The 67,528-nt window shown below is 42.5% G+C and overlaps 1 protein-coding gene across 1 annotated transcript; it reads right to left on the bottom strand.

The window, feature by feature from the left end:
• Window positions 1-36,947: 36,947 nt before the first annotated feature.
• Window positions 36,948-63,151, bottom strand: LOC124260552 (keratin-associated protein 10-7-like). Its single transcript, XM_046694876.1, has 6 exons — window positions 63,005-63,151; window positions 59,785-59,901; window positions 59,093-59,158; window positions 41,437-41,595; window positions 37,996-38,115; window positions 36,948-37,237 (listed from the first exon to the last, which is right to left on the bottom strand). Exons 1-6 carry the CDS (start codon window positions 63,018-63,020, stop codon window positions 37,164-37,166), a joined length of 552 nt encoding a protein of 183 aa, XP_046550832.1. The 5' UTR covers window positions 63,021-63,151; the 3' UTR covers window positions 36,948-37,163.
• Between the last annotated feature and the right edge of the window lie 4,377 nt (window positions 63,152-67,528).

The following is a 67,528-nucleotide window of genomic DNA, read 5'->3' as shown; positions in this document are numbered from 1 at the left end:
AAATGAACCACTGGTTTGTTTGAAACTGACGGCGTGGATGTTGCTTGTTGAATGAGACACCGGTTTGTTTTAGAAGCTGACGGCGTAGTGCTGCTCGATAAATGAACCAATGGTTTGTTTGAAACTGACGGCGTGGTGCTGCTCGATAAATGAACCACTGGTTTGTTTGAAACTGACGGCGTGGATAGTGCTTGCTGAATGAACCACCGGTTTGTTTTGAAACTGACGGTGTAGTGATAAATGAACCACTGGTTGTTTGAAACTGACGGCGTGGTGCTGCTCGTTGAAACGAACCACTGGTTTGTTTGAAACTGACGGCGTGGTGCTGCTCGATAAATGAACCACTGGTTTGTTTTAAACTGACGGCGTGGTGCTGCTCGATAAATGAACCACTGGTTTGTTTTAAACTGACGGCGTGGTGCTGCTCGATAAATGAACCACTGGGCGTGGTGCTGCTCGATAAATGAACCACTGGTTTGTTTTAAACTGACGGCGTGGTGCTGCTCGATAAATGAACCACTGGTTTGTTTGAAACTGACGGCGTGGTGCTGCTCGATAAATGAACCACTGGTTTGTTTTAAACTGACGGCGTGGTGCTGCTCGATAAATGAACCGCTGGTTTGTTTTAAACTGACGGTGTGGTGCTGCTCGATAAATGTACCGCTGGTTTGTTTGAAACTGACGGCGTGGTGCTGCTCGATAAATGAACCGCTGGTTTGTTTGAAACTGACGGCGTGGTGCTGCTCGATAAATGAACCACTGGTTTGTTTGAAACTGACGGCGTGGTGCTGCTCGATAAATGAACCACTGGTTTGTTTTTAAACTGACGGCGTGGTGCTGCTCGATAAATGAACCGCTGGTTTGTTTTAAACTGACGGTGTGGTGCTGCTCGATAAATGTACCGCTGGTTTGTTTGAAACTGACGGTGTGGTGCTGCTCGATAAATGAACCAATGGTTTGTTTTAAACTGACGGTGTGGTGCTGCTCGATAAATGAACCACTGGTTGTTTGAAACTGACGGCGTGGTGCTGCTCGATAAATGAACTGCTGGTTTGTTTTAAACTGACGGTGTGGTGCTGCTCGATAAAATGAACCACTGGTTGTTTGAAACTGACGGCGTGGTGCTGCTCGATAAATGAACTGCTGGTTTGTTTGAAACTGACGGCGTGGTGCTGCTCGATAAATGAACCAATGGTTTGTTTTAAACTGACGGTGTGGTGCTGCTCGATAAATGAACCACTGGTTGTTTGAAACTGACGGCGTGGTGCTGCTCGATAAATGAACCACTGGTTTGTTTTAAACTGACGGTGTGGTGCTGCTCGATAAATGAACTGCTGGTTTGTTTTAAACTGACGGTGTGGTGCTGCTCGATAAATGAACTGCTGGTTTGTTTTAAACTGACGGTGTGGTGCTGCTCGATAAATGAACCACTGGTTGTTTGAAACTGACGGCGTGGTGCTGCTCGATAAATGTACCGCTGGTTTGTTTTAAACTGACGGTGTGGTGCTGCTCGATAAATGTACCGCTGGTTTGTTTTAAACTGACGGCGTGGTGCTGCTCGATAAATGAACTGCTGGATTTGTTTTAAACTGACGGTGTAGTGATAAATGAACCACTGGTTGTTTGAAACTGACGGTGTGGTGCTGCTCGATAAATGAACCGCTGGTTTGTTTTAAACTGACGGTGTGGTGCTGCTCGATAAATGAACCACTGGTTTGTTTTAAACTGACGGCGTGGTGCTGCTCGATAAATGAACCACTGGTTGTTTTAAACTGACGGCGTGGTGCTGCTCGATAAATGAACCACTGGTTTGTTTTAAACTGACGGCGTGGTGCTGCTCGATAAATGAACCACTGGTTTGTTTTAAACTGACGGTGTGGTGCTGCTCGATAAATGAACCACTGGTTTGTTTTAAACTGACGGCGTGGTGTTGCTTGTTGAATGAGACACTGGTTTGTTTGAAACTGACGGCGTGGTGCTGCTCGATAAATGAACCACTGGTTTGTTTTAAACTGACGGTGTGGTGCTGCTCGATAAATGAACCACTGGATATTGCCCTGGATATTACTGACTGTGATGTTGCAAAAACACGAATAATGATAACAGGTTATAGTTAGCATCATATATCACGCGGGGACGATGCCGTTACTCGGGAGAATTATTGTTAACAACATTGAACACATTTAAAAAGTCATGAATATATTTCTTCAAATTTCGTTTCTTTTTACACTATTTACGTGCACCACAATTCCGATGGAACCAGTTACCGGGAAAATAGTATCATGTTACATGTAGTGATGTAACAGAATGTTACAGCGTGTTGTTGATATTCAAAACTAATCAATATTTCTCACGAGCCAACTATAAGAGTTGTAATTAAAGCGCCTCCATAACAGCTCGGCGCCTCCACCAGGCACTGCTGAAACAAGACAGCAACGGTAACCTCTCTCTCAATGAGGTAGTCAAGCAGATGTGTGCCTGGGAGAGGGTGAGGTAGCTTTAAGGTTTGTGCATCAGCACGGCGAGCAGAATGACTTCACATATCGTACCCATGTGGGGAATAAACCACACAGTGTGAATACTTCTTTTGGGTTTCAATAACATTGGAGATTCTCAACAGTTACCGAGGTTCATCGACCTCAAACTACAATGCGATCGTTTCTGAAATCTCAACCTTAACCTTTGTCAAGCAAGTCAATGGGGACTGAGTGCTTAAACTCTCGTTTTTGCTGGATTAAACTAAAAGAAAGAAACATCGTCGTGAAATATACTGCTCAAAACAAGTTAAAGACAATTAACAAGTTGCAATACCCGCCAGATAGATTTACTGGAGTCACAGCAAAATACCGGGATTTCCTTGACGTCTTTTGAGTAGTATATTTTAAGGTATTGTTCGTTGATATTCGTTCTATCGGTTGAACATTAAGATCAAACAGTAGCTGCTTGGTGCGGCTTATACTCTCGCCTGTACCGTGTTTTATTGATTCTGTGAGAACATTTGTCGTACAGAAGATACTGCCACGATTTATCTCACGATCGGCCCATAACCGCATATGAGTTGGTCGTGAAATATATTCATAGGTTTATAATGTACATGTATAGCTAGCAATTCAAGTTGGTTGAACATAGCTGACACTGATGTTCTCGTACAGAGGACCCTAAGTGGAGTATTTACGAAGGAAGAATGTTTAACAGGATCTTTGCTACGTCGATGTTTCTGATATGTCTGTATATATGTTTGATGTGCGAGATCTGTCTACGTAGTGTACATTAGATATCGACCTTCACATGAACATGCAAAACTTGGCGGGTTTATCAATCTATTATTTACATGGCACGTTTACGTTAAATGTATCAGTTATCTTTAGGTATATGTATGTACACAACGTCCAGTCCATATACATCATTTAGGGGAAATATTTGACCTATCCAAGCAATGATACTAAATGCCACATACATCATACACATACGAGAACAGGGCCATCTTGCCCCAGTAAGCTGTGTTTATCAAAGGTCCTCGTCCATGCCTCCAACCCTCGCAGCATTGGTATGCAAAAGTCGTCTGGTCAGCGAAGTCAGACTGGAAACCGTTAGTGCAGCAGACGAATGATTTCGACATGTGGGACGCCTGGAAGCTGACGATCGCACACACTCCCTGTGTTGTTTTACCGACCAGTGGTCGACGGCTCAATGTTTAAACGTGTAGCGGCATGGCGTTGTGAACATTCAATATGTCGCTGTCCTGGTTCGTCTCCAAGTCGCTGAATGGAGACATTTATCTGACAGGTGACCAGCGATGTGTCATAACTGCGCTCATAGGGCGTGTGACGTGCTTCTGAACTGTCCATGAGGTTGTGAGCTTTTGTCTTTTTCATTTAGATCCCAAGATCCCAACATGTGAACACTGACCCTACCGCCTAAGCGGATCAGCGGGTGGTGGGGTAGCCTAATGGTTAAAGCGTTCGCTTGTCACGCTGAAGACCCGGGTTCGATTCCCACATTGGTACAATGTGTGAAGCCCATTTCTGGTGTCCCCCGCCGTGAAACCATACTCACTCACACACTCACTATATCTGATCATCCTAAGGCACGTAATGTCAACGCCCGTTTGATCTGCTTCGGCTTATAGCTCGTGGACGAGACCCCGAAGTGGTAGGTTTCAGACATTTCCTACTTTGGGGAAACCCACGTTGACGGGTATGGTTCTGACAAACCCGGGTTCGATCCCACTAGCATCATCTTTCTGGCATTCTAAAGGGACGTAGCTGAATAGCGAATGCTACTTATGTTGACAGTTATGTATGTTGGAAAACTGTGAAAAGTAAAACAACGAACATAAGTTTTTGTACCTTAATCGAATTTAAAACTGCTGTTGTTTTATTTCGCAAAGTAAATGTGAAAGGATAAATGGTTGAAATGAGATTCTAAATAACTGCAGGTTTGGACTGATTATTTTACAGACAGTAGTAATTTAAAACAAAAGTTCAAGGACTTTTCAGTAATATATACAGATGAAATATCTTTCACCTTGTTATTTGCAACAGCAAAACCGAGTCTTCTCTAACGACCAAAAACCAAAACGGTCAAACTTTGACATGTCGTAAAAGTAAAATCTTGGTCCGTGGGTGTTCTGTATTTAGTCGTCATCCTCATCCCTCAACTGCGACGAGTCAGTATTCGACACTACTACCTAATGGACGTTTGTATGAAAAAATACTTAATAAAATATATTTGTGGAAAATATGCAGCAGTAAGAAAGCCATTATATCCCAGAGGTATTAAGGTCTACATTAGACTACTTAGAAAAGCGAGCGACGGCGTTTCGATACGCTGATGTATAATCGCCAGGCTGTATGTGACCATACACTCCTCATCTAGAAGCTCCTCTGAGGACAGGCTTGGAAAATGGAAATATACTTAATAAGTTACCTAAGAATTTCAGAGTTCGGTGAAGTTGGAGACTTCAACATCTTCCATGTGTATAAAATATAGACTAGACGTAGGTTTATTTGCATTTCTAGCAAGGTTGAATGAGGTCTTTCCATTAGCACTTCGGCTGTCCAGTTTTATTACCAGTGTAGCAATCGTTTATTGCCCTTGTTCCACGAAAACAATGTCTCGGTTTCACAAAAACACGGACCAACGCCTACACGATGTCACAAGGTCTAGTCTATCGGCAAGTGTTTTCGGTTATCCCACCAAGTCTGTCGACAAGTGTTTCCAGTTATCACATCTAGTCTATCGGCAAGTGTTTTCGGTTATCCCGCCTAGTCTATCGGCAAGTGTTTTCGGTTATCCCGCCTAGTCTATCGGCAAGTGTTTTCGGTTATCCCGCCTAGTCTATCGGCAAGTGTTTTCGGTTATCCCGCCTAGTCTATCGGCAAGTGTTTGCAGTTATCCCGTCTAGTCTGTCGAGAAGTGTTTGCAGTTATCCCGCCCAGTCTATCGGCAAGTGTTTGCAGTTATCCCGCCTAGTCTATCGGCAAGTGTTTGCAGTTATCCCGCCTAGTCTATCGACAAGTGTTTGCAGTTATCCCGTCTAGTCTATCGACAAGTGTTTGCAGTTATCCGCGCCTAGTCTGTCGAGAAGTGTTTGCAGTTATCCGCCTAGTCTATCGGCAAGTGTTTGCAGTTATCCCGCCTAGTCTATCGGCAAGTGTTTGCAGTTATCCCGCTCAGTCTATCGGCAAGTGTTTTCGGTTATCCCGCCTAGTCTATCGGCAAGTGTTTTCGGTTATCCCGCCTAGTCTATCGGCAAATGTTTTCGTTTAACCCGCCTAGTCTATCGGCAAGTGTTTTCGGTTATCCAGTTTAGTCTGTCGAGAAGTGTTTTGCAGTTATCCCGCCTAGTCTATCGGCAAGGGTTTGCAGTTATCCCGCCTAGTCTATCGGCAAGTGTTTGCAGTTATCCCGCATAGTCTATCGGCAAGTGTTTGCAGTTATCCCGCTTAGTCTATCGGCAAGTGTTTGCAGTTATCCCGTCTAGTCTATCGGCAAGTGTTTGCAGTTATCCCGCCTAGTCTATCGGCAAGTGTTTGCAGTTATCCCGTCTAGTCTATCGGCAAGTGTTTTCGGTTATCCCACCTAGTCTATCGGCAAGTGTTTTCGGTTATCCCGCCTAGTCTGTCGGCAAGTGTTTGCGGTTATCCCGTCTAGTCTGTCGACAAGTGTTTGCGGTTATCCCGTCTAGTCTATCGACAAGTGTTTGCAGTTATCCCGTCTAGTCTATCGGCAAGTGTTTGCAGTTATCCCGCCTAGACTGTCGAGAAGTGTTTACAGTTATCCCGCCTAGTCTATCGACAAGTGTTTGCAGTTGTCCCGCCTGAGTCTATCGGCAAGTGTTTGCAGTTATCCCGCCTAGTCTATCGAACAAGTGTTTCCAGTTATCCCGTCTAGTCTATCGGCAAGTGTTTGCAGTTATCCCGTCTAGTCTATTGGCAAGTGTTTGCAGTTATCCCGCCTAGTCTATCGGCAAGTGTTTGCAGTTATCCCGTCTAGTCTATCGGCAAGTGTTTGCAGTTATCCCGTCTAGTCTATCGGCAAGGGTTTGCAGTTATCCCGCCTAGTCTGTCGACAAGTGTTTTAGGTTATCCCGCCTAGTCTATCGGCAAGTGTTTGCAGTTATCCCATCTAGTCTATCGGCAAGTGTTTGCAGTTATCCCGCCTAGTCTGTCGACAAGTGTTTGCAGTTATCCCGTCTAGTCTATCGACAAGTGTTTGCAGTTATCCCGTCTAGTCTGTCGACAAGTGTTTGCAGTTATCCCGCCTAGTCTATCGGCAAGCATTTGCAGTTATCCCGCCTAGTCTATCGGCAAGTGTTTGCAGTTATCCCGCCTAGTCTATCGACAAGTGTTTGCAGTTATCCCGCCTAGTCTGTCGACAAGTGTTTGCAGTTATCCCGCCTAGTCTATCGGCAAGTGTTTGCAGTTATCCCGCCTAGTCTATCGGCAAGTGTTTGCGGTTATCCCGTCTAGTCTATCGGCAAAGGGTTTGCAGTTATCCCGCCTAGTCTGTCGACAAGTGTTTTAGGTTATCCGCCTAGTCTATCGGCAAGTGTTTGCAGTTATCCCACCTAGTCTATCGGCAAGTGTTTGCAGTTATCCCGCCTAGTCTATTGGCAAGTGTTTGCAGTTATCCCGCCTAGTCTATCGGCAAGCATTTGCAGTTATCCCGCCTAGTCTATCGGCAAGTGTTTGCAGTTATCCCGCCTAGTCTATCGACAAGTGTTTTCAGTTATCCCGCCTAGTCTATCGAACAAGTGTTTGCAGTTATCCGTCTAGTCTATCGGCAAGTGTTTGCAGTGATCCCGCCTAGTCTATCGGCAAGTGTTTGCAGTTATCCCGCCTAGTCTATCGGCAAGTGTTTGCAGTTATCCCGCCTAGTCTATCGGCAAGTGTTTGCAGTTATTCCGCCTAGACTATCGGCAAGTGTTTGCAGTTATCCCACCTAGTCTTTTGACAAGTGTTTGTAGTTATCCCGCCTAGTCTATCGACAAGTGTTTGCAGTTATCCCTCCTAGTCTATCGGCAAGTGTTTGCAGTTATCCCGCCTAGTCTATCGGCAAGTGTTTGCAGTTATCCCGCCTAGTCTATCGGCAAGTGTTTGCAGTTATCCCGCCTAGTCTATCGGCAAGTGTTTGCAGTTATCCCGCCTAGTCTATCGGCAAGTGTTTGCAGTTATCCCGCCTAGTCTATCGACAAGTGTTTTCGGTTATCCCGCCTAGTCTATCGGCAAGTGTTTGCAGTTATCCCGCCTAGTCTATCGGCAAGTATTTGCAGTTATCCGCCTAGTCTATCGCCAAATGTTTGCAGTTATCCCGCTTAGTCTATCGGCAAGTGTTTTCGGTTATCCCGCCTAGTCTGTCGACAAGTGTTTTCGGTTATCCGCCAACTCTATCGGCAAGTGTTTTCGGTTATCCCGCCTAGTCTATCGGCAAGTGTTTTCGGTTATCCCGCCTAGTCTATCGGCAAGTGTTTTCGGTTATCCCGCCAAGTCTGTCGACAAGTGTTTTCGGTTATCCCGCCTAGTCTATCGGCAAGTGTTTGCAGTTATCCCGCCTAGTCTATCGGCAAGTGTTTGCAGTTATCCCGCCTAGTCTATCGGCAAGTGTTTGCAGTTATCCCGTCTAGTCTATCGGCAAGTGTTTGCAGTTATCCCGCCTAGTCTATCGGCAAGTGTTTGCAGTTATCCCGCCTAGTCTATCGGCAAGTGTTTGCAGTTATCCCGCCTAGTCTATCGGCAAGTGTTTTCGGTTATCCCGCCTAGTCTGTCGACAAGTGTTTTCGGTTATCCGCATAGTCTATCGGCAAGTGTTTTCGGTTATCCCGCCTAGTCTATCGGCAAGTGTTTTCGTTTAACCCGCCTAGTCTATCGGCAAGTGTTTGCAGTTATCCCGCCTAGTCTATCGAACAAGTGTTTCCAGTTATCCCGTCTAGTCTATCGGCAAGTGTTTGCAGTTATCCCGCCTAGTCTATCGGCAAGTGTTTGCAGTTATCCCGCCTAGTCTATCGGCAAGTGTTTGCAGTTATCCCGCCTAGTCTATCGGCAAGTGTTTGCAGTTATCCCGTCTAGTCTATCGGCAAGTGTTTGCAGTTATCCCGCCTAGTCTGTCGACAAGTGTTTTCGGTTATCCCGCCTAGTCTATCGGCAAGTGTTTGCAGTTATCCCATCTAGTCTATCGGCAAGTGTTTGCAGTTATCCCGTCTAGTCTGTCGACAAGTGTTTGCAGTTATCCCGTCTAGTCTATCGACAAGTGTTTGCAGTTATCCCGTCTAGTCTGTCGACAAGTGTTTGCAGTTATCCCGCCTAGTCTATCGGCAAGTGTTTGCAGTTATCCCGCCTAGTCTATCGGCAAGTGTTTGCAGTTATCCCGCCTAGTCTATCGGCAAGTGTTTGCAGTTATCCCGCCTAGTCTATCGACAAGTGTTTGCAGTTATCCCGCCTAGTCTATCGAACAAGTGTTTGCAGTTATCCCGCCTAGTCTATCGGCAAGTGTTTGCAGTTATCCCGCCTAGTCTATCGGCAAGTGTTTGCAGTTATCCCGCCTAGTCTATCGGCAAGTGTTTGCAGTTATCCCGCCTAGTCTATCGGCAAGTGTTTGCAGTTATTCCGCCTAGACTATCGGCAAGTGTTTGCAGTTATCCCACCTAGTCTATTGACAAGTGTTTGCAGTTATCCCGCCTAGTCTATCGACAAGTGTTTGCAGTTATCCGCCTAGTCTATCGGCAAGTGTTTGCAGTTATCCCGCCTAGTCTATCGGCAAGTGTTTGCAGTTATCCCGCCTAGTCTATCGGCAAGTGTTTGCAGTTATCCCGCCTAGTCTATCGGCAAGTGTTTGCAGTTATCCCGCCTAGTCTATCGGCAAGTGTTTGCAGTTATCCCGCCTAGTCTATCGGCAAGTGTTTGCAGTTATCCCGCCTAGTCTATCGACAAGTGTTTTCAGTTATCCCGCCTAGTCTATCGGCAAGTGTTTGCAGTTATCCCGCCTAGTCTATCGGCAAGTGTTTGCAGTTATCCCGCCTAGTCTATCGCCAAATGTTTGCAGTTATCCGCTTTAGTCTATCGGCAAGTGTTTTCGGTTATCCCGCCTAGTCTGTCGACAAGTGTTTTCGGTTATCCGCCAACTCTATCGGCAAGTGTTTTCAGTTATCCCGCCTAGTCTATCGGCAAATGTTTTCTTTTAACCCGCCTGGTCTATCGGCAAGTGTTTTCGGTTATCCCGCCCAGTCTGTCGACAAGTGTTTTCGGTTATCCCGCCTAGTCTATCGGCAAGTGTTTGCAGTTATCCCGCCTAGTCTATCGAACAAGTGTTTCCAGTTATCCCGTCTAGTCTATCGGCAAGTGTTTGCAGTTATCCCGCCTAGTCTATTGGCAAGTGTTTGCAGTTATCCCGCCTAGTCTATCGGCAAGTGTTTGCAGTTATCCCGCCTAGTCTATCGGCAAGTGTTTGCAGTTATCCCGCCTAGTCTATCGGCAAGGGTTTGCAGTTATCCCGCCTAGTCTGTCGACAAGTGTTTTAGGTTATCCCGCCTAGTCTATCGGCAAGTGTTTGCAGTTATCCCATCTAGTCTATCGGCAAGTGTTTGCAGTTATCCCGCCTAGTCTGTCGACAAGTGTTTGCAGTTATCCCGCCCAGTCTATCGGCAAGTGTTTGCAGTTATCCCGTCTAGTCTGTCGACAAGTGTTTGCAGTTATCCCGCCTAGTCTATAGGCAAGTGTTTGCAGTTATCCCGCCTAGTCTATCGGCAAGCATTTGCAGTTATCCCGCCTAGTCTATCGGCAAGTGTTTGCAGTTATCCCGCCTAGTCTATCGACAAGTGTTTGCAGTTATCCCGCCTAGTCTATCGACAAGTGTTTGCAGTTATCCCGTCTAGTCTATCGGCAAGTGTTTGCAGTTATCCCGCCTAGTCTATCGGCAAGTGTTTGCAGTTATCCCGCCTAGTCTATCGGCAAGTGTTTGCAGTTATCCCGCCTAGTCTATCGGCAAGTGTTTGCAGTTATTCCCGCCCTAGACTATCGGCAAGTGTTTGCAGTTATCCTACCTAGTCTATTGACAAGTGTTTGCAGTTATCCCGCCTAGTCTATCGACAAGTGTTTGCAGTTATCCCGCCTAGTCTATCGGCAAGTGTTTGCAGTTATCCCGCCTAGTCTATCGGCAAGTGTTTGCAGTTATCCCGTCTAGTCTATCGGCAAGTGTTTGCAGTTATCCCGCCTAGTCTATCGGCAAGTGTTTGCAGTTATCCCGCCTAGTCTATCGGCAAGTGTTTGCAGTTATCCCGCCTAGTCTATCGGCAAGTGTTTGCAGTTATCCCGCCTAGTCTATCGACAAGTGTTTTCGGTTATCCCGCCTAGTCTATCGGCAAGTGTTTGCAGTTATCCCGCCTAGTCTATCGGCAAGTATTTGCAGTTATCCCGCCTAGTCTATCGCCAAATGTTTGCAGTTATCCCGCTTAGTCTATCGGCAAAGTGTTTTCAGTTATCCCGCCTAGTCTGTCGACAAAGTGTTTTCGGTTATCCGCCAACTCTATCGGCAAGTGTTTTCAGTTATCCCGCCTAGTCTATCGGCAAATGTTTTCGGTTATCCCGCCTAGTCTATCGGCAAGTGTTTTCGGTTATCCCGCCCAGTCTGTCGACAAGTGTTTTCGGTTATCTCGCCTAGTCTATCGGCAAGTGTTTGCAGTTATCCCGCCTAGTCTATCGGCAAGTGTTTGCAGTTATGCCGCCCTAGTCTGTCGAGAAGTGTTTGCAGTTATCCCGTCTAGTCTATCGGCAAGTGTTTGCAGTTATCCCGCCTAGTCTATCGGCAAGTGTTTGCAGTTATCCCGCCTAGTCTATCGGCAAGTGTTTGCAGTTATCCCGCCTAGTCTATCGGCAAGTGTTTTCGGTTATCCCGCCTAGTCTGTCGACAAGTGTTTTCGGTTATCCGCCAAGTCTATCGGCAAGTGTTTTCGGTTATCCCGCCTAGTCTATCGGCAAGTGTTTTCGGTTATCCCGCCTAGTCTATCGACAAGTGTTTTCGGTTATCCCGCCCAGTCTGTCGACAAGTGTTTGCAGTTATCCCGCCTAGTCTATCGGCAAGTGTTTGCAGTTATCCCGCCTAGTCTATCGGCAAGTGTTTGCAGTTATCCCGCCTAGTCTGTCGGCAAGTGTTTGCAGTTATCCCGCCTAGTCTATCGACAAGTGTTTGCAGTTATCCCGCCTAGTCTATCGGCAAGTGTTTGCAGTTATCCCGCCTAGTCTATCGGCAAGTGTTTGCAGTTATCCCGTCTAGGCTGTTTGTAAGTAGCTTCAGTTATCCAGCCAACTCTGCCTCTGTTATCCAACGTTGTTTATCTTTAAGTGTCCGTGGTTACCGAGCTTAGTCTGTCTATAAATATGCGGTTGGTGTAATTGGCTTCAGTCAAGACGTCTAATATGTCTACCTGTTTGCTGTTATCCAGCTTACTCTGTAAATATCCAACCTAGTCTCTCTGTAAGTGTTAGTTGTTATCAAGCCTAATCTGTGTAAGAGTTATCGGTTATCTACGACTAATCTCTGAGGTCTAGTTTGGTCTGTCAGTAATTGCAGAACTTCTTTGAGAGGCAGATTTGAAGTTGTAAAGATGAAGGAAAACCAAGTTCTATGGATAGTCAACTTCTTTATTGCAGTTCGTGCAATAATTGCAACAAAGAAGTTGACTATCCTTAGAACTTGGTTTTCCTTTAGTAATTGCAGAGGTAATACTGAGAAGTCTTTCAGTAAGTGTTAGCCGTTATCATGTCTAGCCTCTCTCTAAGTGGCAGTGGCAATAGTGTTTTCCACTGCGGGAACGTAACTGCACAGGCTGACGACATATGTCCATCTTCACAATTGCTTGCAAGTGCGTGTTTTTTCCATGTCCTGGTACAAAGATCTGGCCGACAGTCGTGGTATTGCACCCATTTCAGACAACATAATGTCTGATACACACAGCTTGATCCAAAAGGTCTAATTCCAACGATGGTAAGTGCACATTGTAAATAAGAGAAGAAATACAAATACAAAGGTATCCCCTGCTGTTATCGATCGTGGTACACGCAGCATTGATATAAATCAACTACAATGAAACTGTCATCACATTCACGAAACCGCTACTTTTGTCACAGGATTCTGCTCGAGGAAAATTGATCTCCAAGGACGGAAAGGTTTCTTTTGTTTCTCTACTATCACAAATCACGTTCGTCAATTTCGACCTCGCTCAGCCCGGTCTTTGTGTGACTCAGGAGGTGTCCTGACACACGTAATTCAATTTTTATGTGAGCCCTCTCGGGAGCGTTAATTGCGCCCCGTCGCTCTGAAAAAAACAACCAGTATTTTATCTCCGTTTTTTCACCAGTCCGACCAAGTGAGCTTTGTAATTAGCTCCGTATAACGGTGATCAAAACAGATGAGAGTTGGTCTAACCACAAGTTAGTTTGTTAACACAGTTTGCTGACCACGGGGTGCCTCTACTGCAGCGTCATCGCGACAACGACCTCTACATCGCAACATGCACATCATGTCTGGCATAGGGCACAACAGCTTCTATTTTCATTAACAAAACAATGCAGGTTAGATGACCCAAGTTGGGAGACAAATTACACTCTGTGTGTCAGACAGCCAGCGAACACGAGGCCGAAGAAGGGGAACGACAGGTTCGTGAGATTAGGTCGGCTGATCCTTGTGGCAAATATATGTACCCTATGTAAATTAACGTGATATAACATAGTTAGGAGAACACTTCTAAACTACACAAGATTACTTTTCTGATGTCCCATGAATATTTTCTTCCAATTAGATTAAATGGGCATAATTTAGCAGTTTGTTTGTTAGAGCCAGACTACGACCTCTCAGCGAATGATCAATTTATTTTAACATGTAAGTTCAGGAACAGTAGACAGTAGCATTATAACTGTCAGAAATAGTTGTGTCGAGTAGAATATGTTTAACATCAGAAATGTCTGGTACATTTTGAACAGTTATAGAGCGACGTTATTTATGAAACAGTCTATCAAATCAAAGAAAGTCTTCACTGTATCAGCTGAAAAACAGTTACAGCGCATCATTCATCCCTCGGCTGAAACGTTCCATTTCCTGATTAATATATAAAATAAACCGCTGGTTTAAAGGTCCTTGTGTTAAAATGCACCAAAACTCAGTCAGATTTGTTGCAGCACGTTGAGCCCCCCCGCACGGCGTCATAATGCTTCCGTATTGGTTGAAAACTGCCTCTGCGGTGTCTATTGTCCTCGTGGGACGAGAGCAGAATGAAGAACGGTGTTTTATGGGTATCATTCCACGCCAGGACATTGGTTTATCTCACCAGATGCCATCTCATCTCGACCTCGCTAAAAGAGTCTGTCTAATACTTTGAAAACGAGATGAATGCATGCCTCTGTCGCATTCTTTGCGGAATCCTCTTTTCAAGTCTTCTTTTCAAGTTCGTTCCTTGCTGAGAATGTCAGCACTCTGGAACCGAATCGGAATAAGACGGCTCCATCTTGCTCGACATTTGTGCAGGTCTCCACAGTGGCCAGAATGAACAATACTCGAACTACAGACCATCGAACTGCAGAATATCAAGACAGTGCTAATGATATCAACAAGGAGTCACAAGAAAAGCTTGCATATGAAGCGAGTTTCATTTCAATTTCGATAACATAACACCCCTCAAGTCTCGCCTCTCTCTTGTCTCTCTCTCTCCTCTCTGTCTCGTCCCTCTTCTCTCTATCTCGATCTCTCTCTCCCTCACTCGTTCTCGTCGCTCTCTCTCTCTCTTTCTATCTCTCTACACACTCACACACCACACACACACACACACACACACACACACACACACACATATTTGGTTTCACTTACTGTCATCGCATATTCGGGATCACTAGCGACCCAGTCTTCTGCAGAGTTGCGCCCTCAGACGCCTTAGTGCGTTCTAACTCCCGGATATTCTGTAGTAATATTCCTTGTTTTATCAGCTCCATATCCGTCCTGGTGGGTGTAAACATCTGGGACCCGTATTGTTCCCACATTAAGCTGGCATGCCGTGGTATAACAGAACTACTGATGGAAGCAGCTGCAGACCGATGGCACCACTCACACTTGTTTATTCTTGTCGGTTGACGTGGTATCGCCCTGTGTCATGGCTTGCAGTGTAGCACTTCACTGTGAACGTCTTGTGTGTGCTTGAATGTTTGAATAATATAAACATTCAGATTATTCGCTGGCTTGCTCTACATTTCAGACTGTGCGTGTGCATATGTTTTCAGATGGCTAGGGAATAACAGCATGTCTGGCACCCCTGTTTCCCGGGGATGGGCTACACTGTAAATGTACAGTATCTTAAGCATACAACCATCGAGCTGGTTGAAGATACTGGCAGATACGTATTCAAACAACAACTGAACGCTGACGGTTACATGAACTTAGATAGTTGTTTTTCTTTAAATCAACAGAGATGTGGGCCTGGCCTGGGTGTTGTGAAACAAACTGCCTCTATCAAGGATAGTTGTAATTAACTCTTGACAGATCATTCAACTCCCGTTGCGCATGTAATGATCCGACACGCGTCCCGTATGGCGGGGCAAACCCCCCTGCTGCATCCTGACGTCTGGTAGCTGTAAGTTGATTAGCATCTCATTGACGTGCCACTACAGAGACAAGTTGACCGACGGCCGGACGGTAAGAGGCCCACAAAAACAATGGAGAGAGCTCACCGAGTCTTGTTGACTGACTGGGGTGAGAATCATGTTGACTAAATGGACACGAATCATGGTGAGTGGGAGAGATCCAGGTTGACAAACTAGAAGAGATCCAGGTTGACAAACTAGAAGAGATCCATGTTGAATGGGAGAGATCCAGGTTGACAACTAGAAGAGATCCAGGTTGACAAACTAGAAGAGATCCATGTTGAGTGGGAGAGATCAAGGTTGACAACGAGATGAGATCCAATTTGTCAAACGAGGAGATATCCATGTTGAGTAGGAGAGATTCGTGTTGACTGACTGTTGACTGTTTATTGATTCGGAGAGAATCATGTTGACTTAGTGGGCAATGCTCATATTGAGCTGGAAAGATCCATGTTGACAACAAGAAGATATCCATGTTGTCAAACTGGAAGAGACCTATGTTGACACTGACAGGGAGAGGTGAATGTGGACTGACTTGGCGAGAATCATGAACGCCATCTTCTTTCTTAGAGTGTCATGTTGTCAGACTGGGAATGGGTAAAACTGGCTCACTAGTCGGATCCATTGTGACGGCGGAAGTGCTATTGTACCAGACTCAGAAAGATCCCTGTTGTCTCACTAGTAGAGAGCGTTGTCGATTGAGTCAGAAGGAGAGACAGTTACAGCTATTAGATCCTTGTGGAGGGTTAACTGGCTCTTCTCTCTGATTGGTATAAAGCCCCACAAAACAGGGTCTCCAGGTTTTACTACCTTGGAATAACCTGAGAGTTACTGGGGGTACATCCCAGTGGAGACTGATGATCATTTAAGTTTCCAGTCATTGGCTTTTACGTTTCATTAGAGCCTGCTCTTCCTTATCGCGCTCCGTTATTGTGAGCAGTCTCGTTTCTGCTATTCCTAGTTGGGTAGTTAAACAGAGAGACATTTCATCTGGATTTTGTCCTCAAAAGGAATACAACCGTTATATGATATCAATGTATTGATAACTGAAAGTCAGTGATAGTAATGTTGGTATAGACTTGTGGTTCTTCTGGCTAAACGCAGCATACATTGTTAAAGACTGATCAGGATTTTTCGGGCCAAGGTAATGTCAACTTCAAATATTGTTTCTCTTCCAAAATGCGAAACAACTCTAATTGGGACATTTCACCATACCGTGTGCAAACAACACAATATTTCCGTGACAGAACTTTACTTTGATAAATGTAATTACAAAAAATGTCAAACTTTTAAAAAAGATTCTGTGACAGTCAAATGTATTGTAAATCGTCAAAAAGAGAGACAACAGTTTTTGGTTAAATATGCCATGATAATCACAAAATGACTTACAAGAAGAAGGTCGCTGTTACTTTAGCCTCTGCGTGGATGTTTTGTGATTGCTGAACACGTTTTCGTGAATTACATTTTAGTCAAGTGTAATCCAATCCTACTCGTGTAAAAACACAACCAAGAAAAACAGCACCGAAAACCGCACTCTCCAAACGGGGTAATGGAAATGAACGTAGAGGGCTAAACAAGATAATTATCTGTGGGGAAAAAATAGTACCACTATAGGTTGCCAGCCAAACGGTGTTCTTTTATAAACAAGCATCGTTTTTACGAGTACGCGTATAAACTAGGCTGAATGCGTTAATTGTATACAGATGGAAGACGAACTTGGAAGGACAAGACCGCGGCTAAAAATGACCGTCAATAGTTGACCATTTCGTTTCCTTGCAGAAATTCTGTACTGTTCGGTACATGTCGGAATGGGGAGGTTCAAGTGGTGTGGCGAGACGGTGTAAGGTGACAGACGTATCATTCAGCGCCAGCGGCATTGCATTCACGCTGAGACATAGTCACTTTGACATGTTGCCGGGGTTATGAGACATTGGGGAAACTTTATTCACTGATCTGTAATATGGACAAAATGTTGTTTAATATGGACGTGAGGGCGTGTAATGTGGACGGGAAGGTGTGTAATGTGGACGGGAGGCGAACGTAATATCAAGGACTGAACGTCGTGTCATGTAGACTGAACGTGTATCATGTCATGTTGACTGAACGTCGTGTCATGTAGACTGACTGTCATGTCATGTAGACTGAACGTTGTGTCATATTGACCGAACGTCGTGTCATGTAGACTGACTGTCATATCATGTAGACTGATTGTCATGTCATGTAGACTGAACGTCGTGTCATGTTGACCGAACGTCGTGTCATGTAGACTGACTGTCATGTCATGTAGACTGAACGTCTCATCATGTAGACTGATTGTCATGTCATGTAGACTGAACGTCGTGTCATGTTGACTGAACGTCGTGATGTTGACTGAACGTCGTGTCATGTTGACTGAACGTCGTGTCATGTAGACTGATTGTCATGTCATGTAGACTGAACGTCGTGTCATGTTGACTGAACGTCGTGTCATGTAGACTGATTGTCATTTCATGTTGACCGAACGTCGTGTCATGTAGACTGAACGTCTCATCATGTTGACCGAACGTCGTGTCATGTAGACTGACAGTCATGTCATGTAGAAATCAACGTCTCATCATGTTTACTGAATGTCGTGTAAGAGCGGCAACGCATCATGTCTTCTTAACTAAATGGTGTAAATGTTCTAGTATGGACGTAATGTCCATGGAGATGAATGTCATCTTGTCATCAGTTGTCTTTCATACAGTCATATCACTATTTTGTCTTTTACGCCACGTGGAATCAGTCTCGACAGATGTTATCTCACGCTGACTTGTTGAATTTCCAAGTTGAACGTCAAGTCTTCTTTTCGTCCTGATTAGTATTAGACACAATTCTCTGTTTCCTTATCTGACTGCCATGTCCTGTGAGTTATAATGCTGCTTGAATCATGTCTGATACTGACTCCAAGTCCTACACCAGTCCTTCTCACACAGCAGGGAGTGATGCAGCCGATGCAATCAGTTGGGCGTGCTTCTGTCTCTGGGTCCGCGACCACAGTCCCCTCTGGATTCCGCTCCTGCGTTCTGCACTAGTTTAACAAGTGGTCCATATTTCATGAAGGCAAATGTCATTATGTTCCTGATTACAACTTTCAATCTGCGTGCCAAATATCAATTTAAATGGAACTTGTTAATTTAAGACAAATACGGCTTGACATCCGGATGGGAATTTAATTAAACCCAGTAGATTTGAACTACAATGTGTCCGCGGTGTATTTCTTCATCATCATTAATGTCTGGTTCAATGTGTGAACTGGGTTCTAGACTCGTCCTGCCTGTCGGTTAGTGGACGGCCGGTCTGCACCACGTGTTACAGGTGCGACGTAAATACGGATCAACATTTCATTCGTACTTTATATTTCTTTTCTAAACTGGCTAGGCCAAAAGGTTGCTTCATTGACTTGGGCGAAAAGACACAGTGTAGTTGTTTTCGCAGCACACACCTTCACAGCACTGGGAAATGAGTTGGTACCAATTTGAACGAGACACAGTGTACAGAGAAGGGTCAAGGAACGTTGCATTCAGGTGCATTCAGCTCACATTTTGAAACGACAGTAGCATATTATACATCGGTGCATGGCACAAAGGACGATTATGGTAGACGACATGACACAAACGACGGTCATGGTTAACGATATGACACAAAGGAGGATCGTGGTTAATGACATGACACAAAAGACGATCGTGGTTAATGACAGGACACAAACGACGATCGTGGTTAATGACATGACACAAAGGACGATCGTGACACAAAGGAGGATCGTGGTTAATGCTATGACACAAACGACGATCGTGGTTAACGACACCACACAAAGGAGGATCGTGGTTAATGACAGGACACAAACGACGATCGTGGTTAACGATCCGACACATGGACATTCGTGGTAAATGACATGACACAAAGGACAATCATGGTTAACGACATGACACACTTTTTGGAGGGATCGTGCTTTTTAAAGGACGATCGTGGATAACGACATGACACAAAGGACGATCGTGGTAGACAACATACAAAGGATGATCATGGTAACTGACAGGATACAAAGGATGATCGTGGTAGACAACATACAAAGGATGATCATGGTAACTGACAGGATACAAAGGATGATCGTGGTAACTGACAGGATACAAAGGATGATGCTGGTTACTGACAGGATACAAAGGATGATGCTGGTTACTGACAGGATACAAAGGATGATGGTGGTAACTGACAGGATACAAAGGATGATGCTGGTTACTGACAGGATACAAAGGATGATGCTGGTAACTGACAGGATACAAAGGATGATGGTGGTAACTGACAGGATACAAAGGATGATGCTGGTAACTGACAGGATACAAAGGATGATGCTGGTTACTGACAGGATACAAAGGATGATCGTGGTAACTGACAGGATACAAAGGGATGATATGGTGGTAACTGACAGGATACAAAGGATGATGATGGTGGTAACTGACAGGATACAAAGGATGATGGTGGTAACTGACAGGATACAAAGGATGATGGTGGTAACTGACAGGATACAAAGGATGATGGTGGTAACTGACAGGATACAAAGGATGGTGGTTGTAACTGACAGGATACAAAGAATGGTGGTTGTAACTGACCGAATACAAAGGCTGATCGTGGTAACTGACAGGATACAAAGGCTGATCGTGGTAACTGACAAGATACAAAGGCTGTTTGAAGTACCTGACAGGATACAAAGGGTGGTACAAGCATGATACATCGTCGAAGTGCCCGAATATGAGATAGCAGACATTAGAGGTACATGACATGATAGAGAGGACTGTCGAGATATACGAAAGGACACGAAGGATAGTCGATGTAAAAAAAAAGTCGAAGCGCGATACAGTGAAGGTGCTACAAATGGTGTAAGGAATGGCTCCGCCCTTGGACGTTGGTAAGGGTGTCAGCTGAAGGGCTCCACCAGCCTGAGACAGATCACACTGACCATGTGTTATCCATGTGGCAATCGCTCCATTCCATTGCTGTGTTACCACCGGGATTTTACGGCACTTCACTAGGTATGCGCAAGGGTTGCCATTGGAATACCAGTGTAAACTCAGCCATAGAGACTACGGGGCAGATGTGACTGAACTGCACTTCCCTGTTTTGTACGCCGGTGTTTGTATTACAGTCTGAACCTAAAAGTGGTTGAAGATTTTCATACGACCATATTCCATCGAACCAAGCTTGTCAAATTCAGGTTTCATATACCTAACTTAATTATTATCCGGAGAAATTACAGTCACTATCAACACTTGACTGTCACTTCCTGGTCCATGTCACTTCCTGGTCCATGTCACTTCCTGGTCCATGTCACCGTCTTGATTTCTGAAACATGCTTGGATATGATGGTAGAACTGCATTACCCGGTAGAACTGCTCCCTAACGACGAGAATGAATTCAAGTTGTGAAATTCACGTACGTGAGCAGGGTATTTTCAAGTTTAGAATCTTATCCGGATACAATATCATTTTACACAGTCAGGTCCGTTGTAAGAGAGCGACAGAATCCAAGCATTGCAAGGTGTATAAACTACACAAAGGTAGTAAAAGAACATCCGTAGGTCCATGACAGAGTTTTATCAACAATCGGGTGTTCTTTGACGTAGCTTCGGTAGTATGATGTGTATATATGTACGAAACAATATGGTTTAACGCTGAGTTCTGTGAAATGAATGAGATAACAAAATACGTTGCTGCGTGTAGCTGTCATGGTGATTTTTGGGTATCTACGACGGTTCAGACCAAACATGTGATACCATTTATACCCGTTCCGTGATTGGTCAAGAGCGGCCTTAAAATCCCTGATTTGGTGGAGTAGCTTGATTCGACTGATTGTTCCAAGGTCACCTCTTCGGAAACATGAAAAGCAACAATAAACCTTTTCAGAGTCACAATTGCCAAAACATGTGTATCCCAACCAACGGCCGTGCATGTTGCCATGCTTATGATACATCATGACGGCTGATGAATAAAGGTTACGCAATTCATTCCTGTAAAGCCTACCTAGGGGTAGCCTTGTGGTTAAAGCTTTCGCTCCTCAAGCGGAAGACCATGTAGGTAAAATTTGTGAAGCCCATTTCTGATGTCCGCCACCGTGATATTGCTGGAATATTGCTAATAGCGACGTAAAACTAAACTCACTCACTCACTTTACAGCCTTGGTGAATAACTGTTGTGCGAACCGGTGGTGTGGGGTGTGTGAGAGGTGAGTGAGAATACTGAATGACAGATTCATAAAGAAGTAGGTTGGTGAGTTAGTGCCGGTAACAGAATAACAAAGGTCTAAGTGGAATCAGTGAGTGAGTGAGTATATGGAAGGTATATTCGTGTGTGTGTTGATGACAGATTCACAAAGGTGTGGATGGATGGATGGATATTTACTGTGACGTACTGTTGAGTCAAGATTTGTGTAAGGGACAGCTAACGCTGTTCTATAATGCCAATGAAATGAAGTGGTAAATTGTTACTAGTGAGTGAGTGAGTCAGTCAGTCAGGTTTTACACCGCTTTTAGCAATATTCCAGCAATATCACGACAGGGGACACCAGAAATGGACTTCACATATTGTACCCATGTGGGGAATCAACACCGGGTCTTCGGCGTGACGAGCGAACACTCTAACCACTGGGCTATCCAACCGCCCCAGATTGTTAGTAAGTTTGATAAAACGAGCAGGTGTATGGCTGAGGGACTGTGAGTAGATAAAGAGATAGTTTGTGTGGGTGTTGATTACTAAAAACCTAATATAACCGGTCGCTGGACTGCTCCCGTCGAATCATTACAGAATGCTTCTTCACTTATACTTTTTTAAGAGATATTACATCTCCACCTCATGTGATACTGACTCCATGGCATTGGTTATACGTCGTGCTATGAATAGCGAGCACCTGATAGTAAGACACCTGCCTGCTTGTGAACAACATAATATGACTACATGCGATCAACTTTTTTCGTATCTGACATTTAGACAACTTCCTAGTGATCAATACGTCACTGCGAAACTTCATCATCATCTTGTACCGAGTCAGGTTGTTGAGAAACATGGTATACTTGAATACTTTAGCCATCGTACATACTCTGTACATCTACTGTCTATCCTCTGCTGCTGCATCACCTGGTCCATCTCTGTGGTGAATGTCACGAACAGCATTGACTAACAGCGTTATGTAGTGTGGCGGCCGGGACTCACACTTCAATTAAACCTTGTCAGTCTTGTTTTCAGGAAGAGTCAAACACTTCTTTTCAATGAATAAATAGCTTTTTATTCACGGGTATAAATGTACTTCAGCACAATGCTATTTCTAATAAGTAGATCCCTCTCAAGCTTAAGGTTTATGTGCATGGACCAGTGTTAGGGCAATATAAGTATGACCTTTGACTTTACTGTTACTAGTAGTATATAGATATAGTGATGGCTTAATTATCTGGGTAATCTGAATAACTTGATAGTTACTAAGATATTAATTTGCGTCTGTGTTCGAAAAGTGCAGAGGTCTATCTATAGCATCAGCTATTATAATTATGTAAGGACAAGGGAACTTTTGGGCTGAATTATCTGCCCTTGGTTTGTAACTGACCTGTAGACTGCCAAAGTCAGAATGACCCAACATGGAGTCTCACCGTATTTATAGGTGTGAGAAAATGGTCACATGTCAGTTTCTAGACCAATCAAATTACGAGATATTACGTCCCGTTACGTCCTTATTCTTTTTGAGGATCTACTTTCACAACTGTGAAACCACTGAAATAAAGAGGAAGGCAGAATTATCTCAGGAGGTAATCAGGTAGGAAAATGACTATTTTACCAACCAATTAATTATGTGTAATTAATTCATTAATTACCTTCAATATCATAAGATCAACAATTGCGTCTCTCTACGTCTTGCTTACGTCCTTGCTGCCTGCTGAGGGGACGTAATATCAACAAAGTAGCATCGGCTGGGAATTATGATGGACAATTCAAAGAGGGAAGATTACAGATGTCAGGAGGCAATAGGGTTTATCTGACACATAAGATGTTTAAAAACATGACTCAGCCCCTTATGCAATTAGACAGTGGCACTGGAAGTCATATTTATGAAAAACACGTTCATAAATAATGATGCTGAACATCGCGTATGAATACAACAGTGAGAATCACATAGTTCCCGTTGTCAGAATTAACATCGGCTTTGAAACATGACCTGATACATCATCAGAAGTACAATTCTGGGTTCCTCTACGTAATTCACAAGATTACATAAACTTTACAATGCAAAACACTAAGCTGAGTCAAAAGTAGCGGTAACCCCGTTGCAGAAATAGACTGGCTGTCACAAAGTTAAAATGGCGGGCGTCACCAAAACATGTAGCTCGGCCCTGATCACAAATTCACCAAAGAATGGATAATTAACGAGTGTCAAGGGATTATGATCAGTTTGTCGAAAGGACAAAGTAGATTAATCCATATCGGATAGTTAGTTTTCGTAACTAGACGCTTAGAGCAAGGAAATGTCAAAAGTTACGGTCAATTCAAAACTCTTGAAAAGGTAAACAAGATCGTTCTGACAGGAGACGTTGTTGACATTGACTCTTACAAAGTACAACTGTGTTCTAAACAAATGGCGTAATGTGATGGCACTAGCTTATGATGTTTTACGAATGCAATACATGTTATAATGCTCAAAACAACATGCTGCACCACGATTTGCTAGATTTTCTTACCAAAACAGATTTCAAAACACTGAATTACGTGAAAACGAGGTTGCCAATAATACTCGTATATAGCTGCAAAACTAATTACACGATAATTATAATAACAATTTCTGCACTGCCATAAACTATCAAAAATACAGATGGGAAATACCTAACAGATTATGTCATGATGCCTAATCATTTACAAGCTTTTATAACTTATGAATTTTTGAAATTAAAATGCAGGAGTATTATTTAAATCTTCGTGATGGCCATCACAACATCCCCTCTTCAAAGGTCAGGTCCCCTGACCTATAAATCTACCTCCAGACGAAGACCGATCCTCTCTGCCTCAATGCAGTGAACAACTCTGTCGGTGTCGGTGGTCCTGTGGCGCTGGGCAGCTTGGTACATCAGGATCGTGGCTCTGGCAGTCTGACCACAGATCCTTCCTTGTGAGATGTCTTGCAAGGTACGATAAGTGTACAGCCGCGACTTTCTGGAGGGTGAATGGTCTTCAGCGTTTAGAGCTGTGCCAGGAGAGCGAGCATATTCCACTTGTCATGGAGGAGACTTCTGTCCATCCTTGGGATCCGTCCTTGTAGAGAAGGCCTTCCTCGAGAGTCATTGCCGCGAATTCCCACTGGAGGAATCTCTGGTCAGGGGCTGAGGGTCTCCCAGCTCCTAGGAGGCCAAGCGATGTTTCTGTTGCCGGCGGGGAGACGGATGATGTGATTCGTCCAGTCTCGTCACAGCTGGTGGCAAAGAAGTGGCATGCAGCCGACAGACAGAATCTTTCTAGCTTCTCGCCGTGTCTTCGTCTCTGGACCTCCTGGGAGAGCTGGGTCGTTGGTGGCCTGTACCCTCAACTCTTCTAGGAAACTTGGAAGAAACCTTCAGCGGGACTTGCAAGGGCTTTCCTAGATCTTTTTCTGCTGTCTCTGGGGTTCTCGTCTCCCGAGACTTTGGTGACTGTTCTCGATGCGAATGGAGAGGTCCAGTGCGTGACATTGTTGATTAGGCTTTTCTTTATGCAGAAGCGATGCCAAAGTGGCTCTTCTTGTCTCCAACTGGCCTCCCTCAATTGCTTGCCCTTTCCACTGGGCCGAGGAACGGGTTCAGCCCTTCCAAAGAGTCCTCATCCGTCTAGTGAGATTATCGAACGACTTAGCATCCATGATCGCCTCTTCAGAGATGCAGGCCTCATAAACAAATCCACCTCCAGGCGTGAAGAACATGGCCGTGGCATTGCTACTCTGGAGGGTGATGTTCTTCAGCTCGAGCTGGGTTGACGCATCACACTGGCTGCTAAAGGGGATTGTATTCCATGGTTGGTGTTTTCCTCCTCCTGTCCGATGCTAATGTCGCCCTCTGTGATGATGGACAAGACATCGTCTAGAGCTTCAGATGACTCCAGCAGGTACAGCCTTGATGGTGTTAGCCTTCAGGTTTTCCCAACCCTCTTCCCATTCCTCCTCAGTCTTCAGTGCACACTCCTTGGGTGGATGCCCAAAGGAGGACCATTTCCGCGTGGAACATGACAGAGGTCTATTCCAAGCTGGAGCAGGCACCACCCTCTTGTAAAACTGTCCGGGCGGAGAACCAAGCAGCATTGCTCTCCGATGAGAAGTCGGGATCCAAGTCCAGCAGTTGAACTTTATGCTTGGCTTCACAATGTATGCCTTCCACTCCGATACCCCTTGCAAAGGTCTGGAAAACTGGGCATAGGATGCAGGCAACCTTTAGCTTATGGCGAGGGTGCAGCGGCAAAATGGTTCTTCAGTTCCTTCTTCGTTAAAGAATGACTTGTCACATGCTCCAATTCCACATGCATACTTGCTTGCCATACTTGCTTGAATTAGGTAGTGTATTCTGTAACACAAATGTTTTCTTTTAGGGATGTCCCATACACCCAATAAAGCAACAGCATACAATTCTGTCTTAAATGCCATCACATTCAATTACACTTAAGTTTATGTTGTAAGGTCAACTCTACAACCCTGACTCTGGTTTGTATGGATCCCTAATAAATGTTAAGCATCACAGGACACATCACGGCTTCAATCTCTACGTGGGTCACCTACATCCGTTCTGTGTACTCCATTCTCATACGATGCCCAGATCAATTTCCACAGAAAGAACAGTAAACAACATCAAGTCAGCAGGTTCCAGGGTGATCAGGCCTAGTCTTACTGCGCTACGTGATGGATCCATCGTCGTCCGCTGCAGCACTTTCATCAACATGTTCTTCCCTGCTTGCAGATATCTGGGCTGTATGATTACACAAGTTAAGGTTCCACCCTTAGAAGTTTTAAGTCCTAGTACAGCTCCCTACGACTTATTAGAGCAATCCATGCAAGAAATGACTTCATCACATCAGTTCAAGATTCTTCTTCAGGACACAACTTGTTCCATCCAACTATATATTTAAATGTTAATAAAACACCAACATTGTTAACAATAAAGATAAACTTCTGAACTTTTCCAAAAAGTGTTGAGACAGATTCTCAAGGGCCAATCTACTGGTTTCTTGAAATTGACTGCTGACATCTTTTGATCCAAGAGGAAGGTTCCTCCTCTGTAGAGTAGCAGCCGGTCCACATGGAACACCTTGGAAGGTTGCTTGAGGGACCTTCTCTCACAAGGTAGGTGACATCGTCTATCCTTTTCTCTATGAGATAGGGTCCTTTCCAACTTGAAGTGAGCTTCTGGCAGACGCCACGTTTCCGGACGGGGTTGTGGAGCCATGCAGCTTGTCCCTCTTTAAGACTTCGTCCCTTGGTCTTGAGATCATAGTTCTTTTTCCTATATTCTGCTGTTTGTTTCAGGGATCTTCTGCCAGCTTCATGAGCTTGTTTCAGTTTATCTTCCAATGTTAAGAGATAACTTTCAACATCAGACTGATCGCTGTAAGTTCTTCTGGCCTCCCAATGACTGCTTGCATGGGTAGGGCTATCTCCCTCCCAAAGACCACATTTTGTTAAGTGAGCGCCCTGTGCTGGAATGCACAGAAGCTCTGTAAGCCATCATAACTTGAGGCAAGTACTCGTCCCAACGCTTTTGATCCTTCTCACAATACATTGTCAGCATCTGTGCAAGAGTTTTATTGAACCTTTCCACAGCTCCATTTGATTGTGGCCTGTAGCTAGTGGTCCTGGTCTTTTGGATCTGCAAAAAAGTCGCAGATGTCTTTGAAAAGCTTAGACTCAAATGTGGGAGCCTTGATCAGTGTGTATTTGCATTGGCACACCAAATCTCCTACTAATGAAAACATCTACAAGCGCTTTAGCAACTGTGACAGCTTCTTGGTTTGAATGGCAACAGCTTCAGCCCACTTAGTGAAACAATCACTTATGACAAGGATGAAGCGGTGTCTTGATTTTGTCAAGGGGAGAGGTCCTAGGATGTCCATAGTAACTCGCTCCATGGGCTCACCCACTATGTATTCTCCTAAAGGGGCCTTAAGAGGTCCCTTGAGCTGTTTCTTTGCTGTGCAACGATCACATGTCTGACAGTAATTCCCTACTTCAGCCTTGAGTCCTGGCCAGTAGAAAGAGAACTTGACTTTCTCTAGAGTTTTCTCTGCCTAGGTGTGCACCAGATGGAATGTCATGATAGTACTTCAAGACATCACCTTCAAGCTTTGGGGACAATCAACTGCAACCTGGATTCGGTCATCCTCAAACCATGTGCGATATAGCACTCCAGAGTGAACATTTAGCCGATCCCAATGTCTCCAAAGAGTCTTGACTATGGATGACTTATGTGAGATTTCTTCCACTCTGGCTTTGCTCCTGCTTCTTTGGCAGCAAGGAGAATGCCAATGTTTTCATCAGCTAACTGCTTCTGCCTGATTTCTGGGAGCTGCCCATCCTTCGAAAGTGAAATTGACGCTCAGAAGGTCGATTCATCTGACTCCTTGTGACCGCGGTTGACTGCAGTAAAACTACTCACTTGCAGTCTACTGTCATCTGTGACCATTTGTCTTCCCTCTTCATCCTAAGAGTCTTCCACTTCCTGTTCTTGTTCCTGTCTGAGGCAGGCTTTACAGGGGTTCCTTGACAGAGCATCAGCATTTAGATGCTTCCTACCTTGCCTGTGGATAACTGCAAGGTTGTAGCTCCCTTAGTTCTTCAAGCCACCTTGCCACTTGTCCTGTTGGCTTCTTCAGGTTGCGCATCCAGCTGACAGCTGCATTATCCGTTCTGATTAAGACCTCCTGCCCATATAAGTACGAATGGAAGTGCTTAAGAGCATTCACCACGGCAAGGAGTTCTTTGCGAGTGACACAGTACTTTCTTTCATGACAGTTCAAGGACTTGCTCATGTAGGCAATGACCCTCTCTGCTCCATCCTGCTCTTGTGAGAGTACAGCTCCTGTTGCTTTGTCGCTTGCATCCGTGTCTAAAATGAATTTGGTTCCAGGAATGGGGTACGACAAAATCGGTGCTGAAGTCAGTGCTTCCTTCAAGTGTTGGAAAGCTTTCGAACACTCTTCTGTCCAGGTAAATGTTACCTTCTTTTCTACTAGTTGGTACAACGGCTTGGCTATTTGGGCAAATTTCTCCCACAAATTTCCTGTAATAGGAACATAGGCCAAGGAAACTTCTTATCTGCTTGGTTGTATTTGGCACTGGCCAGTTCTGTACAGCAGCCATTTTTTCAGGATCTGTTTCTATGCCCTTTTCTCAGACACTATGTGACCTAGGAATCTCACCTGTTTCTGGAAGAAGATGCACTTTGATGGTTTCTAGCTTCAAACCGGCCTGCTGTAGTCGTTCAAAGACACGTTCCAACCTCTGCAAAGCTTGTGGCACACTCATGGCACCAACAATAATGTCGTCTATGAAGAGTAGACACTCTTCCCATTGCAGACCTCGAAGCACTTGTTCCATGAGTCTCTCTCAAAGTCGATGGTGCATTTGCCAGTCCAAATGGCATCACCGTGAAAGTGATAGAGTCCAAGTCCGGTCGTGAATGCAGTTTTCTCCTTGTCTTCATCTGCCATACCAATCTGCCAGAATCCTGAGTTTAAGTCCATCGTGCTGAACCATTTTGAATTTGCTAAGGCATCAAGGCAATCATCAGTCCTTGGTAGAGGGTATGCGTCCTTAACAGTGACATCATTCAAACGGCGATAATATACAAAAGCGCATAGTTCCGTCTTTTTGCTCACAAGGACCACAGGAGATGCTCCAGGCACTAGTTGAAGGTTCAATTACTCCCCGCTCCAGCATTTTCTGGATCTCTTTCTTTTCGATTTCCCCGTTTTCCTAAGGGTTGCCGGCGTGGAGGTTGCCTAATAGGACAGGCTGTCCCAGTGTTGATGCGGTGTTCCACTTGTGAGGTTCTACCAAGATCAGCTGATGAAGTTGCAAAGACTTGTTGGTATTTCGCAAGAAGAATTGCCAAATCTGCACTCTCATCAATGGAGAGATGCTTGGAGCTTCTTTGCCAAAGGTCCTTGAGGTGCTCAGGCAGGTGTGTAGACTGTGAATTTGAAGCATCCGCGATTGGCATCGCGAGCAGACTGAAGCACATCTGTCATGTACACCCTCATGAATATACAGCTTACTCGGCTAATCCCAAAACCATGTTACAATGGAGCGCTACTTCATCAGGACTGAAGTTGAGGACATTTATTTTCTGGACCTCTTCAGATGTATCTATTATGCAATCAGGTATATGTAATCCTGGTGGAAGATCCTTTTTCCCGCTATCATACCAACTGGGGCAAGTTTATTTGCTCTGGGTATCTTCATGATGATCCAGGCTCCAGAATGAGGTGGAATAACTGTGGTCTCACTCACTTCAACACGGCAGCTCATTTCAGCTTCAGATGCAATCCAACAGCTTAAGGAAGAATTCCTTGAATTTAGTTTCAAATGTTTGTAGTCGATGGCACTCACATGTTTCAAAAGGAAATCTTGACCCAGTATTGCATCTGGAAAAACTTCACACACAAAGATAGGATGTGTGTATTTGTGTCCATCAAGAATAACGTCCATGACAGCATGCCCTTCAACCTTTAAACCTGCTCCATTGACTCCTGTAACTTTGATGGCCCCTTGCTGCAGAAATGGAGCGTCATCCGACTTGATCTTGTCAAAGATCCTCTTTGATAAAATTGTCATGGTTGACCCACTGTCAATAAGGACATTTGCTTCTACACCATACAGAACACCTTGAATATAGAATCCATTATCCCACCCCCCTTGAGAGTTTCCAGTCAATCCAACTCGGATACCAGTATCTTCAGGCCTTGGATTTCCTGTCTCCCCATGGCCTACTGAGTCGACAGGAAGGCATTTCCTGCATCCTACCAGTCCCAGCATTAAATGTGGACATCTCTTCTTGGCATCTTTTGTATATCGGGCAGTCTTTCATAAAGTGTTCCCTTGATTTACAGATGAAACAAGTCCGTTGACTTTGAGGTCGATCATTTCTCTTTTCATATCTGAAGTTGTTACCCTTTTCCAACTTCTCTAACCTCGCCATGATCTTGTTCAGTACACTATCACCCTGAAGATCTTCTCTTGGCTTTGGTGTGCTTCCATGTTGCATAGCAGCAAGCTCTCCTTGATTTCTATCCCTACTGCCCTGACTTGTCTCTTCTTTTCTCGGTGGTCACCAACTAATGCTTCAAACCTTTCAATGACTTCCACGGCTTCTGAAAGTGTCCTGCATCCTCTATCAATGCAATGAAACTTGAGCTCTGGTGAAACTGTTTTATACAGCTGATTAAGGGCAATAGCTTCCTGTGCTCTGCTATCCAAGTTTACATATGCCCTTTGGGTCATCTGTCTCAGGTCATCAGCCAGAGCTGCAACTGATTCTGCAGTCTGCCTCTGTCTGACTTCTAGTCTTGAAAGCCATAAGCTCTGTTGTCTCTCACTCCCAAAACCGGTGATTGAGATTCCTAACAAGCATATGCAGTGACCTCTTCTGATGTGGTGCCAGTCCCATGTAGAACGTCCTGGCAACCCCCTTCAGGCTGGCAGCAAGCACTAAGAGTTGCTGGTCCATGGGCCAGTCACCTAGTTCTGCACAATTCTTGAAATGGGACAGGTACTCTTCCCAGTCTGTTGTCCCATCATAGAAATCTGGTCTAATTGTGAAGGGTGCCCTTCTTCTTGGTATGGCCATTGGCCTTCTTGGTGTTATATCACTTCTGGGGCGTACCCTTATGTCTCCACTGGAATTGCTTGGCTCTTCATCAATTGATTCAGCCTCTTCAATAACTTCATCAAGTATCTCCTCCTCAAAAAGAGATGTCCCTTGTCCCTCTTGTGTTGCAGTTTGCTGACATTTGTCAAAAGAAACTTCAGCGTCTGGAGATACTGTAGCCATCTTGTCACTGGTCCTTACTGTGAGTCCTTTGGTTCGTATCAAGGATGTTTAAATATATAAACATCCCACTTCTGACACCAGTTTGTGGCGGCCGGGACTCACACTTCAATTAAACCTTGTCAGTCTTGTTTTCAGGAAGAGTCAAACACTTCTTTTCAATGAATAAATAGCTTTTTATTCACGGGTATAAATGTACTTCAGCACAATGCTATTTCTAATAAGTAGATCCCTCTCAAGCTTAAGGTTTATGTGCATGGACCAGTGTTAGGGCAATATAAGTATGACCTTTGACTTTACTGTTACTAGTAGTATATAGATATAGTGATGGCTTAATTATCTGGGTAATCTGAATAACTTGATAGTTACTAAGATATTAATTTGCGTCTGTGTTCGAAAAGTGCAGTCTATCTATAGCATCAGCTATTATAATTATGTAAGGACAAGGGGAACTTTTGGGCTGAATTATCTGCCCTTGGTTTGTAACTGACCTGTAGACTGCCAAAGTCAGAATGACCCAACATGGGTCTCACCGTATTTATAGGTGTGAGAAAATGGTCACATGTCAGTTCTAGACCAATCAAATTACGAGATATTACGTCCCGTTACGTCCTTATTCTTTTTGAGGGATCTACTTTCACAACATGAAACCACTGAAATAAAGAGGAAGGCGAATTATCTCAGGAGGTAATCAGGTAGGAAAATGACTATTTTTACCAACCAATTAATTATGTGTAATTAATTCATTAATTGCCTTCCAATATCATAAGATCAACAATTGCGTCTCTCTACGTCTTGCTACGTCCTTGCTGCCTGCTGAGGGGACGTAATATCAACAAGTAGCATCGGCTGGGAATTATGATGGACAATTCAAAGAGGAAGATTACAGATGTCAGGAGGCAATAGGAGTTTATCTGACACATAAGATGTTTAAAAACATGACTCAGCCCCTTATGCAATTAGACAGTGGCACTGGAAGTCATATTTATGAAAAACACGTTCATAAATAATGATGCTGAACATCGCGTATGAATACAACAGTGAGAATCACATAGTTCCCGTTGTCAGAATTAACATCGGCTTTGAAACATGACCTGATACATCATCAAGTACAATTCTGGGTTCCTCTACGTAATTCACAAGATTACATAAACTTTACAATGCAAAACACTAAGCTGAGTCAAAAGTAGCGGTAACCCCGTTGCGAAATAGACTGGCTGTCACAAAGTTAAAATGGCGGGCGTCACCAAAACATGTAGCTCGGCCCTGATCACAAATTCACCAAAGAATGGATAATTAACGAGTGTCAAGGGATTATGATCAGTTTGTCGAAGGACAAGGTAAGATTAATCCATATCGGATAGTTAGTTTTCGTAACTAGACGCTTAGAGCAAGGAAATGTCAAAAAGTTACGGTCAATTCAAAAACTCTTGAAAAGGTAAACAAGATCGTTCTGACAGGAGACGTTGTTGACATTGACTCTTACAAAGTACAACTGTGTTCTAAACAAATAGCGTAATGTGATGGCACTAGCTTATGATGTTTTACGAATGCAATACATGTTATAATGCTCAAAACAACATGCTACGATCTTTTTTGCTAGATTTCTTACCAAAACAGATTTCAAAACACTGAATTACGTGAAAACGAGGTTGCCAATAATACTCGTATATAGCTGCAAAACTAATTACACGATAATTATAATAACAATTTCTGCACTGCCATAAACTATCAAAAAATACAGATGGGAAATACCTAACAGATATGTCATGATGCCTAATCATTTACAAGCTTTTATAACTTATGAATTTTGAAATTAAAATGCAGGAGTATTATTTAAATCTTCGTGATGGCCATCACAACAGCACGACGGGGCGGGTCAAACACATAAGTATATGACAATATCATGATTTTTAGCTTTAATGCATTGTTCAAATCATTTGCAATCTGTTGTCATTAGGGTGGAATATTGATTGGCGCGGCATCAACAGAAACATTTTGGTGTTTTCAAGGTTGAAAGTTATGTAAAACAGGAACAATTATTTTCTAATCAGTGAGTGAGCTTAGTTTTACGCAGCACTCAGCACTATTCCAGCTATATGGCGGCGGTCTGTAAATAATCGAGTGTGGACCAGACAATCCACTGATCAACAACATAATCTGCCGCTTGTGGCAATATTCCAGCAATATCACGGCGGGGACATCAGAAATGGGCTTCCCACATTTTACCCATGTTGGGTATCGAAGACGGGTGTTCGGCGTGACGAGGCAACGCTTTAACCACTGGGCTACCCCACCACCCCTGAAGTTGAGTGAAAGGTGTAAACTGGAGATATACAATATTACAACTGTAGTATACTTCGTTGGTTGGTTGTGTTTGTTGCTGAACGCCGCACTCAGCAATATTCCAGCTATATGGCGGCAGTCTGTAAATAATCGAGTCTGGACCAGGCAATCCATGCAATACGATGACATGTGTCGACCAAGTCAGTGAGTCCGACGACACGCAGCCTCTTACTAATATATTCGTATTTAAGCGAACAATTCGTTTAGAAATTACATGTAATTAAATGGTGTGTGTGTGTGTGTGTGTGTGTGTGTGTGTGTGTGTGTGTGTGTGTGTGTGTGTGTGTGTGTGTGTGTGTGTGTGTGTGTGTGTGTGTGTGTGTGTGTGTGTGTGTGTGTGTGTGTGTGTGTGTGTGTGTGTGTGTGTGTGTGTGTGTGCACACTTCATTTTTAGTTTCAATGATCATTTAATAAACTTTCCTATGTAATTCTGTTCTTTTCTAAGAGGGGGGAGACAAGCTTTCTTAAACGTTAGAGCATTGACGAACCAGAAAGGGAGCTAACTCTGCTTGCCTTATGGAAAGATGGGTACACATTTAAAACTGAACATGCTCGTTACACAAAATATACTCAACTTCCACCAAAACATATCGCAATTATTATCGTGTCACAGAAATCTTCTCAAGTGTAAAACTACAGCAAAATGAACGCCTACGAATATCTCAAAACGTGGTTATCGAGGATATACATTTCCAGTTGGATTGGTTTACTGTTCATACATACGGCCGACGGCTTTACAGATCCTATATAATTGGATTGATATTTTCGCTTTTCGAAATTTGAAAGGAATTAAGAGTTGATTGTTTTGCATGTCTATTCTACCAATGTACGTCAGTAACAAGTTGTTGATTTGGTCTGCATGTTGCAATCGTCCCTAAACGTGTGAATATTCGTCGCTGTATCAAATCAATAAATGTCAGAACCAATATATGTGCAGAGAAGATATACCCATCCATTGTGTTCTCTGTCCGTATAGATCGAAATGGCTGAAAAACAGTGGACCACACAGTGAGTGAGTAAGCGAGTGAGTTTTAGTTTTACGCCGCTTTTAGCAATATTACAGCAATATCACGGCGGGGGACACCAGAAATGGGCTTCACACATTGTTCACACAATCCAAGCCGGGACTCCGGCGTGACGAGCGAACGCTTTAGCCACTAGGCTATCCCACCGCCCCGTCGACCACACAGCAGAACATGATTTTCCGTTTACAAATAGTAGTGCCACGTGTTCCAATACATATGGCGGTAAACGTGGGGTCACATTTTTAAAAAAATGTTTATCAGCACGTAGCCAAGAAGGTGCGCATATGACCACACTGACCTCCGCCTGCTACAAGTTCTACTTCCTTATATATGGGTCGGCTGCATCAGTTTCTACTAGGGCTGGGTATTGCAGAGAATTTTCATATTGCAATATATTGCGATGCGAAAGCATATATTGCGATATGTATTGCAATATATTGCAAGAAGTTCTTTTTTAACAAAAAACTACTTATAATCGAGTTAATGCTTGATTTATAAAGCAAAAACACAACAAAATCACCATGCTTGATTAAGCTTTAATAAAAACTTTTAATCATGACAAAATAAAAATGTAAATAATATTTGGCACAAATTAAAAAAGGGAAAGGAACAATTTATAAAACGGAAATATCCGAAGATTTCCGAGTGTTACGAAGTCTTTTCGAATGCATGTCAAAATACCGGTTTTGAATCAACCTTTCGCAATACGTGTCGTGTTGAACCGGTATATACCGGTAAACCGGTTATATTGTGCGGCCCTAGTTTCTACACAAACCGACAGACGAGTCTCATTAACCAATTCAGACAATGACCTACTTTTCAGCCAATCCTATGTTTCTCGTGTGAAAGTGAGACACCACAAACAACTATGGTTACACTAAATTCCAATTCCTTGTTTCTTAAGAAAATAGCATTTACAAAGTTTAATTTTAAAGTTTAAAATAAATCGTATTTCTATATTCTATGTCGAGGTTTTGGCAGCATGTCGTTAACTAAGACGTCACAGACTGCCCGTTTGAAGAGGTCGTACAATGATTCACAATTCATCTGGCTCACTGGTTATACCTGTTATGTGTTCTACGCGCTTATTAAGTCACGTATATTTTTTGTAAAATTATTTTTGTAAATGTACAATGTGGTTGATATCAAGTCTGTACCAGAACGCCAACGTTTCTAGCGGCCGAGCCTCGTTTTGAGATTTCCTCGATTTCCGTTTGTCAGAGCACGCTGTACGACGTGTTTGCAAGGATTAGAAGGAGCGTAGTGTTGCATTATACAAGTGATTAGATGTATCAAATAATACTGATTGATATTCATATATCCAGTGGAATGAGTGCGTCTCAAAATTCTGGACTGGTTATTGTACTAAGTTGCGCAACAGGATGGACCCCAGTCAGCAGGAAACGAGACTGTTGTGTAATCAATGTTTTGACTTGAACAACTAAGGCAGGTCCGCTAAAAATATACCGATTGCAATTTCATTGCCAAGAACCGTTTCTATAATCCCACAATTACGAATGGAAAGAAGAACATAGTCTTTTTCCAAACACTTGATTGACCGTTTATCTTTGAGAAATGATTGGTTCACATGCTCTTCGCAAAATACAACGTACTGTATCTTGACCGAGAGAAATATATTTTTGAGTGAGTCAGCTATAATCCTTTATAACTTCCTACCCGACCCCTAAAAAGCTGTTCGTGGATTTCTGAACGAGGCAATATATATTTTGCTTCCCACTAAGCAAACTGCTGCACATTGTTCAGGGGTGGGGGTGGTGGGGTGTTTATTTCATTCATGCCACGTGACAGCACGCGATTACCTTATTTCAATCCAACAGGTCTTTTTCATCGATCGTATTCGTTAACAACGTAATAAGGAAACATGTCGGTACGATAAAAGAAGTATCATTAGTGGTATGTATGGCTCTAAGCTTCCATCCTGTTATAAAACCTCACGCCGAGCGAACAATGCGGTACTCCAATTATTCTGCTACAATCTATAGTGTTGAGGAGGACAGCATCCAGCGGACGACTCCTTTCATTAACCAATATGGATTTCAATACAACGCAATCAGATCGTATGTTCACACAGTGATTTCCCTTTTCGAATATGAACTACCACTATGAACGATTTCGCCCAATTTTTTCAAAACCTTAACAATAACATTCAATCCAGAGCAAAGGCGAGAAGTTATGGATGTCAACTCTTTTTTTTTAAGGAACACGATATTTTATTCATCTTATACTCCGAAATAATGTTCCTCAAATAAAGTTGACATCCATAAACTCTCGCTTTTGAGTATCACTTCTAAATGCCGTTCAAAATCCCAATCCAGTTTCATTTGATTATTCAATTTAAAGAGCTAAATAAGAGCGATAAATGAAACATACACAACACAAAAAGGATGTAAAGAGAGCTTTAATGTGCGTGAAAGGAGAACTTTTGATATGGTGTGTGAGAAAAGAAAAGGTTTTCCTCAAGAGCGTCTCTGTTAATTGTCAATCTTAGTACGTTAGGTCCATGATACTCCACATCTATTTCATGCCAGCGGTAGTCAACAGTGCGGCAAAGAGTATTTGGTCCTTTTCATGAGAAGACTGGAATTTTTCGTGACTTGGTTATTTACAGCTGCAAGAGTCATCACACTTACAGGTGTCACCTGCGGTGCATCCCTTGCCACACTGGCACCCATCTGAAATACCAGCAACATTTACTGTAAGGGAAAAAGTCATATAATTTTCTAAGCGAGTAAATGGTATTTTGCTTTGAATAACTGTCGCCGCCAAGGTATCATAAGTCTTTAATATGGCTGACGCGGCTATGGCAACTGTCCGCCATAAAAATGGCTTCTCGTGCTTTGTTAATAAGTGGAATCAACCCCATTTTTCGGTATGAGTGAGTGAGTATGGTTTTACGACGCTTTTAACAATATTCCAGCAGTATCACGCCGGGGGACACCAGAAATTGGCTTCACACATTGTAGTCATATGGAGAATCGAACCCGGTCTTCGGCGTGACGAGCGGACGCTTTAACCATTTGGCTACCCCACCGCCCCTTTCGAGTGAGCGCCTTCACTTATACCAGCAATTCCTGGAAATGCGTATTAAATGTAAATATTGACAAAGAAAAATAGTCTCCAGTTGTGAGTCTAAACTACAGCCCTTCTCATTAAAACATCAGACGAATGTAATATTTACTACACATACATGTATCTACTTCATTAAACGTTCCGTCACGACGGTTCGATTCCCCACATGGGCACAATGTGTTAAGCCCATTTCTGGTGTCCCCGCCGTGATATTGCTGGAATATTGCTAAAAGCGGCGTAAAACTAAACTCAGTCAGTCATTAAACGTTCAATGGGTTTTTTTTCATCCCTTCCGTGGAAAGGGATTTGTGACATATATTGTGCAACATACATATCCTCTCTATTGAATTTCTATCTTTACCTGAACACGTGCACACTTTCTTGACCTTGCACGTGGTGCACCCACGATCGCTGGGGTTGCACTTGCAGTCTGTGCCGCACGCGCATGGGTTGCTCTTGCACTCGGCGGTGCATCCGGGGCCTGGAAATAGACGGGGAAATGTGAGTCAAGAAATGTATGTGAAGCCCAAACATCTTCACATCACGAAAACACGTGTTTGTAATCAAACGCAATGTCCACAGAAAAAATACATTTGGAACGAAATCCAAACACAATGCACATCTTTAACGAAAAAGAGTGAATAACTGAAAACATACAGATCTGTAGGTCCAACGTTAATAAAGTGAGATGCTGTAGTTGTGGGCACATTAATCAACACTAACAGACTTTAAGTGATATGTTTAGTAGATAGTCACTGACATCTACGATGTTTCTTACGAAGGGATCTAAGTGTGTTATATGTGCTTGTTGTTCAACGCCGCACTCAGCAATATTCCAGCTGTACGGCGGTCTGTAAATAATCGAGACGGGTGGTTAACATCATGAGCATCGATCTACGCAGGTGGGATACCATGACGCGATCTACGCAGATTGGATACCATGACGCGATCTACGCAGGTGGGACACCATGACGCGATCTACGCAGGTGGGACACCATGACGCGATCTACGCAGGTGGGACACCATGACGCGATCTACGCAGGTGGGATACCGTGACGCGATCTACGCAGGTGGGACACCATGACGCGATCTACGCAGGTGGGATACCATGACGCGATCTACGCAGGTGGGATACCATGACGCGCATCAACCAAGGTAGCAAGCCTAACGCTCCGATCCCGTTAGTTGCCTCGTACAATAACCATGGGTGGCTGAAGACCAGGTCTAAACTAAATCTCCACGGGTACCTATGTATTCACGGATACTATAAAAACATACTAGGTCAACGTTTTATGTCTTAATAATAATATCGATGAGTTGTTCTTAAAGTTATCTTAGTCTTGATGTTCAGTGTAATGTTTTACTTGGCACCCATCCCTTACTCTAGAGTTCATCACAAACTACCTCTAAAGAAAACCTTACTTCACGTTGATCGTGAGTGAGTGATTTAATGCCGCTTTGACGTGCACGTCATGCAGGTCTAAGACTTCATCACTTTGGTGAGCATTCAAATACAGTATGATGCTGACAAATCAACAGAGGTAGGGCGAATCTGGGATTCGAACCCCTGATCATGGGTCTCTGACATGCCTAAAGAAACCATCTATGCACAGTAAACGACTGAGCAACACGTGCCCCATTTAATGTTAAGACACTTTTTATACCTGTATGATACAACACAACACCAAGAACCTATTACAGCAATAGGGGCGGTGGGGTAGCCTAGTGGTTAAAGCGTTCGCTCGTCACGCAAAAAGACCCGGGTTCGATTCCCCACATGGGTACAATATGTGTACCCCATTTCTGGTGTTCAGTGCCATGATATTGCTGGAATATTGCTGGAATATTGCTAAAAGTGGCGTAAAACCCAGCTCATTCACTATTAAAGTAATACAGTAGTAGATCTGGAATAACTGACTAAATTAAGCATTAATATGTACACTATATATCTTGTTTAATTATTCATAGCACGCCAGCAATAGGGCAATATCTAAAGTTGTAACTGGGTACGGACCCTGAAACATGATATGAGATGTATTACAGGTAGACAACATGCTGTTATAAACCGATCACCTGTTCATCTACGGATATAAAGTTTCCCATAAGATATATACCTCACTCTGAAAATGATATCATAACACACGCCTCATGAATAATAACTTTACATAATTATTCATGCATCATAATTCCATATCAAATGTACTTTATGTCTGAACACATCAACAATTGCATGTAACACGAATCCTTACGGTGTGCGAGTTGAGCTTACAAAAACTTCTGGCAGTGTGCCAGCAATGGAGTGCGATTGTACAATGTTCCATGAAATGTTATAACTTCATGCATTGAATGCAAAGATAGGTGAGGTGGGTGAGGTGAAATTGGGTTTAACGTCGTGCTTGAGAATATTTCGCTCATATGACGACGTGCATGCGTGTGTATGTGTAGGTGCGGCTGCTTGTACTAGCCCAGACTTAAGCTGGTTTTATAGTGATAGCCCACTGGGATACCACGCCGCAGTTTAGCATGAATACCCCACTCAGACACATTATACTGACTCCGATCCGACCAGTCCTTGTTGTACCCATTAATGCCGAGCGACAGGCAGGGACCAACAAGTACCATATTTTAACGTCTTGTGTTATGACGCGGTTGGGGAAAGAACCCGCGACCTTCCGCTTTCCGGGCGGACGTTTTAACCACTACACCACGGAGACGCTCTTTCAAAGATGGTAATTATGAGTATGATTTTATTAGAGCGACAAATATCTTCCCTTTGCCACGCAACATCTCTGGCATTAGTAGAAGTCAATTTTACGATAATACCCCCGTCCACATTTGCAATCGACCTCCGCATATTATTTATCGTTTGGGTTCGCCGATTTCCCTTACGTCCGGTTTTAATTTGGGTACGATATTTCAGCAATGAAATATGTTTGTTTTTTTACACATCTACCTACATGTCATATTTATCTGAAGACACACCATGGCACATACACGTGCACATTCCAAACAAAACACTGTCTTAATTACATGAACAACACCCACTGTCGACAACCAGGAGGCTGCACGATCGGTTGCAGTTATCACGAGCAATTCGGTAAACATACCTTCATTCGAAGAGCATATTTATCCACGATCTTGATTGTAGCATAAGGAATACTATAGTCTGTTTGCAGTGAAAACGTGCCAATGAATTTCACTTTAAACAAAAAAGTAAAACAAATTAAGTGAAATTAACATTGCGAATCCTCATAATTTTACCTTGCCAAATGAATATTTAAATCTCAGAATTTTATTCAACTTAGATAAAGTTGTTTAACAAAAGATCATAGATTCAAATCGCTATTATTGGTTTGTATTACAAGGGGGTAAGCGCAGTAGATGGAACAGTGAAACAAATGCACGTGCGGTACGTGATGAGCGTTAAGTTAGACCAGCCCTACTTGTTCTCGGTGTTTCATCTAATGTGCATACCCCCTTGTAATACAAACCAATAATAGCGATTTGAAACTATGATCGTTTGTTAAACAACTTTTATCCTAAGTTGAATACATTTCTGAGATTTGAATGTTCAATTGGCAAGGTAAAATTATGAGGATTCGCAATCTTAATTTTGCTTTAATCAATAAACTTTAGAGTGAAATTCATCGGTACGTTTTCACTGCAAACAGACTATGATCCCTAACACATCATTAACATGTACAGACGTCATCTTAATCCGATGTCTGCATGAACATGGCTGCCGATAGAGAATTATTTTGATGAGTGTTTAACAGCGACAACAATATAAAAACACGCCTACCTTGTGGACTTGACATGATGATAACTGAGTGAGGTGGATGAGGTATTCTATTATAAACACAGCTGCTACGTCGGTACTGAGGTAGGGCGCGCTGACTCGGACTATATATCGATGTTGACGCTGCACACGGCACTGTAGTTTCACACGGCCCGCTGTCACGAGTTGTGCATTACGCATTCAACTACTTATATAACTTGTCAGACATCCCTTGCCTACCCATTCTCTTCCCACAGAGGTAACTTGTCATAGAGGTAACTTCCTACGAACCTCTGTTCTAATACGGCCACATTTCCCGGTTCTCGTAAAATCCCCTAGCGGCAAAAGATGGCAACACGAATTATCTCCCTTCTTTCTATCCAATCAGAACACCTGTTTCATCGACTTAGATTCAACTTGACTAACACAAGCAAATGTGAGGCCACAAATATCCACCATCTACCGGGGACTTGTGTTGATGTTACACACAAGACGTTTAATGGCTTGCTTGTCCGTTGTCAACGAGGGCGATGGAGACGCCACTGATCCGCCATAACATGACTGAGTTCTGTCTAGAAGAAACGTTTGCGCATCGCGCAGGGGAAGAGGTTTAGTTTTCTCGAAGTATACGGAAATTACTGAGGCCTTGCGAATGATCACTTTTGAAACAACGTCGCTACATGCACAACTAAATCTGATTGCCTCCAATCACGAGTCTTGAACGCCCACACCATGAAAGGGCCGTATTAGAACAGAGGTTACGTAGGAAGATATGACAGGAGTAACCTCTGTGGGAAGAGAATGTTGTCTACCATGCTATGTATAACGTGTTATCACATCCAACGCCACAACCCCACCATGAATCGAGATCAAGGTTATTTCATCTCGTCAGCCTATCACCACCTAATCAAACACCACCACCAGTAATCCTTCCCTACCTCCGTTGTCCATCTGGCTTCCATGCTCCCTCCTTTGTGCTTGTAATCACAACTATTGTACGTCAACTCATCAATTGTATAAACTCAACTCTAATCACAATCAATCACTCTGTACATCAACCTCCTCTGCTGTAATCACTTATCAAATATCCAATGTTCATCAACCTTGTTAATTGTATATACTCAACATACAGCTATGTATATATTCTCCTTGCTTCAGTTGTTGTATCACTTGCTTGATAACGGTGTTAGTACCTACACCGAAACGTCGCACTCATTGCAATAAAGAAGTTGACTATCCATACAAATCAGTTTTCCTTCATCTTCACAACTTCTAAAATGCCTCTCAAAGAAAGTGTTATCACATGTTATCAAGGGAACTGTGTAGTGTTTTAATCATTGAAACAGCTGAAATATACCCAATATTTCAGTTGTTTATTTATGTGACCGATTTGCTGCATAATACAAACACTGCATCGTAGTAGCCACAAACAAGGTCAGAAGATACTATAACAATTGTTATCGCCGACCCTTAACATAGTGGCGCCAAAATCATGATAACAGTTCCCGCCATTTGTGCTCCATTCAGGACCCCTCTGTGCGACGAAGGAATCTTGTCAAGGCGATCTCGTTGATGATGACATGTACGCACCGTTTGAAATAGTGAATGTCGACGAAAAGTAGGCACTTCCCCATTTTGGGAGCAAATGGTTGAAACTAAAAGTTAATCGCGAAACTCATTTTATGTATAGAACTTTCTTATCCATGTAGTATAACCAAGTGCAAAGTTTCCTTAGGCTAGACGTAATATGCACGTGCACCCCAGCGTGTAAGAATATGTGATTATATATTTAGACGTGTCGAAGTACAGCATTATTAACATATGTGAGGAGATGACAATATGTTTGTGATAGATAAATATATGATATACGGAATGTACAAGTATGTAATTATGTATTTCACCATGTTAAAAACTTTTATTTCTTAATGTGAAACATGTGTAATCTGTATTAGTGCCTGTAAGCATGATTGCAGAAAGAAATCGCATTATTTATTAACAAATATGTATATAGTATACAGTAGTGTGTATAACGAATTGCCTAACGGTACTCGAATATGTTTGTGTTTTCGTGATTGTGAATGACGTGTTCATTTTACTGTGTGTGAGTAAGTGAAAGATGGACATGTTATACGATATGTGAGAATACACCTGTTTTACACCTGAGTTATTGAGTACGTGTATGTGAGTATGAGAGTATGTTTTACAAAATGTGACACTACTGACGGCCCGTTTGCTGTGAGAACACACGTTTTACATATTATGTAAGATATGAACATATTTCACTATATGTTACAATACGGAAATGGTTCACTGAATGTCAGAATATGGAAAAGTTTCGCTGTATTTCAAATACGGAAATGTTTCACTGCATGTTAGAATGTGGAAATGTTTCACTGCATGTTAGAATGTGGAAATGTTTCACTGTATGTCAAATATGGAAATGTTTCACTGCATGTTAGAATGTAGAAATGTTTCACTGTATGTCAAATATGGAAATGTTTCACTGCATGTTAGAATGTAGAAATGTTCCACTGTATTTCAAATATGGAAATGTTTCACTGCATGTTTGAATGTGGAAATGTTTCACTGAATGTGTGGAAATGTTTCACTGCATGTTAGAATGTGGAAATGTTTCACTGCATGTTAGAATGTAGAAATGTTCCACTGTATTTCAAATATGAAAATGTTTCACTGCATGTTAGAATGTGGAAATGTTTCACTGTATGTCAAATATGGAAATGTTTCACTGCATGTTAGAATGTAGAAATGTTTCACTGTATTTCAAATATGGAAATGTTTCACTGCATGTTAGAATGTGGACATTCTGCACTGTATGTTAGAATGTAGAAATGTTTCACTGTATGTCAAATGTGGAAATGTTTCACTGCATGTTAGAATGTGGAAATGTTTCACTGTATGTTAGAATGTGGAAATCTTTCACTGCATGTTAGAATGTGGACATTCTGCACAGTATGTTAGAATGTAGAAATGTTTCACTGTATGTCAGAATGTAGAAATGTTTCACTGCATGTCAGAATGTCGAAATGTTTCACTGTATGCTAGAATGTGGAAATGTTTCACTGTATGTCGGAATGTGGAAATGTTTCACTGTATGTCGGAATGTGGAAATGTTTCACTGCATGTTAGAACGTGGAAATGTTTCACTGCAATGTGGAAATGATAAAATATGAACATGTTTCATGCATTGTTAGAATAAGGAAATATGTGTCTGTTGTACATGTGTGACGAACCACATGCCTTCCTTCGTATACGACCATGCCATAGTGCGTTATCACAATTCCAATGCTATGCTCCCTTTGACAACAGTATACTCTTCGTGCTGGTGTGATAACCCTAACAGATATACTATCTCGCAATGTCATAACGGGATGGTCGTCGTGCAAGCTAAGCTGATAAAGGATGTCGGCCAATAACAGACAGCTTAACAACACAAGATACGGGATGCAGGTGCGCCTACAGACTGTAGTTCATCTTCACATGTGCCTTATGCCTGCCGGAAGGACTATAGTCTCGAGCAAAGTAAACCGTAGGCGTTATCTATTGTTTACTGACCTCGCTAGTCTGTCATACAGGCCCTGAAACAAATATAGTATCCCCAGAAATTATTGAGAAAGTTGTGTCGGCAAATATCTAATACATGCATATTAAATATAGAAGTTTTACCTAAATGAATATGTTGAGAAATGATTCTCTTATAGTTTAAGTGTCTCTTCAATACTTTGTGAGACCCCCTTGAAATTGCCCTGCAATACACGACTGAATGCGCCTAGGTACACTACCGTTGGAAGGAGGTGTCCATGTAAGATGTCAATAAGATCGTTCCTTTGTTTCCAGTGGAAATACATAACAGCGTCTCCCAACATGTGAAATATCCAGCTTTGGGCATTGGTAGATAGATTTCACGGTATCTTTTGTCCAAATGTTCACACAGTTTGGAAAATGCCAGACTTTCATCAGAAAAGAAAACACTATCCCAATCTTGATTTTCGTGAGCCCTGCACATTTTATACGTCTTTCTTTTTGTGCATCTTTTCATCAGTGGTGAGGGAATCCCGCGCTTTTTCACAGGGTAATTTCAACTTACGCTTCAGGTATATCGATGATCTAATATCGATAAAAAACCATCAAATAGCCAATTCTCTTCCAGTGATTTACCCACCTGAACGTGAACAAACAGACAAGTGAGATCTGTGCATAATTATTCTGAGTGACAAAACAGTCACCACAAGCCTGTGTGATAAGCTATATTTGAAAATCAATCAATTTTACTTTCCATTTTAATCATTTCTTAACAAAGTCCACCTTACTCTAACATAAATTCCCTCTTACAAGAAATGAGTAAGTGTTAAATTCAATTTAATGCAACAACATTATACCAAACAAACGGACTACTTTCATGTGCCCCTAACTTTATTCAGCTAGTCCGTCATGGGAGAGACACTATGACTGAACTGAAATGCCAGTACACATTCACATAGGACGAACCATTTCAAATATATTTAAAAAGGCGGCATTGCCATATAGAAATTGCATTTCAATCATTACAGCGCAACCTTTGTGAAACACAGATAAAGTAGTAATAACTGGCAGTCTATAGGTAAATCATGGTTACGTACTATGATAGATAATGAATCCTTAGCTTTTCTAGGTTGATCTACCAACGGAATCTTGGCCGTTAGAAAGTTTCTAGCTCGTTTTAAGAGCAAACCAAGATATTCATATTGGTTTACTACTTTAACAATATAATCGTCTATCATAATAATAGAAGCGACAAAACCATTTCCACAGCCATAAGAAATCTCTGCTAAAAGCAGAGTCGATTGTACAATTCCGACTATATCTGACATATCATGAACATGTATTTGTTTCAGCAGTATTACAGTTTTACGATGTCATTTGTAAACAATCGTGTCTGGCAATCCAGTGATTGTGAATATACAATGCCATTTAGAAAGTAGTCAAATGTAACACATGTTATTTGGGATTACACTTTCTAAGTCAAGTACAGTTCTAGTACTTTTGTCGGGTTGAGTCCCATCCGGGTATTAGCATCTGTACTTTATTGAGAAAGTGTACTCCCAAATAACATATGTTACAATCAAGTGATTGTCACCATGCGATAGGATGATAGTGTTTATGAATCCCTATCAGATAGTGATGATATTAGGTGTTCGCTAATAGGTAAGTGTATCCTGCCCCACCGGTGGCACCCAACATAAACATGTGCAAAGTCTAGTCAAATGTTCACCATCATTTTGACTGATATTGGAAAGGTAATCCACGTGAATACCATAAAACCTTTTGTAAGTTTTACTGAGGCCTTAAATGTTGTAACCTTGATCGAACAGCTCCTGTGCAAGAGTATTATGACGCTCTTTGAAACATTGGTAAAAGGAATGCTTGATGTTATTGTTAGTTTTTCTTGACTCAAATACATAAACTTTAGCGAGCGAATGCTTTAACCACTAGGCTATCCCACCGCCCCTGTAGTGGTAGTAGTAGTAGTAGTGGTGGTGATGGTGATGGAATTTGGTTTAAAGTCGTGCTTGAGAATATTTTGAGAAACACTTTGACGTCCTTGAAATACCTCATCTGAGTTAGTCCAAGATATACATGTACAACATCTGGGGTAGTTGTTCAACAGCAACACTCATACCAAGATATAAAAACATGTACAACATATCGGGTAATGTTATAGTGGCTCTGAAACTTTCCTGTGGAAATAGGGGGATAGTGATACTTTCCTCGGTCGGGGGTAGTTGTCATTACATCACAACAAATTCTGTCTCCCTGTGGTATATTATCCCTCTTTCCTATTGACAATAGTGGTTAGTTGATGTTATTTTTAAATATTGATAATGAGTCGTAAGGGCGGTGAAAGCAGATAGACAGTTTTATGTTTAAATGATCAGTAGAATGCTGCCTTTGAGAGAGGAGAGTAAAGATCTTTATGCTCAACTTATGGTTTTGTAAATGGGTAAATGGGTTAGATCTGGTAAGATGGGGGCGGTAGGGTGCCGATACGTACATCGTATTTGTGCCGATATGTGCAACGTGTTTGTGTCGATACGTACATCGTGTTTGTGCCGATACGTACATCGTGTTTGTGCCGATACGTACATCGTGTTTGTGCCGATACGTACATCGTGTTTGTGCCGATACGTACATCGTGTTTGTGCCGATACGTACATCGTGTTTGTGCAGGTACGTACATCCTGTTTGTGCCGATACGTACATCGTGTTTGTGCCCATATGTGCAACGTGTTTGTGCCGATACGTACATCGTGTTTGTGCCGATACGTGCAACGTGTTTGTGCCGATATGCACATCGGTTTCAAGCATGTCGGACATGTGAGGCTAAAGCTAACAAAGAAGAAAAAGTGGTACGAGAGTTCTTGTATCACGAAGTGTTAAACCATGCGTGTCACTCTGACAGGGATATGAGACATGTTGTACCGCTGACATTGGTATGGCACTATGTTGTCACTCTGACAGGGATATGGGATATGTTGTAACTCTGAAAGGAATATGGTCATATGTTGTCACTCTGACAGGGACATGGGGATATGTTGTCCCTTTGACAGGGACATAGGATATGTTGTCACTGACAGGGATATGTTGTCACTCTGACAGGGACATAGGATATGTTGTCACTGACAGGGATATGTTGTCACTCAGACTGGGACATGGGGATATGTTGTCCCTTTGAGAGGGACATAGGATATGTTGTCACTGACAGGGATATGTTGTCACCCTGACAGTGATATGGGATATGTTGTCACTCTTACAGGGATATGTTTTCACTCTGACAGGGATATGGGGATATGTTGTCACCTCACTGACAGGGATATGTTGTCACTCTGACAGGGATATGGGATATGTTGTTGTCACTCTTACAGGGACATAGGATATGTTGTCACTGACAGGGATATGTTGTCACTCTGACAGGGATATGGGATATGTTGTCACTGACAGTGATATGTTGTCACTCTGACAGGGATATGGGGATATGTTGTCACTCTGACAGGGATATGGGATATGTTGTCACTCTGACAGGGATATGGGATATGTTGTCACTCTGACAGGGATATGGGATATGTTGTCACTCTGACAGGGATATGGGATATGTTGTCACTCTGACTGGGATATGGGATATGTTGTCACTCTGACAGGGATATGGGATATGTTGTCACTCTGACTGGGATATGGGGATATGTTGTCACCTGACAGGGGATATGGGGATATGTTGTCACCTCTGACTGGGATATGGGATATGTTGTCACTCTGACAGGGATATGGGATATGTTGTCACCTCTGACAGGGGATATGGGATATGTTGTCATGTTGTCACCTGACAGGGATATGGGATATGTTGTCACTCTGACAGGGATATGGGGATATGTTGTCACTCTGACAGGGATATGGGGATATGTTGTCACTCTGACTGGGATATGGGGATATGTTGTCACTCTGACAGGGATATGGGATATGTTGTCCCTTTGACTGGGATATGGGGATATGTTGTCACCCTGACAGGGATATGGGGATATGCTGTCACTCTGACAGGGATATGGGGATATGTTGTGACTCTGACAGGGATATGGGGATATGTTGTCACCCTGACAGGGATATGACAGGGATATGTTGTCACCTGACAGGGATATGGGGATATGTTGTCACTGACAGGGATATGGGGATATGTTGTCACTCTGACAGGGATATGGGGATATGTTGTCACTATGATATGGGATACCTGACAGGGATATGTCACTCACCTGACTGGGATATGGGGATATGTTGTAGGGACTCTGACAGGGATATGGGGATATGTTGTCACCCTTGACAGGGATATGTCACCTGGGATATGTTGTCACTCTGACAGGGATATGGGGATATGTTGTCACTGACTGACAGGGATATGGGGATATGTTGTCACACCTGACAGGGATATGGGGATATGTTGTGTCACCTGACTAGGATATGTTGGGATATGCTGTCACTGACAGGGATATGGGGATATGTTGTCACTCTGACAGGGATATGGGGATATGTTGTCACTCTGACAGGGATATGGGATATGTTGTCACTCTGACAGGGATATGGGGATATGTTGTCACTCTGACAGGGATATGGGGATATGTTGTCACTCTGACAGGGATATGGGGATATGTTGTCACTCTGACAGGGATATAGGATATGTTGTCACTCAGGGATATGGGATATGTATGACATTGATATGGTCCTCTGACAGGGATATGGGGATATGTTGTCACTCTGACAGGGATATCGGGATATGTTGTCACTCTGACAGGGATATGGGGATATGTTGTCACTCTGACAGGGATATGGGGATATGTTGTCACTCTGACAGGGATATGGGGATATGTTGTCACTCTGACAGGGATATGGGATATGTTGTCACCTTTGACAGGGATATTGTCACCTGAGGGATATATGTTGTCACTCTGACTGGGATATGGGATATGTTGTCACTCTGACAGGGATATGGGGATATGTTGTCCTTTGACAGGGATATGGGATATGTTGTCCCTTTGACAGGGATATGGGATATGTTGTCACTCTGACAGGGATATGGGGATATGTTGTCACTCTGACAGGGATATGGGATATGTTGTCCCTCTGACAGGGATATGGGATATGTTGTCACTCTGACAGGGATATGGGGATATGTTGTCACTTTGACAGGGATATGGACTATGTTGTCCCTTTGACTGGGATATGGGGATATGTTGTCACTCTGACAGGGATATGGGGATATGCTGTCACTCTGACTGGGATATGGGGATATGTTGTGACTATGACAGGGATATGGGGATATGTTGTCACTCTGACAGGGATATGGGATATGTTGTCCCTCTGACAGGGATATGGGATATGTTGTCACTCTGACAGGGATATGGGGATATGTTGTCACTCTGACAGGGATATGGGGATATGTTGTCCCTTTGACAGGTATATGGGATATGTTGTCTCTCTGACTGGGATATGGGGATATGTTGTGACTCTGACAGGGATATGGGGATATGTTGTCACCCTGACAGGGATATAGGGATATGCTGTCACTCTGACAGGGATATGGGGATATGTTGTCAGTCTCACAGGGATATCAGGATATGTTGTCACTCTGACAGGGATATGGGATATGTTGTCACTCTGACAGGGATATGGGGATATGTTGTCACTCTCACACGGATATGGGATATGTTGTCACTCTGACAGGGATATGGGATATGTTGTCCTTTTGACAAGGATATGGGGATATGTTGTCACTCTGCAGTCACTACCAAAAAATGGTGTGGTGCTGTGAGAAAAGAGTCGAGCACAAAAAGCTTTTTTCTTGTTTATATACATTCCACTGAGCTGAGAAAGAAAAACGAGTGCACACTCCACATGGCGCTATGAGCAAACCTTGGGTTCAGGGTTTGGCGCAGTAAAGCAGTGTACATAATCTATTATCAGTTTCATAAGTACAAATCCCGCCCAAGTGTCGTCAATCTACTCCGACTGATACTGTGTCCTGGACTTCACGGAATGTGTTGCTTTCTTCCATGCAGCTCCACCATCTGGTCTGAAGAGCTTGCACCTGCTTGTTTCAGACAACAAGACTGCCAGTTCATGTTGGGCCATCTTACAGAGCACGCCCACCTGAGTGATTCCCGTCGACGTTACCGTGTCAAAGTGGGGTATACAATATAATTGGATTGACCCAACGTGTACCGCCATATTTATTGGAACACGTGGCACTGTATTTGTAAATGGAAAATCATGTCCTGCTGTGTGGTCGACGTGGCGGTGGGGTAGCTTAGTGGTTAAAGCGTTCGCTCGTCACGCCGAGGGCCGGGTTCGATTCCCCACATTGGTACAATGCATGAAGCCTATTTGTGGTGTCCCCCCCGCCGTGATGTTGCTGGAATATTGCCAAAATGTCACCATACTCACTCACTCACTCACTGTTTCAGAGAATAATCAAGACTGGCTATTTGGGGGCTTTTTACCTATCTCAACAATTCTACAATCTCAATTTGCTAAATATAACCAGAATGCCATATTTGTTGCCGTCGCATTGCACGACTATTAAGCTATGTTCTGGTAAATGAAAATATATGGTTTTTGTAACTGAACCTATATATGTCTTGATGCATCTTCATAGTAATGTGTGAAACGTTTTTCTCTGTGGTAAACGCTATAAAACGTGTTTAGCAGAAATCTTCGTGACTATCGAACAACCTCCGAGTAACGCGTAATTTGACACCCACAATGAATGCCGATATGGATTTTGTCAGGAACTCAAGGGAATATATTTTAAGCAGTGTATTCGTTTTACTCCGAATTGTCGTTAGTTTGAGACAAGCAGTGTAACTTTATGAGTACGTCATTACAACTGATACTCCCCTGGGACGCTAGATTAAGTTATGGCACAATACATTTCAAGCTGCCTCTCTGTACCGCTGTGTAATTTCGCACATGATACCAGAGTATGAGTCTTCGTGACTGGTGTGTGTTGGAACATAGAGAATAGTACACTCGGTCTCATTACATACGAAATATACGAAACGAGTGTCCTTCCTATGGTATCTGACCGAGCGAAAGCGAGGTCAGATACCATAGGAAGGTCACGAGTTTCGTATATGTATGTAATGAGACCGAGTGTGGTATTATATTTATTACCCACGTCTTACATGCATTAAATTGACAAAATAGCGTATTTTTGTTATTTTTATGGTTTTGAACCGAAACCGGTTTCATAAAGAGGTTGCGGAAGAGTTTTGTACTGTAGTACAATATTTGCATGACGTCACACTGTAATGACGTCACTGCCTTGGTAACCGACGTCACGATGCATGTCAGTTGCCATCGCCTCGTACAGCCTCCTACAGTAAACTACTACGTAGCACCCCGTTTCTTGGTTTGCAGTTGCTTCATTCGGCTAAGATCACTGATGGAAACATTGCGTTATGTTTTTCGACAGATATAATGTCTCAGTTCGACTCACAATTAAACAGCGACACGGCAAACGTTCGCAATGTTTACATTCCCACAATGCATTTAAGTTGTAGAATGAATGAATTCACGTGTTTGTTATGAATGAAAAAATAGTTACGTCAGAATGTGACCTATTTGAGAGGTCATCGGTTATCCAATCAAATCGTTAGAATCTCAGGTCAAGTCGTTACGACACAGGTCAACGCGATACGACATTCGTGTGACGTACGAGATTAGTATGCAACTACCCATACGTTGACAACGTGGGTAACAAACACTTCTACTGCTGCATCACCTGGGCCATCTCCGTGGTGAATGTCGCGAACATCATTGACTAACAGCGTTATGTAGCACGACGGGGGCGGGTCAAAAACATTAGTATAAGACAATATCATGATTTTCAGCATTAATGCATTGTTCAAATCATTTGCAATCTGTTGTAGCTTGGGTGGAATATTGCTAGCCACTGCATTAAAAGAAACATATTTTGGTGTTTTCAAGGTTGAAAGTTACGTAAAACAGGAACTTCCCCAACCGATTCAATGTTGGAATACGTGTGAAACAACATACCAGCACGATAATCAAGGAAGGATACTTAGCAAATGGTGTCCGCGTGCGATTAACAATGGCCGTGACCCTTTTCATTAACTCAAAGAGCAGATAATTTTTAGTTTATGGGCAAGATGGGAGTGGTTTCCCCTGGCTTATGCCGTTTGCCGTAGAGTCTGTCATGCCCAATGGCAGAGCTCAAGATATTTTCTTTTTCGGTGATGGAGTGATTTTGTCTTAGTTAATCATTAAAGTAATCAGAGTTAACGTGCAGAATCAAAGATTCAATTTACAATTTCACTTTTTAGAAAATCTTTATCCAACGCAATAGGGTCATATCTATCATTAATATACTGTGAATGAGTATTTAACAACTGCTCTCTCTCGATATATTATTTGATATTCGTATTTCCCTGTCATGCATTCTTTACAACAACACTTCTGTAGCCATATTACATTTCTGGTTATATTGTGTGAAAACCAATACTTCTAGGGTATATTTTTTGATTTTACACACACAAAAAAACAAAAGGAAAAAACAGCTGTGCGTTAAACAATGTCTCATTGACAACCAGTGGCAAATCATGCATTTAGGTGTTATATCATAAGTAATGCATAAATATTGTCGATATTTGATATATTATTATAATTTTCATAATTATTAAGTCACTAAATCTAGACCCAAATTTATGAATGTATTTTTCGCAGTTCAATATTTTCATAAAACATGGGTAGGAATATTTCCGTGGTTGAAATATCACATTCTCAATTCATAAATCAAGACAGATTAAAATGTAGAAAAATATATGCTATCGTCCACGTAATCGTTTCCTTCGAAGATTTCTTGGAATGTTTGTCATGAAAATTCTGCAAAGTGCGATTGAGAGGTATGTATTGTGATGCAGGGACCAGTATCACTCTCTATTTGCGCAGTATGCTATGCGCACTTACAGACTAACTGTAGACAGGAGTCGAGTTTAAGAAATTCGCACCTCCACCGTTGATGAGTGCGATCTTAGCTAAGATCGCGATCTTAAAATCCATGCAGTCTTACAATCGCGCTAAGATCGGCTTTATTGCAAGTGGATTAGAGGCTTGAATTGTATGGTGATTATAAAGTTGATTAGTAGGGCCCTAAGATTGAGTTGTAACTAAGATTGCTCTGTGCAGAAGTGGGCCCTGGAATGGTCTCGAAACGTTGTGAGAGAAATTTAAAGAAGTTTAATCCATAAAATATCTTGGACAATTAATTTCTAATCAAACCGATGTAGTTGGTGGAGTCAGTCAGTCAGCCAGTATGGCTTTGCGCCAGCATGTATCAATATTCCAGCAATATCACGGCGGTGACACCAGAAATGGGCTTACCACATCGTACCCCCGCATCGAACCCGGGTGTTCGGCGGGACGAATAACGTTTTAACCACTAGGCTACCTCACCACTCTTGTAAGTTGAGTGAAAGATATAAACTGGATATTAAATATTACAACTGCAGTATACTTCGTTGGTTGGTTGTTGAACGCCGCGCTCAGCAATATTCCAGCTATATGGCGGCGGTCTGTAAATAATCGAGTCTGGACCAGGCAATCCACTGATCAACAGCATGAGCATCGATCTGCCGCTTGTAGCAATATTCCAGCAATATCACGACGGGGACATCAGAAATGGGTTTCCCACATTGTACCCATGTGGAATGTATCGAAGACAGGTGTTTGGCGTGACGAGGCAACGCTTTAACCACTGGGCTACCCCACCACCCCTGAAGTTGAGTGAAAGGTGTAATCTGGAGACATACAATATTACAACTGTAGTATGCTTCGTTGGTTGGTTGGTCTGTTGTTGAACGCCGCACTCAGCAATATTCCAGCCATATGGCGGCGGTCTGTAAATAATCGAGTCTGGACCAGGCAATCCATGCAATACGATGACATAAAAGAGGGACAGCAGAACGTGTCACAGCGGGGTAGCGACCACCGGGAAGCTTCTCCCAAGCCCCTCAGTACCAAGGGACCCAACCACGACCTTTGGTCGGGTCAGCTGGACAGGACACGGGTGCTGCGACCGTGCAGGACCGACGGTCCCGATAGGATGGTGCAAGGGGACGAGGCATCGTCTATGGACGTAAACTCGGACCCGGATGACCCTTCGTCCGTGGACTCCGAGCATCCTGTACGAGGAGGAATCTCACCCTAGAGTGGTGGGCCGTCCAGGGCAGTCGGGAAGGACCCACCGGGTCCTAACCTGACTGTCCCTAGGGGTCCATCCACTTCCTCGGAAGTGGGAGAGGGCTGCGGTGGGGGATTATTCCTTCACCGAGTCCATCCCTCTCCCCTGAAGGGGGATTTCCTCCGGTCGGTGCAACCGGACGACAAAATCCTTCAGGAACTTGGACCCCCTACGGCAGGAGGCCACGCCTTTCCTGACTCCTGCGCAGGTGAGTCGGGGAACGCGTGTGCGCCCTACGTCCTTCCTCTCCCTACCCTTCTCTAGGAACCTGGATGAGGTGTGGTAGGGCTAAATGAGCCTGATCGAGGATCAGGAAAGTCAGAACCTGCCGGAGGACAGTAGGTCAGTCCATGAAAGACGAAGTAAAGTTTTACTGAAGGGTCATCGATAGTCTGTCTCACATTCCTGAAGACCACATTATTTTTCCCTACTTCCTCTCTGCAGTGCTAAAGCCCTAAATAAAAGCAAATCTAGATTTCCTCCAGGTTCTGATTCTCTGGTCTACCTGGGGCTCCTTTTCGATTTAAAAATGGGCTTGTTTATTTACTATCAAAATTATATATATTCACAGACTAAGCATTGAGTCTGGGTCACCGATAGCACTTCCATACGCCGGTTCGTGCAACCTCAGTAGCGGTTATGCCACGAGAACCCGTCAGTGTTAGACCAACTGCGCCTGGAAAGACTCCCTCAGACGCGAGGTTTTCTGAAGCAGTTTCCGAACGCGTCGCTAAGTCAGGCGCTCGTCAACTGAGATACTATATGAGTCAAACTGGCAGTGCTGGGTGGATTGGATGAAGTCACAACAGGTACCCTTACGTCCAGTGGTGAAGATTTCGCCGAGTTCCTAAATCACCTGCGGGTGAATTCACACCTTAAAGCTCGCACTATCAAGTGTTACCGCTCCGCGATTTGTACCACAATACGCCAAAGTGGGGTCCCGACTACTCAGGGGATCCAGTTCTGAGAGATCTAATGACGTTAATGTCTGCGTCGCTGTGTCGAGACAGTTGACCCCCGAATGGGATGTATTCTTAGTTCTCGAAGCTTTGAAGAAAGCCCCGTTCGAGAGCCAATGGAGACGGCAGAGGGCTAAGACTAAGAAACCACATGAGTGTTTAGCTCCGATTACAATCCCTTGAAAGAAGAGGATTCGAATTGCTTACTTTGTCCTGTACGCGCCCTTAATTGGTATACCCACGGGGTTAAACCCTACGGACTACACAGAGAAGGATGTATATTTCCTACACAACTGAAGGTAGAGAAATTGCGGCAGCCTCCTTCTCAAAGTGGATTACGAGCACTGTCAGGGTAGCCTATGATCAGGCCGGTAATTCCGACCTGCTGACCACTAGTAGTGTTAAATTACACGAATTAAGGGCTATCTCGGCCTCACTGGCATTCGCCTCCTTAGTCTCTTTAGAAGCTATTATGAGGGCGGCTTACTGCAGACAACCTTCCACTTTTCCGAGATCTTACATCAGAAACGTTGCTCCACAGTGAAACGGGTGTAAACGTATTCCCCTCACAGTAGCACAGAATTTATCTCTCTGTTAATAACGATGTAGATATTTCTGTGATTTTGGAATATTTGTTCTACCGCAATATTTAGTATATTGCGCTGTAGTTCACAAGAGTTAGTGTGTTTATAAAAGTAATGTTATATGGGCTGTTTTTAGCTGGGTACCAATAACATTTATTAATCCTTAATTACCATAAATGTCATTTTTCCTTAACGGGAGTTGGAGGAAAAACTTATGTATACACTTCACGGGGTGGAAGTCATGGTAACGGCCAGACCGTCCATCTTGAAGATTTACAAGCCAAGGGTAGAGTACATTTTCTTCCTCTATTTATTATTGCACTGAAATTTACCTATGATCTGGGGGAGGCAACTTCTTCCAGGTCGGGCCTGGTCGACCTGACCTAGGTCACGGCATGACCGCTGGGATTTTCCTTCGTTTTACAATACCTCTCCTTTATATCGGCGATTTGTCAGGACGAGGCTCGATTCCCGTCGTCGTCCGCTATGACAACGTCTCATGATATGATGAGTAAGTATTGTAATATAAAGGAGCGAATTCCACATTGGGAAACTTATTTTCCGAGTGGAGCAACGTCCTGTATTAATGAATACTTACGGTAACCATCATAATTCCACCCTCCTTCCCACACATTGTTTCCCCGGAAACTTATTTTCCGAGTGTGGAGCATCGCGTAACGGTGTAAACACGTGAGTTCTACATTCTCGAACTTAAATGCATTGTGGGAATGTAAACATTGCGAACGTTGCCGTGTCGCTGTTTAATTGTGAGTCGAACTGAGACATTATATCCGTCGAAAAACATAAACGCAATGTTTCCACCAGTGGTGTTAGCCGAATGAAGCAACTGCAAACCAAGAAACGGGGCGCTACGGAGTAATTTACTGTAGGAGGCTGTACGAGGCGATGACAACTGACATGCATCGTGACGTCGGTTACCAAGGCAGTGACGTCATTACAGTGTGACGTCATGCAAATATTGTACTACAGTACAAAACTCTTCCGCAACCTCTTTATGAAACCGGTTTCGGTTTGAAACCAAAAACATAACAAAAATACGCTATTTTGTCAATTTAATGCATGTAAGACGTGGGTAATACATAAAATACCACACGAGGTCTCATGCAAACGAATTATACGAAACTCGTGACCTTCCTATGGTGTCTGACCGAGCGAAAGCGAGGTCAGATACCATAGGAAGGTCACGAGTATGTAATGAGACCTCGTGTAGTATTCTCTATTTACGTTTGTTTCCCGGCTTCGGGGTAACACATTCGTGTATGTTGTAAGTTTAGCTAGTATGGGCAAATTGAAAAGAACTCATGATATTAGGAGTAAGTATGTCATAAAAACAGGAATTACTATGGAATTCCCCTTTATAACTTCCTACCCGACCCCTAAAAAGCTGTTCGTGGATTTCTGAACGAGGCAATATATTTTTTGCTTCCCACTAAGCAAACTGCTGCACATTGTTCAGGGGGTGGGGGTGGTGGGGTGTTTATTTCATTCATGCCACGTGACAGCACGCGATTACCTTATTTCAATCCAACAGGTCTTTTTCATCGATCGTATTCGTTAACAACGTAATAAGGAAACATGTCGGTCAGATAAAAGAAGTATCATTAGTGGTATGTATGGCTTTAAGCGTCCATCCTGTTATAAAACCTCACGCCGAGCGAACAATGCGGTACTCCAATTATTCTGCTACAATGTATAGTGTTGATGAGGACAGCATCCAGCGGACGACTCCTTTCATTAACCAATATGGATTTCAATACAACGCAATCAGATCGTATGTTCACAGTGATTTCCCTTTTCGAATATGAACTACCACTATGAACGATTTCGCCCAATTTTTTCAAAAACCTTAACAATAACAATCAATCCAGAGCAAAGGCGAGAAGTTATGGATGTCAACTTTTTTATTTCAGGAACACGATATTTTATTCATCTTATACTCCGAAATAATGTTCCTCAAATAAAGTTGACATCCATAAACTCTCGCTTTTGAGTATCACTTCTAAATGCCGTTCAAAATCCCAGTCCAGTTTCATTTGATTATTAAATTTAAAGAGCTAAATAAGAGCGATAGATGAAACATACAAAACACAAAAAGGATGTAAAGAGAGCTTTAATGTGCGTGAAAGGAGAACTTTTGATATGGTGTGTGAGAAAAGAAAAGGTTTTCCTCAAGAGCGTCTCTGTTAATTGTCAATCTTAGTACGTTAGGTCCATGATACTCCACATCTATTTCATGCCAGCGGTAGGCAACAGTGCGGCAAAGAGTAGTTGGTCCTTTTCATGAGAAGACTGGAATTTTTCGTGACTTGGTTATTTACAGCTGCAAGAGTCATCACACTTACAGGTGTCACCTCCGGTGCATCCCTTGCCACACTTGCACCCCTCTGAAATAGCAGCAACATTTACTGTAAGGGAAGAAGTCATATAATTTTCTAAGCGAGTAAATGGTATTTGCTTTAAATAACTGTCGCCGCCAAGGTATCATAAGTCTTTAATATGGCTGACGCGGCTATGGCAACTGTCCGCCATAAAATTGGCTTCTCATGCATTGTTAATAAGTGGAATCAACCCCAATTTTTCGGTATGACTAAGTGAGTATGGTTTTACGACGCTTTTAGCAATATTCCAGCAGTATCACGCCGGGGGACACCAGAAATTGGCTTCACACATTGTAGTCATATGGAGAATCGAACCCGGTCTTCGGCGTGACGAGCGGACGCTTTAACCATTTGGCTACCCCACCGCCCCTTTTCGGCATGAAGTATGAGCGCCTTCACTTATACCAGCAATTCCTGGAAATGCGTATTAAATGTAAATATTGACAAAGAAAAATAGTCTCCAGTTGTGAGTCTAAACTACAGCCCTTCTCATTAAAACATCAGACGAATGTAATATTTACTACACATATCTACTTCATTAAACGTTCAATGTTTTTTTTTCATCACTTCCGTGGAAAGGGATTTGTGGCATATACTGTGCAACATACATATCCTCTCTATTCTATCTTTACCTGAACACGTGCACACTTTGACCTTGCACGTGGTGCACGCACAATCGGATGGGTTGCACTTGCAGTCCGTGCCGCACGCGCATGGGTTACTCTTGCACTCGGCGGTGCATCCGGCGCCTGGAAATAGACGGGGAAATGTGAGTCAAGAAATACACGGGGAAATGTGAGTCAAGAAATAGACGGGGAAATGTGAGTCAAGAAATAGACGGGGAAATGTGAGTCAAGAAATGTATGTGAAGCCTAAACATCTTCACACCACGAAAACATGTGTTTGTAATCAAACGCAATGTCCACAGAAAAAATACATTAGGAACGAAATCCAAACAAAATGCACATCTTTAACGAAAAAGAGTGAATAACTGAAAACATACAGATCTGTAGGTCCAACGTTAATAAAGTGAGATGCTGTAGTTGTGGGCACATTAATCAACACTAACAGACCTTTTAAGAGATATGTTTAGTAGATAGTCATTGACATCTACGATGTTTCTTACGAAGGGATCTAAGTGTGTTATATGTGCTTGTTGTTTAACGCCGCACTCAGCAATATTCCAGCTGTACGGCGGTCTGTAAAATAATCGAGACGGGTGGTTAACATCATGAGCATCGAGCTACGCAGGTGGGATACCATGACGCGCATCAACCAAGGTAGCAAGCCTAACACTCTGATCCCGTTAGTTGCCTCGTACAATAACCATGGGTGGCTGAAGACCAGGTCTAACCTAAATCTCCACGGGTACCTATGTATTCATGGATACTATAAAAGCATACTAGGTCAACGTTTTATGTCTTATTAAATTACATTTGTGACGTCATTCCATTGTCTGTTCGCTCCATTACTTTTCAGGAATGGAGCGATGTGTACCAGTTTCAAAATAAAACCTTCATTTTGTCATATTGACATTTAATTTTGATAACAGAAATATTCCCAATACTTTGAATGTAATTTAAGTAGGGTAATATCCTCGTAACTCTCCATTCCTTAAAATAAATAATGCCTCGGCCTCCGGGACCTCGGCTCCATTATTTTAAAGGAATGGAGATTACCGGACATTACCCTCTACATAATAATATCGATGAGTTGTTCTTAAAGTTATCTTAGTCTTGGTGTTCAGTGTAATGTTTCACTTGGCACCCATCCCTTACTCTAGAGTTCATCACAAAATACCTCTAAAGAAAACCTTACATTACGTTGATCGTGAGAGGTTTAATGCCGCTTTGACGTGCACGTCACGACGTAGCAGGTGATGCAGGTTTAAGACTTCATCACTTTGGTGAGGATTCAAATACGGTATGATGCTGACAAATCAACAGAGGTAGGGCGAATCTGGGATTCGAACCCTTGATCATGGGTCTCTGACATGCCTAAAGAAACCATCTATGCACAGTAAACGACTGAGCAACACGTGCCCCATTTAATGTTAAGACACTTTTTATACCTGTATGATACAACACAACACCAAGAACCTATTACAGCAATAGGGGCGGTGGGGTAGCCTAGTGGTTAAAGCGTTCGCTCGTCACGCGAAAGACCCGGGTTCGATTCCCCACATGGGTACAATGTGTAGCCCATTTCTGGTGTTCAGCGCCATGATATTGCTGGAATATTGCTAAAAGTGGCGTAAAAACCCAGCTCATTCACTATTACAGCAATACAGTAGTAGATCTGGAATAACGGACTAAATTAAGCATTAACATGCACACTATTTATCTTGTTTAATTATTCATGGCACGCCAGCAATAGGGCAATATCTAAATTTGTAACTGGGTACGTATTCTGAAACATGATATGAGATATATTACAGGTAGACAACATGCTGTTATAAAGCGATCACCTGTTCATCTACGGATATAAAGTTTCCAATAAGATATATACCTCACTCTGAAAATGATATCATAACACACGCTTCATGAATAATAACTTTACATAATTATTCATGCATCATAATTCCATATCAAATGTACTTTATGTCTGAACACATCAACAATTGCATGTAACATGAATCCTTACGGTGTGCGAGTTGAGCTTACAAAAAACGTCTCCCAGTGTGCCAGTAATGGATCCGGAGTGCAGTTGTTCATTGTTTCATGAAATGTTATAACTTCATGCATTGAAGTTTGTGCATTTTTCAAAGATAGTTATGAGTATGATTTTATTAGAGCGACAAATATCTTCCCTTTGCCACGCAATATCTCTGACATTAGTAGAAGTCAAGTTTACGATAATACCCCCGTCCACATTTGCAATCGACCTCAGCATATTATTTATCGTATTGGTTCGGTGATTTCCCTTACGTCCGGTTTTAATTTGGGTACGATATTACAGCAATGAAATATGTTTTTTTTCTGTACACATCTACCTACATGTCATATTTATCTGAAGACACATCATGGCACACAGACGTGCACATTCCAAACAAAACACTGTCTTAATTACATGAACAACACCCACTGTCGACAACCAGGAGGCTGCACGATCGGTTGCAGTTATCACGAGCAATTCGGTAAACATACCTTCATTCGAAGAGCATATTTATCCACGATCTTGAGTGTAGCATAAGGAATTCTATAGTCTGTTTGCAGTGAAAACGTACCAATGAATTTCACTTTAAACAAAAAAGTAAAACAAATTAAGTGAAATTAACATTGCGAATCCTCATAATTTTACCTTGCCAAATGAACATTTAAATCTCAGAATTTTATTCAACTTAGGATAAAAGTTGTTTAACAAAAGATCATAGATTCAAATCGCTATTATTGGTTTGTATTACAAGAGGGTAAGCGCAGTAGATGGAACAGTGAGACAAATGCACGTGCGGTACGTGATGAGCGTTAAGTTAGACCAGCCCTACTTGTTCTCGGTGTTTCATCTAATGTGCATACCCCTTGTAATACAAACCAATAATAGCGATTTGAAACTATGATCGTTCGTTAAACAACTTTTATCCTAAGTTGAATAAAATTCTGAGATTTGAATGTTCAATTGGCAAGATGAAATTATGAGGATTCGCAATCTTAATTTTGCTTTAATCAATTTACTTGTTTGTTTAGAGTGAAATTCATCGTTTTCACTACAAACAGACTATGGCCCCTAACATGGTTACACATCATCAACATGTACAGACGTCATCTTAATCCGATGTCTGCATGAACATGGCCGCCGATAGAGAATTATTTTGATGAGTGTTTAACAGCGACAACAATATAAAAACACGCCTACCTTGTGGACTTGACATGATGATAACTGAGTGAGGTGGTTGAGGTCTTCTATTCTCAACAAATCTTCTGCGTCGGTACTGAGGTAGGGCGCGCTGACTCGGACTATATATCGATGTTGACGCTGCACACGGCACTGCAGTTACACACGGCCCGCTGCCACGAGTTGTGCATTACGCATTCAACTATATAACTTGTCAGACATCCCTTGTCTACCATGATATGATTAATGTGTTATCACATGTTATCAAGGGAACTGTGTAGTGTTTTAATCATTGAAACAGCTGAAAAATACCCAATATTACAGTTGTTTATTCATGTGACCGATTTGCTGCATAATACAAACACTGCATCGTAGTAGCCATAAACACGGTCAGAAGATACTATAACAGTTTGTTATGGCTGACCCTTAACATAGTGGCGCCAAAATCATGATAACAGTTCCCGCCATTTGTGCTCCATTCAGGACCCCTCTGTGCGACGAAGGAATCTTGTCAAGGCGATCTCGTTGATGATGACATGTACGCACCGTTTGAAATAGTGAATGTCGACGAAAAGTAGGCATTTCTCCATTTTGGGAGCAACCGAGTTGAGACCAGAGACCATATACCGGTATATGGTCTCTGGTTGAAACTAAAAGTTGATCGCGAAACTCATTTTATGTATAGAACTCTCTTATCCATGTAGTATAACCAAAGTGCAAAGTTTCCTCAGGCTAGACGTAATGTGCACGTGCACCCAGCGTGTACTTATATGTGATTATATATTTAGACGTGTCGAAGTACAGCATTATTAACATATGTGAGGAGATGACAATATGTTTGTGATAGATAAATATATGATATACGGAATGTACAAGTATGTAATTATGTATTTCACCATGTTAAAAACTTTTATTTCTTAATGTGAAACATGTGTAATCTGTATTAGTGCCTGTAAGCATGATTGCAGAAAGAAATCGCATTATTTATTAACAAATAGTAACAAGCAGAAAAAATGCGACAAAACACCTTATTCTGTAGACTCGATCCTACTATCAAAAAAGCCGGAATGCATTGTTTCTAGCCGGCAGTAGCTTGCCTCGTTGGTATGGAATTATCTCCCTTGGGTTCGGGAATGGCTTGATCATGTGACCTCGTTGCTAGCATATAGTATACAGTAGTGTCTATAACGAATTGCCTAACGGTGCTCGAATATTTTTGTGTTTTCGTGAATGAGAATGTGTTCATTTTATTGTGTGTGAGTAAGTGAAAGATGTTATACGATATGTGAGAATACACCTGTTTTACACCTGAGTTATTGAGTACGTGTATGTGAGTATGAGAGTATGTTTTACAAAATGTGACACTACTGACGGCCCGTTTGCTGTGAGAATATACACACGTTTTACATATTATGTAAGATATGAACTTTTTCACTATATGTTACAATACGGAAATGATTCGCTGTATGTCAAATAATGGAAATGTTCTCACTACATGTTAGAATGTGGAAATGTTTCACTGCACGTTAGAATGTGGAAATTATTCACAGCATGTTAGAATGTAGAAATGTTTCACTGCATGTCAGAATGTGGAAATGTTTCACTGCATGTTAGAATGTGGAAAATGCTTCACTGCATGTCAGAATGTAGAAATGTTTCACTGTATGTTAGAATGTGGAAATGTTTTCACTGCATGTTAGAATACGCGTAGAAATGCGTCACTGTATGTCGGAATGTGGAAATGTTTCACTGCATGTTAGAATGTGGAAATGTTTCACTGCATGTTAAGAATGTGGAAATTATTCACAGTGCATGTTAGAATGTAGAAATGTTTTCACTGCATGTCAGAATGTGGAAATGTTTCACTGTATGTTGAGAATGTGGAAATGCTTCACTGCATGTCAGAATGTAGAAATGTTTCACTGCATGTTAGAATGTGGAAATTCTTAACTGTATGTTAGAATGTGGGAAATGTTTCACACTGTATGTCGGAATGTGGAAATGTTTCACCTGCATGTTAGAATGTGGAAATGTTCACTGCATACGTTAGGATGTGGAAATGTTTCACCGCATGTTAGAATGTGGAAATGTTTCACTGCAATGTGGAAATGATAAAATATGAACATGTTTCACGCATTGTTAGAATAAGGAAATATGTGTCTGTTGTACATGTGTGACGAACCACATGCCTTCCTTCGTATACGACCATGCCATAGTGCGTTATCATAATTCCAATGCTATGCTCCCTTTGACAACAGTATACTCTTCGTGCTGGTGTGATAACCCTAACAGATATACTATCTCGCAATGTCATAACGGGGTGGTCGTCGTGCAAGCTAAGCTGATAAAGGATGTCGGCCAATAACAGACAGCTTAACAACACAAGATACGGGATGCAGGTGCGCCTACAGACTATAGTTCATCTTAACGTGTGCCTTATGCCTGCCGGGAGGACTATAGTCTCGAGCAAAGTAAACCGTAGGCGTTATCTATTGTTTACTGACCTCGCTAGCCTGTCATACAGACCCTGAAACAAATATAGTATCCCCAGAAATTATTGAGAAAGTTGTTTCGGCAAATATCTGTATACATGCATATTAAATATAGAAGTTTTACCTAAAATGAATATGTTGAGAAATGATTCTCTTTACAGTTTAAGTGTCTTTTCAATACTTTTGAGACCCTTTGCCCTCCTGCAATACACGACTGAATGCGCTCTAGGTACACTACCGTTAGAAGGAGGTGTCTATTTAAGATGTCAACATATCGTTCCTTCGTCAAATTTCCAGTGGAAATATATTAGGGCGTCAATCCACGTGATGATATCCCACCCTACATGTGAAATAATATCGAACTGGGCGTTGGTAGATAGATTTCACGGTGTCTTTGTCCTCATTTTCACACAGTTTGGAAAAGCCAGACTTTCATCGTGAAAAAAAAACATTATCTTAATCTTGATTTTCGTAGAGCCCTACCAGTGTAAACGTCTTTCTTTTGTGCATCTTCATCAATGGTGAGGAAAATTCCGCGCTTTTTCACAGGGTAATTTCAACTTACGCTTCAGGTATATCGATGATCTAATATCGATCAAAACCATCAAATAGCCAATTCTCTTCCGGGTGATTTACCCAACCTGAACGTGAAAAACGAGACAAGTGAGATCTGTGCATAATAATTCTGAGTGACAAAACAGTCACCACAAACCTGTTAAATTCATTTTATTGCAACAACAGTATACAAAACAAACTCGGCCTTATTGTCTGGCGCCCCTAACTTTATGCCATTAGTCCGTCAGTGGAGAGGCACCATGACTGAACTGAAATGCCAGTACACATCTCACATAGGACGAACCATTTCAAATGTACTTAAAAAGGCGGCATTGTCATACCACAGAAATTGCATTTCAATCATTACAGCGCAACCTTTGTGAAACACAGAAAAGTAGTAATAACTGTCCGTCTATAGGTAACCATGGTTACGTATTCTCTAATAGATAGTAAATGCTTTAGCTTTTCTAGGTTGAGCTACCAACGGAATCTTGGCCGTTAGAAAGTTTCTAGCCCGTTTTAAGACTCAAACCAAGATATTCATATTGGTTCTACTACTTTAACAATATCATCGCTCATCATAATAATAGAAGCCGGACAAAACCATTTCCACAGCCATAAGAAATCTCTGCTAAAAGCAGAGTGATTGTACACCTGACTATATCTGATATATCATGAGTATGTATTTGTTTCAGCAGTATTACAGCTTTACGATGTTGTTTGTAAACAATCGTGTCTGACAATCCAGTGATTGTGAATATACAATGCCATTTAGAAGAGTAGTCAATGTAATATATGTTATTTTGGGATTACATTTCTCAGCAAAGTACAGTTCTAGTACTTTTGTTGGGCTTGAGTCTCATCCGCATTAGCATCTGTACTTTATTGAGAAATTGTATCCCAAAATAACACATGTTACAATCCAGTGATTGTCACCATGCGATAGGATGATAGTTTTTATGAATCCCATCAAATAGTGATGATATTAGCAGCATCTACCACGCAAACGGTGAACAAATCATCAAAACTGAACTCATATACACCAAAACAGAACCGAAACAATACATCTGTAATGGAACACTAATCATTTGAAATGGAAAACAAAACTCGCGTATCAGCTACAAGAGCGCGAGAACAGTCGCCGAGCGTACAAAAGAGCATCTCATAGCATCCCAACACGGCAGTCAAAGCATCCTGAAGACGGCATGCCAAATCGTCAAAGATGGCGGCGAGGGGAGACGAATAGGCTTTGGTACATAATGCAATTCACGGAAAATGAACAAAGTTTTGTAAGCTTTTAAATCACAAAAATATAGTAATGTTGAATGTGACGCTATGAACAATTTATTTACAAAACTATGAAGAGGAAACAGGACCACGGCATGTTGACAAGAAATCCTATTCGATCGAACGAGGGACCATTGTGTAGAATTCAAAGCTATGACGCTAAGAATTATGGACATATGTTTGAAGCTTACTACCATATGGGGTTTATGAC

The sequence above is a fragment of the Haliotis rubra genome, unplaced genomic scaffold, assembly GCF_003918875.1.
Source record: "Haliotis rubra isolate DU_JTF1 unplaced genomic scaffold, ASM391887v1 Scf769, whole genome shotgun sequence".
Classification (NCBI taxonomy): Eukaryota; Metazoa; Mollusca; class Gastropoda; order Lepetellida; family Haliotidae; genus Haliotis; species Haliotis rubra.
This window is presented reverse-complemented; position numbering and strand designations above follow the sequence as displayed.

What these genes read in the sequence shown, in the direction of transcription:
- LOC124260552 (XM_046694876.1), bottom strand. An exon ending in CATCATGTCAAGTCCACAAG is followed by an intron (nt 38,116 to 41,436) that starts GTAGGCGTGTTT and finishes GTCTATTTCCAG; the next exon opens with GCCCCGGATGCACCGCCGAG. An exon ending in GAAAGTGTGCACGTGTTCAG is followed by an intron (nt 37,238 to 37,995) that starts GTAAAGATAGAA and finishes CTGGTATTTCAG; the next exon opens with ATGGGTGCCAGTGTGGCAAG.